The 64669-nt window shown below is 38.1% G+C and overlaps 2 protein-coding genes and 1 non-coding gene across 3 annotated transcripts; 2 read left to right on the top strand and 1 right to left on the bottom strand.

Annotated features, from left to right (window-relative positions):
• Positions 1-4015: 4015 nt before the first annotated feature.
• Positions 4016-4087, bottom strand: trnad-guc (transfer RNA aspartic acid (anticodon GUC)). The gene has a single exon. It is a non-coding gene; the product is annotated as a tRNA-Asp (tRNA).
• A 7340-nt stretch (positions 4088-11427) lies between these two features.
• On the top strand, positions 11428-18010 carry LOC130906903 (cornifelin homolog). The gene is made up of 4 exons (XM_057821598.1): positions 11428-11501; positions 11985-12095; positions 12208-12368; positions 16322-18010. The coding sequence occupies exons 1-4, from the start codon at positions 11441-11443 to the stop codon at positions 16454-16456; spliced, it is 468 nt and encodes a 155-aa protein (XP_057677581.1). The 5' UTR covers positions 11428-11440; the 3' UTR covers positions 16457-18010.
• Positions 18011-25107: 7097 nt separating this feature from the next.
• On the top strand, positions 25108-33536 carry LOC130906904 (cornifelin homolog B-like). Its single transcript, XM_057821600.1, has 4 exons — positions 25108-25178; positions 29379-29492; positions 29689-29849; positions 31763-33536. The coding sequence occupies exons 2-4, from the start codon at positions 29387-29389 to the stop codon at positions 31892-31894; spliced, it is 399 nt and encodes a 132-aa protein (XP_057677583.1). The 5' UTR covers positions 25108-25178; positions 29379-29386; the 3' UTR covers positions 31895-33536.
• Positions 33537-64669: the final 31133 nt, after the last annotated feature.

Here is a 64669-nt window from a genome sequence, read left to right as displayed (position 1 = left end):
CTCCCGTTATTGCATTAGTTCCCTTCTGTCTACTTTAAACATGTGTAAGTTTTAAAATTGTTTCATCATTTAAAGATAATTTAAGTTAAGATTTTGCCGATTTAGGAGCATTTTAGATAAAAAAAAAAATGACTTAGGTTCGCTAGGAAGGATCTCTACATCAGGGCCTTCCTGAGAGGTCTACTGCTTTAAGATGGCGGCTGTTTACAAACGCATGTAGTCCTTAAAACATGTTGGCAATGCAGCAGTGTCTGTCATATGCATCTAGATCTATAATATGATATCTACCGTGTCATGTGGGCGTAGTTTGTCGGCTATGGCTGCAGTCAGGTATTATTGGAGCCATCTAGCATCGCGGTTGCAACGGCGTCTTCCCCACTCCTGCTCTGCTCTCGTCCCCGTGAGTCCGTTTCTCTCAGACTTTTTTTTATTCAACCAACTTAGTAACGCATAGTAACGCACGCCTTTCCCGCCTCAGTAACGGTAACGGCGTTGCCAAGATGAGAAAAGTAATTAATTAGATTACTCATTACTGAAAAAAATAACGCCGTTAGTAACGCCGTTATATTGTAACGCCGTTATTAACAACACTGGTTGGGAATCTCTGGCATGAAGCCGATTCGATTTGTATCTAGATACAGTGGTACCTCTACATACGATCACTTCGACACACGATCTTTTCGACATCCGACGTAAAATTTGAGCCGCCATTTGTTTCTACATCCGACGAGTTGCTCGAAATACGACGACATGACAGCACTGCAAACGAACGCACGGTGGATTTTCTTGTGTGAGAAATCAACACAGTTTTCAAAAAAAGTTGATACAGTTGGAGAAACAAGGGAAAAAGTGATGCTTACCTTTGAAATGAAGATGCAAGTTATAGAAAAATATGAGCTTGGGGTGCGCGTCCCTGAACTGGCTCAACAATACAGCTCCATGGTCCTCTTCCGACCACCGTTCGCCACTATTTATAAGTTAAGGTGACAATTATTATTGTGGTAACATTGCCAAGGAAATCGCCAGCTTCGTCACGTTTTTATCATTTATTTAAGAACTTATCCAACACAAAACGCCCATTGTCTTAAGCAGTTGACCGCTCTCAAGAAAACGAAAGTATTATCTCTACCGCACCGACCTATCTCACTGAGACGTCACCTTCGCGGTGCGTTCAGGGACAGTAAAAAGTGTCCGCCATATTAGAATCCGATTCGTTACATTATTTACAGGAATAATTATTAATTATTCTTATTATTATTATATTATTCTGAATTATTTATTTATAACTTATTTGTTTTTCTATGTTTAATTGCCATTTGTAACAGTGCCAGCAGTATTTATTAAGAATTTAGTGTATGTTTTTAGGCTTTGGAACGAATTAATGGAATTATAATGTATTCCTATGGGAAAATCCTGCTCGACATACGACCATTTCGACTTACAAACAAGGTCCTGGAACGAATTAAATTCGTATGTAGAGGTACCACTGTACACAGGTTACGATTCGATTAAAAAAACGACACATTTTTATGGCCGAGCGATTCGATACAGTTTAAGAACGATTACAGTTTAAGAACGATACGGTTCGATACAGAGTGAAAACGATATGATAGTAAACATTTGTTGTGTGTGTTCGTACAGTATTTTAAACATATAAAAAAGACCACATTTCTAATAGCAAAATTAAACAACAAAACTTCATACCAATGTTATGTTTTATTTTTTTATGAAAAAAAAATTAAGGCTTACTATATGACCGTCATTTTGTTGGATGGGATTGATAATAAAACTCCAGTGACAGACAACAATAAAGTGCAGTAATTCAATTACTGTATTTCCTGGTGTTTTGAACACAAGAGGTAAGTAATTTAAGTGCAAACTTTCAACGTAAACATCTTACAAACAAAAAATATTATTTATATGCAGCAGCTCTAGAAAAAAAAGAATTAAACATGCTAGTGTTATCATAAATAAATAATAAATTATGCTTTACGACTGGTATAATTGGGGGAATAAAAACAAGGCATTTTAGACAGGTCAATAATCATTACTTTAACCTAATACACAGCAAAGTCATTCAATTACCGTAATTTTCGGACTATAAACCGCTACTTTTTTCCTTCATTTTGAATCCTGCGGCTTATAGTCCAGTGCGGCTTATTTGTTGATTTTTTTTGGAGGGGCGGGGTTAAAGGCAACACATGCCTCCTAGCATGCATTGCAGCACTATAGATTTAAATAACAATCAAAATGCATGTTCTGTGCTAATTATTTATTCAGTTACTGTTCCAGTTGTTTCATTAATTGCTTGTTATGGTATTTGGTAACACTTTATTTGAGAGCAGCGTCATAAGACTGTCATAAGACCGTCATAATTTTGACATGACACTATCATGCATTACTGAATGCTCATGACAGATGTCATTAAGTGTCATCTGGCAAATTATGTTACTAACTCCATTTATGTCCAGCTCGGATCTTTTACATCTATTCAAAAGTGAGATAATTTGCCGAATAACACTAAATGACATCTGTTATAAGCATTCATTAATGCCCATGACAGTGTCATGTCATAATGACAGTCTCATGGCGCCACTGTCAAAGTGTTACCAAATAACATAACTAGCAATAATGAAACAACTGGAACAATAACTGAATAAATAATTAGCACAGAACATGAATTTTGATTGTTATTTACATCTGTTGCGCTGCAATGCATGCTAGGAGGCATGTTGGACAACAACAATGTTGACAGCAGGTTGCAGAAGAGATTGACTGTCTCCCCCAAGGGAGCAGTGATGGACAAATGAAGCTTCTAGAAGCAATGAAGCTTAGCAGCCAATTAGTTCAAAGCTTCATGGTGGTTCATTTGGTCTTCTGACCGTCGTATGATGCCACGGTCTAATGAAATGTTACCGGTTAATATCTTATGGTGTAAATATCCCATAATACAGTGAGGACAGCTGCGGCCTATAGTCCTGTGCGGCTTATCTATGAACAAATGGCGTTTTTGTGTCACATTTGGTGGGTTGCGGCTTATAGTCAGGTGCGCCTTATAGTGCGAAAATTACGGTATGCCTGTGCTTCCTCATTTTTTATTCCTCATCACTGTCCATCTTTTTTGAATGGCAGATTTTTCTTGAGGAAGATCAACTAATCCATATGTTCATGTATAAGTAGACTGCGTTTCGTGGAGACAATATGCCACCCTTTCCACCATTGTAGTGGGTTATTTTTCAGGATTAAAAACTCATGATCTCTGTACCGCTCCACACTTCACACAAGCTCTGTCCCATGCGAACATATCTGGCTGCCTTCGTCACTTCAAAGTCCGATTTTCGTTTTCCTGGGTGCGTTGAAAATCAATCGCTGCACGTCGCTGGCGTCGGTGATCACACTGTCCATTGTTTTAGCATGTTGCTTCGTTGCCACTACCAGTTTCGTTTTGGGCTGTGAAGAAAATGCTACGGAGCGTCCGTTACAGTGGTTTCGTTAGCTCTCGCGTTGTTATGACACGCCAGTGACGATCGGGTGATGACGGCGACTAGCAGCGGTTCTGCCGAAATGAATTGGAAGTTGAGGCAACCACGACTGTGAGTAGTGCTTGTCCATATTATATGCGTGCGGTCTCGATCCACGTGCGCTGTGTGGTGAATGACACAGGCGCAGCATGTGAAGTAAAATATTAAGCAATGCATTGAGCTTGGCATTAGAAGCCGATTGTTGTGCTCGCGTTAGCCGAATTCTATTTCTACTATCGGTTCATTGAATATTCAATGGCTAAATACTGTCGAATGGTAACTTTACTATCGATACATCTGTATCTCTTACCTGTAAAACCGGATATCTGGTCGTATCGGTTTTTCGTCCTCATGCTTCATTTCTACATGAACAGAGTTCAAGTAAATAGTATTTTTACATTAACAGAGTTCAACTTCACAGTTAATGAAGGATAATACGTACAATGGGGTAGCTGGCATTTATAAATTGTTAGAGGGAAAACAAAAACATCACACTCCCCGTCGGGGAATCGAACCCCGGTCTTCCGCGTGACAGGCGGAGATACTGTCCACTATACTAACGAGGAAGTTGTAGCATACCGCGGAAGCAAGGGTCTTGTACACATACAACGTCCATGGTTGAGCGCGTGGCAATCGATCTGGGTAAGCCCCGAAACGATGTAGTGAACCTACAACGGCACAACTGTGACATATTGCATGAAGTGAATTTGGGGCAATCCAGTCCACTTCCTGTTGAGGTTGAGTGACTTCCCTGTGATTTTGGACCACCATTAGGTCACTTCCTGTTGGGTTTTGGCCACATACAGATAACTTCCCTTTAATTATGGGCCACTGTTCATGTTGAGAGTCCGGCCACTTGTTGATTTTAACTTATTTGTAAGTAGTTTTTTTAGTGGTAGTTTTCTACCACTTTAAGGTCACTTCCTATGGGTTTTTGGTGATTTTCTATTGATTTTTGGCCTCTTTCAAGTCACTTCTTAGTGGAGTTTTAGCAATTTTGGGGAAATTCTGGGTAAATTGAGTTCAACTCACTTCTTGTTTATTTCTGGGCAATTTGGAGTCATTTCCAGTTGATTTCGGGTAACTTCCTCTTGTTTTTGGTGCAATTACAGGTCACTTCCTATTGATTGTGGATCACTTCCAGTTGACTTAAAGGCAATTCTGGCTTTTGTCATGGACCATTTTCTTCAATGACCACCACAGATTTCAACTGATCTTAACACATTATGGACTCCAACCTTTCAGTCCGCGTTGCTCATATGTTTGCTTTATTGTCAATGTGGGTCATAGAGTTTGTACGCGAGGTGGCTTACGGCCAGTCCGCACCAGACCGCATGGAAGCATATGTAGGTCGAAGGTGACTGGAACTCTTCTGGAGTTTTCCCATCTGAAACACTAGCAAAAATATTACATTTTATGGTGAATTTTCTTTCTGGAAGATGACAGCAAAAAATATGCATTCTGAAGTATTTCATTGGGTCAAAGTGTATTTAGTATGTTAACAAATTGATCATTGGATAGTTTGCAGCAGCATGAGTTTGCATTAATCCCCTTTTAATGACAAATTTCACTTTGCAAAGTGATAGTTTTGTGATGTATCCTGAAAGTTTTCACATTAAAACAAGTTTTAGGTTACGTGGTACGATTTGCATTTTTTTTTTTTTTAGTGTCAAGTTAACTGTCTTGTGCCGGGTTCTGCGGATCGCGAAAATCTGCGATTAATGCCTATCAAATTGCCACAAAATAGTGGAATAGCGCCTTTCTTCTGACTAAACTTCCTTCCCTCACTTCCCCGGCATCAGATGTCAAAAGATACATGAAAGTGCCAAAGCAATATAATTCATAACACATAGTTTTTTGCTAAATGAAAAACAGAAGCACAGTTATAAAACTTCCCTGAAATGCTCTACATCTATGAATGTATGTGTGTGTGTGTGTGTGTGTGTGTGTGTGTGTGTGTGTGTGGGTGTGTGTAAGAGAGAACGAGGGATGGAGGGAGGAGTCAATTGACTAGTGAAATACTAATCATTTCCAACGCAGGAAAAGAGAGGTGCATCTCCTACTGACCTGACGGTATTAAATTATGTTACTATGATATTAGAATTTTCCTGTCTAAACTTTCTACTCTTTGTATGCAGGTGAAGACACACAAAATGGAGGGCAAAGCTGACACAGAAACCATCCGGACCACCACCAGGGCCGGGATCCCCCGCAGACCTCCAGAGGAACAGAGGGGGGAGTCCGACTCTTTCCTCGTGGCGGCCCGACTTCTCCGTGGGACGTACCACGTGGAGCCACAAGCGTGGGAAGGGAAAGTCCACGAAGACAAGCATGTCAGCAGAGGAGCCGGTGTGCTGGTGAGGACGACACGCAGGCACTCCAGAACTGTAAAGACACCCAGATTGGCTCCCATTGCAGAGATGTAACTGCTTCAAAGCAAAGGACAAAATATGACATTTGTGTTTGAATTATGATTATACAGTAGAGCAAGGGTGTCCAAACTACAGCCTGAGGAAAATTATGAAAATATCATTGAATATGCCTGCATAAGAAGCTTGAGTTCAGCCTCCATTCTGTTGCACTTCTCAGCTTCAACACTAGATAGAGCAAGTCACTTAACGGTGCCTTTCTCTCCATTTGCACAGTGGTCAAAAACCGGACAACTTGTTGAAATCAATGGAAATGGTTTAGAATTTCAATATCTTGTTTTACATAATTGAATAAATAAAATAGAATAAATAAACCAATATTTTAAATTCAGCTACTTTAGTTCTGATTTTCTTGACTTTTTTGCTGTCAATGGACATTGTCTTTTTATTTCTGCAATTTGTTTCAGTAGTGTAAATATATGGCGGAAAACACAGACAAGACTGAAAAAGCAGTTTCTGCTCTTGCAAACCTCTATAAAACAAACTGCTGTATTTTAAGCCAAAACAACTGTTGTGTTTGATAGAACAATATGTCTATATGCTGCGATAGCAGATTCATGGCGCACTAAGCCTCCGAACTATTTTTAATTTGTCCGTTTTACCCTGAAAAGCCCCATTTACACACGTCGCGCAACCGCTTGTTTCAACCTAGCCATAAAAAGAAGGTAAGTGCTCATATTTATTATTCAAAATGTCTGCCGTTTTTAGCTTTGAATAATTAATTGATGTCTAATATTTAGTTAAAAAAAAAAAAAAAAAAAAAAAACGACTTTAAAAAATTATTCACTCGCATATTTGAAACTTTTAAACAAATTACGTCATAATGAAAAATTTGGCGTCTGTAAAAAAGTCCCGGGTATTTACCTCATAACTATCGCTTAATTGTATTTTTTTTGTTACTGTCGCATTTTCCCCGATATGCCAGATGATAAATAATCAATCCAAACTAAGAAAAATTGAAAAATAACGTTTAAGAGGGTAAATACATGAAAATCTCAACCACTCCTTGTTGTCTGCGATTTCTGCAGACAACATTCCCTTGTTATATCACCATGTTTCACCCATAAAATCCGGCTGTGGCCATTCACAGCTGTGTCTTGACACTCGGTGATACATGCTGTATGGAGTTTTTGGATCGAAACAAGGTAAGTACGCGATAATATCTCGTTAAAATCGTGACGTCTTGAATTATGCTCTCGCGTGCTCTCGCCTCCAGCTAGGGTTTTGCTGTTTAAAAAAAAGATTTTTTTTTAAATGCCCTCCTGTTTAAAATTTTTCTTCCCCCAGAAAATTGAGATTTTAAGCTTTCCAATGACGTATCACACATGCATATAGGAGAATTTTGAAATTTGTCCAAATTGGGGGTTTCAGAGCGGAACTTCAAGTCACCCTTGTGCAGGGGTGTCCAAACTTTTTGCAAAGTGGGCCAGATTTGGTGTGTAAAAATGGGGGGCCGACCTTGGTTGACGTCCTTTACGTAGAACAATATATTTAAGCAAATTTTAGCAAGCCATTCTGTGTGTCACATTCGCTTTATTATTTTTTAAAATGAATAATATCAACAATCTCGCAACTAGCCTTTGTGGCGTTCTCTTTCGATTCTCGGATTCTTGCGAAATACTGCTGCTGTGAAATTAAACTAGCTTCATGTTGCTTTAATTTCTCACTACGTATCTTCCCTGTAATCTTGTCGTACATGTCAGCGTCTCTTGTTTGGTAATATCGCCTCACATTGAACTCTGTAAAAACAGCGACTGTCTCTTTGCAAATGAGGCAGACGCAGTTGTTGCGTATTTTAGTGAAGAAATAGTCCAATTTCCACCTATCGCGTCGGCCGTCGCAGTCAACTTTCTTTTTTGTGTTGATTGTCACCATTTTAGAAAACTGGGAGTTAAGGGTTACATGGGGTAATGTTGCTTAGAGTGCTGCTGCCTTTTATTGGGTAAATGAGGAGCACCGTTTAGTGTGTAAGTTGATGGTAGCAGTACTGCTGACCAATTTATTAAGTCTGAGTGCGGGCCAGACGTTATTGATTTTATGACAGAGGCTGGGGGCCGGATGAAATTTGACCAGGGGCCGCATTTGGCCCCCGGGCCGGACTTTGGACATGTATGCCCTAGTGTTTTCCGCCGTCATGGTTCGATAAAAAAGTTACAGTGTATAGATGGCACTTTGACCCCTAGATGGCAGTCTAAGTCAACAAATCTTGAACCAGGTAATATTTCTGGCAGTCATTGAAATTCATTTGCTGGCATTGACAGCATTAAGACGTCCTTTTTTTCTTCTTTTTGACCAGCTCAGATGGAATTAAAAAGGATTTATCATCATGGCTGTGATTATGGCTTTTTTATCCATCTAGAAATCTGTCTGGACTAAATTAGTTTTGGGAGACAGAAAAAGCAAACAGAATCTGAACTTATATATGAATGAAACTTTGAGTGTTTGTTCGTTCCCTATGGACTCTGAAACAGCACGACCGATTTTCTTGAAAATTTACACATTTGTACTCTAAGCATCTGTGAGTTGTCTTAGGGTAGGTTTTGTATCGAGGTACCCCCAATAAGTATCGAAAATCGATAATCAAAAAAATCTGGTTGCAGAATAAATGGCACAATTTTAACCAAATTTGACACATTCATCAATAGCATTTCTCAGTTCCAAGGCTGCAAAGCTTTCAATTGCACAGAAAATCGACAAAAACTCCCAAAAACGATATACTGTATCCCGATTGCCATATGTCGGATTTCGTTGTTGGGGTGATTGACAATAATCATAGAAATTTTTATACTGGAGCACCCCAAATAGAGCGACAAATTGACAATCGATAAACTGTTAATAGGGCCTTAGAATTATGTGGTCTTCACTTGGTCCTGCAATCTGACATTGAGACTCATTTTTTAAAACTCCAACCATTTTTCAGGGTTGCAAAATTAAACAACTCTTCGGCCCAAGGTGCAGAGTGTGGAACCACTGAATTGGCGGCCAAATTCTTTGGGAAGTCTTGATTTTATGATTTCTTACGTGTTGATTGAAGAAACCTTGGCCCCAACAACCCAGCATAAGAAGAAGGGGTGTAAAGGTACACAGAAATCTCGGTTCGGTACGTACCTCGGTTTTGAGGTCACGGTTCGGTTCATTTTCGGTACAGTAAGAAAACAAAATGCAAAATATAAATGTGCTAGTTATTTATTACACACTTTTGTGCTTTCAACAATAGGAACATTAGCCTATACAAAGTTAGAATTCTGCTAAAAAAGTAGCGGGTATTTAAAGATAATCCAACAACAATTTGCCTTTCATACCCCGTGTATCGGTCAGCTTTCTTTCTGAAAGAAGGAAGAAGAAGAAGTCCTGTACTAAAGAGAAAAGAAATCCCAATGACAAAGATTTTAACATGTATTTTACAAATGAAATGCCTCAATTAATCATTTTTCCCCCTTATGTACGGTTTTCAAAAGCTTTATTGGTGGATTTTCTCAAGTTAAAGCGCCACACAGAAATTAATACATTTAATTGTGTAAGCAGGATCTGTGTATTATTCTTATTATTTAATTACAGGTGTTTTAGCTCATTTCAGTTTATTTAGGTGGGCTATTATTTATTTTATTATGTGTTTATATTTTACAAATGTGATGTGGTATTCATTCATTTATATTGTATATTTTATGTTGTATAATTTTAGTTCCTATGTGAATATTAGTTCCTACTTGTTTTGTTGTGGTAGGAGGGTTTTTGGCAAGGTACAAAATCAACCATCCAATCAGATTCCTTTATTTGCGTGACGTGTTCTTAACGAGTAACGTCACTCTTGCGCGCCGAAAGTCGTCTCTACAACAACACAGATGGCGAACGGGAGAGCCGAGAATATGTTCCAATCCACGGTAAAACCAGTTTTAAATGACCAAAAACACATCGAAACAAGTCATTGACAACAGTCAACACGGCTCGCGCTAGCCATGTTGAATAAACTTCTCCATTCTCTGCTCACGCTAATTACTAGTCGCTTTAACAACGTCACGTCTGCCCATCGCTGATTGGTCCACTCCGCTGTCTGTTTGCTGTTGCTGGCTCCGCCCTCGGAATTTGATCTGCCGGACGGTTGCCAGACTCAATCGCTGGAACAGCGGTGAGTCTGGTATACCAGGCAACGTTTCACTGTGTTCCCGCGGCGGCCACGTTGTCGCGCCGTTGACGTTTCTGGGTTATATACTGTCCTACCGTGTTGGTCCTCGTTATAGTAGAGAAGACGGAGTAAATATAATCTACACAAAGAAATTGTAACCCGATCGACTCACAGCCTCGAAAAGTAAGGGTTACATTACGTCAGAAACTCGTTCGGTACGCCTCCGTTCCGAACCGAGCACCCCGTACCGAAACGGTTCAATACAAATACATGTACCGTTACACCCTTAATAAGTAGTATGCCCTTCAATACTGATTGTTGATACATAAAACATGATTAAATACACATGCTAACACCTAAGTAGCATTGCAATCATACTTGCCAATCAACCTTCGGGAATAGGACAAAGAGACCAGTCAATCATTTATTGTTAGTCATTTCATTTTTCATCCTATAGTTATGAGTCATATTGTAAGTAGTAGAGATTGTGAAATTCGTTCTCATATAATATGTCATGACTATTGTTATGAATTTATTATAAAAACACTTTAACTACATGCCATGAATCACTGCGACTGCCGTGTATTGCTATCTGTATAACATTATGATATAACACAATGTCTAAAAACAGTGATTAACTGTGATTCTGTGACTAAAATTGACATGCACATACAGTATCTAGTTGTGCACGGTAATTAGAATGATGCCCCAACATTTTGGATTTAAAGGACATTTTAGACCACGTTCACTTTCGGCCAAATTGGGACCTGCAAGAGAATAGCAGATAGCAAATGATATTACTTCTGAATGTTCTGGAATTTCCACTTTTGCTCTTTCAGGCCAACAAGACTCATCAAATACTGTAATTGATGCCGTCTTCATTACACCAAAAGCATCTTTGGCATCTCCTTTCATCATGTAAAAATTCACTTATGCTGCAACAACACCTGAAAAAGTTTGGACGTACAACTTTCTTCCACATGCTGCTTCAATGTCACATTGCAAAACAAAATCCCTAAATTTCTCAACAAAAATGACTTAACAGTTTTAGTATCGTACCACCCAAAAACATGTGCAAAATTTGGAGAAAATTCACCAACAATAATCAATGTTAAAAAACAAAAAAACAGTATATATACAGTTGATATACTTTGGGTACAAAATAGGTCAAGTTCAGTCAAATTTGACTCCAATGTGACAAGCAAGCTTAATAAATACTTGATGAAAGTTAAGATAGTAGGGGTTAAGGCCCCTTTAATGATGACAATAATACCTCTTATTGGTCTGCAACCCTTTCAAAATGAACACGCAATCGTCCGGTATGCAACAGGCTCAGCAGGTCGCTCCAGTCGCACCTATGGGCTTTTATGTTTTTGGGAGCTACTCAGCTCAGATGTGACCAGAACCCTGCAGCTTTCCTTTCTAAAGGTAACACACCTTCACTCTTGCACAACATTGCAACTTACTTGCGTTATTGAAAGCATTTTAAATTAATTCAGGTTACCTTTAAGATTTTATGCCTGTCTGACTACTAGATTTGATAATGTGTTTCATTTGAGGGAGTTACATAACGTGTGTTATATTCATTGTAAAATTAAAACGTTTGTTACTGAAGCATAAATTTAGAACTTTTTTCAATAAAAGTTTATGAAATTTGTGTTGAAAAGATGAGCGCTTTCTGAAAAAATCTAAAAATGAACAGCCAAAAAAATTAAAAATAACATTTGTGTATGTTTTTTTTTCCCTGAGGGGCAAGAAGAATCTGAAATTTTGCAACAGATTTATTTAGTTTTTAACAAAGAATAAAAACCTTTTTTCTCGTGTGACCTTTTTGAAAAATGGGGCAATTTATTTGTTTATTTCAAAATTACCCACCTTGAACTATTTGTGATTGTGATGTTTGATGTGCAGGATTCACGATGACAACGAGAGTGGTGGTTCAGCAGCCCGAGTCCGTCAATGGTCTCGAGTTTAACCAGTGGGGCAGTAAAATCTGTGATTGTTGCGACGACCTCCGCATGTGTAAGACAGCAAGTGTTGGCGTTTTTTGAACTTCCTTTGCAGCATTTAATGCCTTAAAGTTGGATTAGCAATTCTTACATGTGTTTGCGTTGCTGCAAAAAAAAAAAAATAGGCTGCTTCGCATTCTGGTGCCCAATCTGCTTCGAGAGTCTGACGCTTAATAAGCTCGGCGAATCATACCTCCTCTCCCTGGTGGATTACACGCTGAGCCCTTTTGTGCCCGCTATCACCATGGCCGCCAGACAGTCCATGCGCCATCTCTACGGCATAGAGGTAAACTGACAGCTCAAAAAAAAAAAAATGTATACATTTCTGCAGGAGCGCTGGAAGTCACTCACATCAGGGGTGCTGAGGATCTTATTTTGTTTTTTCCCATCCAAAAACAGTCGTTTCAGTCCAAATTTGTCATGCTCGTGCTTTTCCTCCATACAACGCATGCACAATAGCAGTACACACGCATGCTGGATAGTTTACGTACTACTACTACTAGGCTACTACAAAGACAGCCTTGCAGTTCATCTACAGCAGGGGTGTCCAAACTTTTTGCAAAGGAGGCCAGAATTGGTGTGGTAAAAATGTGGGCGGCCGACCTTGGCTGACGTCCTTTACGTAGAGCAATATATTTAAGCAAACTTTAGCAAGCCATTCTGTGTGTCACATTTGCTTTATTATTATTTTTTAAATTAATCATTTCAACAATCTCGCAACTAGCCTTTGTGGCGTTCTCTTTTGACTCTCTGGCTCTTGCCAAATACAGCTGCTGTGAAATTAAACTCAAGTTGCTTCAATTTCTCGCTGCATATCTTCCCTATAATCTTGTCGTACATGTCAGCATGTCTTGTTTAGTATTATCGCCTCACACTGAACTACTGCCTCTTTGCAAATGAGGCAGACCAAGTTGTTGCGTATTTTAGTGAAGAAGTAGTCCAATTTCCACCTATCCTTGAAGCGTCAGCTGTCGCAGTCAACTATCTTTTTTGTTGTTGTTGATTTTCGCCATTTTAGAAAACTGGAAGTAAAGGGTCACACGGGGTAATGTTGCTTAGATAGCTGCTGCCTCTTGGTGGGTAAATGAGGAGCAGCATTTAGTGTGTAAGCTACTTCATATGCTGGTAGCAGCACTGCTGACCCATTTACCGTATTGGCCAGAATATAAGACGGCCCTGATTATAAGACGATCCCCTCTTTTTCAAGACTCAAGTTTGAAAAATACTTTTTGAACACCAAATTAATTTTTATTCAGAAAATAATTATGGTACAACCGAAACAAATGATTATAACACTATACAGTGGGGAGGACAAGTATTTGATACACTGCCAATGGGAAAACCCCAAAAAAAGGCTCCAAAGGCTGCCAAAATTCACAATACTCATTTTACACTGCCTTTTAGCTCTATATACTGTATGGGTAAAACGGCGCCAGTATAGATTGAACGCGACAATGCGTGAGGGGGTCGTGCAGTGCATGCGTTAATTGCATTAAATATTGTGACGTGATAAATGTAAAAAATATTAATTCTCGCCGTGAACGCGATAAATTTGATAACCCTACCTTAAGCTTAAACTAAAGACTCTGGAAGAGTGTAACACATTATGTCTGTAACGTTAAATACAATTAGAAAAGGATTTAATTAAAAAAAATATATATATTAAAAAAAGGCATGTCCGATATTTTTTTGTCGATTCCGATACTTTGAAAATGACATGTTAGACACATCTCTAACTATGACCTATATAACTGAAGTCATTTTATAATGCAAATAAGATTGCTTAAGAGTTGGTGGGGACTATTTGAGCATCCTGAAAAGTTGGTAGTGTTTTGTCCCTACCGTCCCTATGCAAACCTACGCCCTTGTAATGGAGACTCATATACGCCTAAGGGAGATGCCTTTTTTGGTTTTAGGTCGCTAGCAACTTTGGTTTTGAAAATATTTGAATGTTAAGTTTTTGAAAATAGGCCCACTACGGATCGGCCCCAAGCCCTGTGTCCCATCAACTGATATTGAAGTCTATGTATTGGAAATAAAAGCACCGGAGTATTTTAATGCAAATCCCTGCAGATAGACTGCGCAATGACACACAAACAAATTTGAAAACTAAAAGGTTCAATAATCCTCGGTTTATCACCCACTTTTCACAACACTCAAATAAATTGCACACGAATATCCAACAGCACTCTGGACGGTGGAGGCTCAACAGCAACAACAAACTATAATATGCCTACAAAGATAAAAATCAACATATATATTCAATCCCCAAAGTTAAACACGCTAGAGTTTCAATGTTTTATGTATTGATTTTAGGGCTGTCAAACGATTAAAAATTTTAATCGAGTTAATCACAGCTTAAAAATGAATTAATCATAATTAATCGCAATTCAAACCATCTCTAAAATATGCCATATTTTTCTGTAAATTATTGTTGGAATGGAAAGATAAGGCACAAGACAGATATATACATTCAACATACTGTACATAAGAATTGTATTTGTTTATTATAACAATAAATCAACAAGATGGCATTAACATTATTAACATTCAGTTAAAGGGATCCATGGATAGAAAGACTTGTAGTTTTTAAAAGATAAATTATAGAATTTTTATATTAAAACCTCCCTTAATGTTTTCGTTTTAATAAAATATGTAAAATTTTCAATCAAAAAATAAACTAGTAGCTCGCCATTGCTGATGTCGCCGAGCGGTGACGTCACATGGGCTCCCTACCGTTCTTCCACAGTGTCTTTAACTACTTAAGGTAGTGATTGAAATACACCACAAGGTGTCAATGGCGAGTTTTAAATTACTTTAAAATCAAGCCAATGAGTGTGTTTTGTCCCTCGACCAACGCCGTAGTTCCCTGTTTACTGTCCAATTATTGTACATCACGGTCATTTGACTGCTGGCTTCACAACGTACAAGACCTCTGATAGTTTGTATATTGTGACTAAATATTGCCCTCCAGTGTATGTCGAGCTAAGCGACAGCTAAACGAAATGTTTGAATAGTTTGTCCAAAGTCTGAGCCTCATTAATACAGAGAGAAGCGCTTTTCTTTTTGTGAACATTATTTTTTTTGAGAGGTAGGAATATTATTTTTGCTATGTATTCTGCCCTCAATGTGTGTGAGTGCACAAATTGACAGATAGCGAACAACAGAAGCTCCAAAGAAGAATGAGACGTTGAGGCAAAGTTGAATGGGCTTTACTGTAGTCATCAATTCTATTGACAGGAGCACGTTTCTGATTATTGTAAAACTGAAAATAATAAACATTGTGTCAATAACTTGCACAAGTCACAAAATAGCACAAAGTATCCACACACCTGTCCATTTGAGCAGTAGCACTAGCCAGTTAGCCTACAAGCCACAAATAATGTAACTACATTTCACCATACATGTAAACAAAATGAAATGTACATCACCAATATTTACACAATGCTCATGAACATATACAAAGAAAGAATTTAACTCACAAGCGATGCATGTATAAGACACAAACAGTGTGATGAGACTGCGAGAACTGCCATTGAATACTGGATGCACACGTTAGCTGGTCTGTATAGCACTGTCTATTGGTATGCGTTCGCGTTGACATATAATCACGTCAGCAGAGCGTGCTGAAGCCTGAAACCCATAAAATCAGTCGCACCCAAGCGCCAGCAGAGGGCGACAAAACACCAAAAACACATGCAAGTAACAAGTGGACATGATACTGCTGTCATTGTAATCTGTTTGAGCAGGTCATTCCGCAAATGCGTTAAATGCGTCAAATATTTTAACATGATTCATTAAAAAAAAAAATTACCGCCCGTTAACACGATAATTTTGACAGCCCTAATAATTTGATTTATTTTTAACAACAACAACAACAACAAAAAACAGAACACTTTTTTCCTCTCTAACACCAGGGGGTGCTACAGCACCCTCAGCACCCCACTTCCCGCGCCATTGCATTTTTGTTATCACAGCTAGTCCCCGGTTGGGAACGAGTTTCGTTCCTACGCTGGCAGCGTAACCCAAATTCCCGCGTAGATCAGAATTAACCCTTTAGGTACCCCTACATCTTACAATAACGATCCAAGTCCAAATGTATTGTATTTTGTTTAATGAAGGAGGATACACTGCCCTGAACAAATGTGATCTATTCTTCTTCCAATATCTAAACATGATCAAAAACCTTAATTGTAAATGCACTTTCAATATGTGATTTGTGGCTTTTTGTGCATGCAGGGCTCCATGTGCAACGACTGCGTATTATCCACCTTTTGCCGTTGGTGCGTGTGGTGCCAGATGGCTCGTGAGATGAAGAAGCGCTCCAGTCAAATCGTGTTCGTGAACGATCACACAAGGAACAGGGACTTGTAATATGACAACACTAAAAAGATGGACGAGTCTATATACGTATACTATTTGATATTTTAGTCTAACATTCATAGTCTCCTACTGTAAATGAAATACTTGTTTGTTTTATTCCTTTACAACTTTTATAGACAACATTATAGACAACAGCTAGCTCTTTATTTTAAAGAAGAGGTTCGGAATTTGTTTTTACATTAGGCTGAATCTTCAAGTTAACAAGGGTTTAATACGTTGGTGGAGCTGATTTCAACAAATTCCGTGCAGTTTGTCAGTTATTTGTTAGTTTCAGGGCTACAGAGTGGCTGAGGTAGTGTATGTCAATAGTGACTGCTTAGCATGGAAATAAAAAACAATATTAACAGATCTAACAGAGTCAAATAATTTAATAAATGCAGATCATTGTTCGAAATACCCATGCGGTTTAAACAATGTCACACCAAACTGCCGGATTTCATTTCATTCTGCGGGACGATTTTATTATTATTATTTTTTTAGATGCGTCGTGCGACCACAATAGAGAGGAGTGCTTCAGCCACTCGTGCTCAGTCTGCTAGGGAGTCTCTTTCACCCCCCCCAAAAAAAATCAGCAGTGAAAAAACTGATGTGACATCACTCCGCCCTGCTTGCCTAGACAGCCTGTTCCCTGCAGAGCTGCTGGATTACAAATGTTGCTGTTCATACTACTGTTATTGACTTGCATTGGTAAGTTTTAATAACATTATCCTGAAAACATAGCCCACACTATTGATTGCATGCGTCATCGGTAATTTTCATGTGTGCAATTGTTGGTATGCTAAGCAGGCACCATTGACACGTGCTAGCTTAGCCCCTCTGGAGCCCTGAAACTAACAAACTACACGGAAAGTTTTTGAAACCAACTCCACCGACTAATTAAACCCCTGCTAACTTGAAGATTAAGCTTTTGGTCTAAAAAAACTTCCCCTTCTATAGGAACGTCATTTACAGTGATCCCTCGCTACTTCGCGCTTCAAACTTCGCGCCCTTAGTCCATCACGGATTTTTTTGCAATAAAAAAAAAAAAAAAATACTGATGAGCTGTCCAGAGCCGATCACACTGTCTCATGCTCGCTCCCTCCCTCTCACTCCCTGCTCTTTTTCATCAAACAGCGAACTGGAGTTGCTTATTAAAGTAAACGATGACTGACAGATGGTTAAGCTTTGATCTTGCCAGAGACTCAACCTTTAAAGGGCCGCATGTGTCAATCATCGTTTAACTTGTTAAACAGTTGCTGTAGCGACTCAGTGTGTTTAAGTGAGCAGCTGGAGCGGATTTGGGGGGAAATTCAATGAAGCATTCCAAAAAGACAAACATATATATATATATATATATATATATATTAATGGATTGGCGTCTACACTTTTTTCTTGTTTAAAAATAATTCTGTGGGACAGTAACATGTTTAAAACATCATAATTATTACATTTAAAGTGCTTATAAACCATTTGTTAAAATATATACATAGATAAAAGGTTTTTTAAATGATACTTTGGGGGAAAAAGGTAAAACAAACATGTCTTATATGTATCTTTTTCCAATGATAGATCTAAATAAATAAATTGGGGGGGGGGGAGTTGGGGGGGGGTGCAGCTTCCAGTTTTTTTCCTTGTCGCGGCACGCTCTGTCTGGTCCCCATTAACTGCGAAAAATGAGGGATCACTGTACATGCAATGACATTTATCAGCCACCGGGTGGGAGCATTGCCTTCCCGGTCCCCCTCAATCTCCGCCTATGGCAGGGGTCACCAAACTATGGCCCGCGGGCCGGATACGGCATGCCTCCACATTTGGTCCGCCCCCCTGAACAATACCAGAGAGCATTTTGATTGATTTATTTTTTTTTCCCCCAATAGTGTTATTTATTTCCTGGCTTTTTTCTGTGAAGAACCCCGAGAGGGTTATTTGGTTATTATCTATTTAATTAATAGTGTTATTAATTATATTATATTATATTTACTTTTGTTCCGTGAAGAATCCAGAAAGGGTTATTTGATTGTGGCTTTCTGAAAAACAATACATTTTTACATTTAGGCACTCCGGCAATCGTTACACTTTTTCTGTTACCAACCCTCACAGGAAAAAGTTTTTTTTTTTTTTTAACTCAAATGATTTATGTGTTTTTGCAAAATATAAACAATACATAAAAAGCAAGCATGTCCAGATGTACCTTATCAATTTTTACTTTCATTTTTAATATCTTTAAATTTTAAAGATATGAAATTAGCCTATAACTTGCAAGGATTAGCCAGCGATACAAATAAAGTTAAAAGCTAGCCAAGTTTTGGAAGGACACGTTACTTTCCAAACAAGTTTCAATTTGAATTGCTGCACTTGAACCCTAGATGGCAGCCTAAGTCAACAAATCTAGGAGCAGGAAATTTCTCTTTGACAGTAAATTATTTTAATTCATTTGCTGGCATTGACGGCGTAAAAACGTCCTTTCCCCCCTCCTTTTGTCCTGTTCAGATGGAATGAAAAATAAGACAAAGAGGAATGTTTTCCACCATTCATCAATTGATACATAAAACATGATTAAGTACACATGCTACGTAATCTAAGCAGTATTGTGATCATGACTATTCCCCAAGCTGCCTTCAGGAATATATTGGAAAAAGAGACCGGCAACCAGTACCACTGCCAGGTATTTTATTTTTCATCCTATCTTTATCAGGCCTGGTCCTGGGTGACTCGGTGCCCTGGGCGATGTGTAGTTAGGACCAACCCACCCTCCCAAAAATAACAATATTTTATAAAATAATATTGAACTATTTTGTATTTTGCCAAAACACTGTAGAACCTGTTGTTTCTAAATATGAATGAATTGCAAATTATCCTTGTTGAGAGAAATGGTGGAGGAAATGTTTTGTATTCATAAATGTGTCCTCAGTTGATGTTGAAATAATGTTCCTATTGCTTGTTATTATTGACATATTATCTTTTCGCCACAAGATGGCAGGATGGGACTTAAATGTCTAAAGTGCTACATTTATTACTTCTTTGTGTTTACTTTGATGACTTTGATTTGTGGGATTGCCTGTGAAGACAGCAATGAGAGAGGATGTATCCACATGTCGATGGAAATTAAACACGCCAAGTTTTGGCTAAAAGACAACTTATTCTCCGTCAATTCTTCCTACGAATGCAACGTTGAGCTGCAACCACCTCAACAATCCTTATAGCACTTGTTGCAATTTGTTCAAACAGTAACACAAGCACATTTATATCATTTTCTTGAACAAATAGCCATAGAATTCTCAACACCGTTTGCCTCTTGGGTTTCATGACCACTTGATAGCACCATAAAGCACTGGAACCATCATGTAGCTTTGAATCAATTGACTGCAAAGCTTCATTGGTTCAAGAAGCTTCATTTGACACTTAGTGCTCAATGTTTTCTCTCAACTTTAGTATCGTTTTGAAACCATGACCGTGAATTACGTTTAATTTAATCACATGTCATTATTTGTCCTTTTTCATGGAGTGGAACTGCTTACATACAGTAGGTATGGGTTGTTCCTCCAGGCAATTCTTTGTTCTATGTAGCCTATTTAAATTTACTTGATGTGTTAGAAATGTAAGAAAACGTTCTGGAAGCGCAGTGTGAGAAGTTTATTTAGGCCCCCCCCCCCCCATGCAATTTGGCACCCCGCCACTAGATAGCGCACTAGGCAACAGCATATCCGGCCTTGATAGTTATGAGTCATATTGTAAAGATGTTAAGCAGTAGAGCTTGTGAAATTCATTCTCCTATGATATGTCATGTCTATTCCCAGATAGCCAGGGGTGAAAGTGGGCCAGAACGGTGAGGAACGCAGTTCCGGTTTAGGATTCAGGGCCAGAATGCAGTTCTGGTATAAGATTCAGGGCTGGAATGCTGTTCCAGTATAAGATTTAGGGCTGGAATGCTGTTCTGGTACACGGTGCTTTGATTCTGAAGATATGACGGCAACTTTCAAAACGCTATTTAAAAGTAAAAATGCTAAGCTGCCACGCATGCATTTCATCTCCAAGAAGAAAACAATCTACCAACATCAGATTTACATACACAAGTGTTAACAACAACCATAATAAAGTGCTTGTGTAGCGTTTCCACCAATATTTATTGTTTATTTTATTCCACGGACGGCATGGAGGTTTCCCCAGCTGCTGCAGTTATCTGAGTCTGACGATGATGAGTCACGTCGATGTGCGAATGCCTGGACTCATTTATCCGTTCAATTGGCTGCCATACTGACATGTGATCAGCAGAGATAGTTGGCTCTGACTGGTTCAAATGTGCATGTTGTCTGGAACAGGAAAAAAAAAAAAAAAACGTTGAATTGATGCGACAAAAAGGGCAATGCAACATAAAATGGATCAAATCTTTGAGAGCAACGAAACAGTTGAGGAGGCTTATTCATCATATTAATTTTATTTGCTCTGAAGGGGAGGTTCAGAATATCTTAGCTGTCAATGTGCACTTTGGACTTTTGTTCATTTATGTTGGGCTACTTATTCATTTCATTATGATTTAAAAAAGTCAATGTTTGCGCGATCTTCAAAATATGTTCCATTTCACTCTGCATAATATAAGTCATTTGTACTTATTTTTCTGAAGGTATGTTACTTATATCTTTGTTATTAAAAAAAAAAAAGAAAAGTAAATGTTTACAATTTCAAAATACATCATCTGTTCTTAAGTAATTAAAATTGATATTTGGCATTTAGTATGTCAGGAAATGAGGGAAAACAAAAATTAGGAGATGGAGGTTGGGTTATTGCCGTTTTTGTTAACTTTTACTTCGCAAATCATTGAAAAAAATACAGTTTTGAATGGAAATCAATTTTTGTATGAGTTGTAGAAATAACTGTGCTAAAACATGCAGTTTTCTTTCAGTTTCAGTAGTTCAAGAGATTTGACCCCCTCCTCAAAAATGAAAGAAAAAAAATTAATAAATCAATAACATTTCTGGGTCCGTGGTGACCTTCATGTCGGGGAGTTCCGGCAAGAAATCCTACCCACTTTCACCCCTGCAGATAGCAGACCGACATTGAAAAGATGTTGGATCAACATTCCGCTGTCGATCATATATCGTTGAAGCAACATCACTTTTGCACCCTCAATTAATGCTGTTTCAACATGAAAATCCTTACAAAACCTAAACGTCACTCTGATAATTACTAATATTGGATCAATGCTGAATCAGTGTTATGTTTTCGACCAAAACGCCCGCTCATCCATAATTCAATGACTTTTCAATCATATTTCCCGGTCAATCATAAATTAACTATTTGCCAACATTAGTTCATTAACTATAAAAGTAAAAACAATGTTAGCACAACCATCACCTGACATACCATCGAACAACGTTATTTCAATGTCACTTGACGTCGAAAATTTCGATGTCAACCATACTGATGATTTTGATGTAAAATCAATGTTTATTCAATGTCGGTCTGTTATCTGGGTTGTTATCAATTTAATAAAAACACTCCATTTTATAAAAACACTTTAACTATGGCCATGAATCATAGCAACTGCCTATAATGTATATATATAAGGTTTAAGTTAGCGGTCGAATGTGGCGGCAGTCCGCTGTTATTTTGTTTATTGTTTTCTTATTGCTGCTAAAATAAAGTGGAGAAGACCATCAACGACTCCTCTCCTTTCCCCCCCATTCGGGACTTTTACAATACATTAAAAAAAAAAAGTTTTTATAATATTATTATTTTCTATACACGAGAGGTGTCGGATCTGCCCAAATATGTCCCGGAACACAGGGAGGCCAAAATCAAGAGGTGCCGGATCTTGTTCTGGCAGGATCCGGCAAAAATTAACTCCTGACTGTATGTAGAAAAAAAAGTTGCCCTAGTGTTTAAGATGACCCTCGCCAAGCTAAATGCTAATGCTAACGAGAATGCGGATGCTATGCTAACGCCACCTAGCATCGCGTGTGCAATGGCGTCACAACCCCTTTCCCCCCTCCTGCTCTGCTTTCTCCGTGTCTTCCGCGTCATTCACCCAAATTGTAGTAACGCGAGCTTTCAAATCCTTAGTAATGGTAACGGCGTTGCAAAGATGGGAAAAGTAATTATTTAGATTACTCACAACTGACAAAAATAACGCTGTTAGTAACGCCATTGACAGCATTATTCATGAGGATGGAATGTAATGGTGCCAATACCTCGCAAGTAGCGTGAAAAAATGAGCACCACTATAATGACTCAGGGACGATTTGATTTTAAAAAGCATTAAACAGGGTAATTTAAAAAGAACAATCCATTGACTTAAGTAAACAAAAACTAAACAGGGTAATTTAAAAAGAGCACTCCATTGACTTAAGTAAACAAAAACAAAAAAACAAAAAAAACGGGAAAGGGAGTGATTTTGACTGGGACTAGGAGTGATCGAGGGGAATTCCTCGTGATGACGCCCCCTGTCGGCTAACGCCCATATGCAGCGCATTCGCTGCTGAGCGTGTAGTTGCGCCACTGGTTCTGAATATTCTGGAATCTCCACTTCTGCCTTTCCAGGCCAACAAGACTGTCTTCAAACAAATGATGTCATCTGCATCATACCAAAAGCATCTTATGCATCTACTTTCGTCTCATAAGAATTCACTTCCGCTGCAACAACACCTGAAAAAGTTTGGACGAACAACTTCCTTCCACCAGCTGCTTGAATGTCCCATAGCAAAAAAAAAAAAAAAAAAAAAAAAAAAAATCCAACAATTTCTCAACAAAAATGACTTAATTCTAGTAATGTACAAACCAAACAACATCAGTAAAATTTGGAGGAATTTCACCACACAATTTTTGCGCAATATCCTGTAATTTTCTGACAAAATCTAGTGAACAGTGTGTACAGTGGGGCAAAAAGCATTTAGTCAACCACCAATTGTTCAAGTTCTCCCACTTGAAAAGATTAGAGAGGCCTGTAATTCAACATTGGTAAACCTCAACCATGACAGACAAAATGTGTGAAAAAAACAAACAAACAGAAAATCACATTGTTTGATTTAAAAAAAAAAATATTTCCAAATTAGAGTGAAAATAAGTATTTGGTCACCTGCAAACAAGCAAGATTTCTGGCTGTCAAAGAGGTCTAACTTCTTCTAACGAGGTCTAACGAGGCTCCACTCGTTACCTGTATTAATGGCACCTGTTTTAACTCATTGTCGGTATAAAAGACACCTGTCCACAACCTCAGTCTGTCACACTCTAAACTCCACTATGGCCAAGACCAAAAAGCTGTCAAAGGACACCAGAGACAAAATTGTAGACCTGCACGAGGCTGGGAAGACTGAATCTGCAAAAGGTAAAATGCTTGGTGTAAAGAAATCAACTGTGGGAGCAATTATTGTAAAATGGAAGACATACAAGACCACTGATAATCTCCCTCGGTCTGGGGCTCCATGCAAGATCTCACCCCGTGGCGTCAAAATGATAACAAGAACGGTGAGCAAAAATCCCAGAACCACACGGGGGGACCTAGTGAATGACCTACAGAGAGCTGGGACCACATTAACAAAGGCTACTATCAGTAACACAATGCGCCGCCAGGGACTCAAATCCTGCACTGCCAGACGTGTCCCCCTGCTGAAGAAAAGTACACGTCCAGGCCCGTCTGCGGTTCGCTAGAGAGCATTTGGATGATCCAGAAGAGGACTGGGAGAATGTGTTATGGTCAGATGAAACCAAAATAGAACTTTTTGGTAGAAACACAGGTTCTCGTGTTTGGAGGATAAAGAATACTAAATGTCATCCAAAGAACACCATGCCCACTGTGAAGCACGGGCGTGGAAACGTCATGCTTTGGGGCTGTTTTTCTGCACAGGGACCAGGACGACGGATCTGTGTAAAGGAAAGAATGAATGGGGCCATGTATCGAGAGATTTTGAGTGAAAATCTCCTTCCATTGGCAAGGGCATTGAAGATGAGACGTGGCTGGGTCTTTCAACATGACAATGATCTCAAACACACAGCCAGGGTAACAAAGGAGTGGCTTCGTAAGAAGCATTTCAAGATGCTGGAGTGGCCTAGCCAATCTCCAGATCTCCCCATAGAAAATCTGTGGAGGGAGTTGAAAGTCCGTGTTGCCCAATGGCAGCCCCAAAACATCACTGCTCTAGAGGAGATCTGCATGGAGGAATGGGCCAAAACACCAGCAACAGTGTGTCAAGAGCTACAGAAAACGTTTGGCCTCCGTTAATGCCAACAAAGGGTACATAACAAAGTATTGAGATGAACTTTTGATATTGACCAAATACTTATTTTCCACCATAATTTGCAAATAAATTCTTTAAAAATCAAACAATGTGATTTTTTTCCCACATTCTGTCTCTCATGGTTGAGGTTTACCCATGTTGACAATTACAGGCCTCTCTAATATTTTCAAGTGGGAGAACTTGCACAATTAGTGGTTGACTAAATACTTATTTGCCCCACTGTATATATTTTAAATTATAATGGGTACGAAAATGGTCAAGTCAACTCCAACGTGACAAACGACCTTTATAAACAGTTGATGAAAGTCAAGATAGTAGGAGTTAAGCCCCTTAAGATAATGACCGCATCACTTCTTATTGGTCGGCAACCCTGTCAAAATGAACGCACAATCGCCTGGTATGCAACATGCCCAGCAGGTCGGTCCGGCCGCGCCTCTCGGCTTTTATTTTTGGAGCTTCTCAGCTCGGATGCTACCAGAACCCTTCGACTTCACTCTCTAAAGGTAACACACTTTCACTCTTGCACTACATTACGATTTATTTGCATTATTGAAGGAATTTTAAATAATTCAGGTTACCTTTGAGATTTTACGTCTGTCTTGTCTGTCTGACTAGAAAAATGGAAGACTAGATTTGATAATGTTACCTATTTGAGGGAGTTACATATCGTATGTGAACTTTTTTCCTTGTAAAATTAAAATGTTTGCTACTATAGCATAAATTTGGACCTTTTTTTCTAACATGATTATGACAATTGAGTTGGAAAGATGAGAGCTTTCTGGAAAAATCTACAAATGAACAGTGGCGGACTTGGCAATTTTGGGGCCTAAGGCGAACATATCCAGGGGCCCTCTTCATGGGTCAGGAGTTAAAAAGGTGAGAAGGGTGTGGAGGAAATATGTTCCGGTACACTAGGGCTGTCCTAAACGACAAATTTTCTCCTGATTAGTCAGCTGACGATTTTTACGATTAGTCGACTAATCTAATAATTTTCCTTTTTTTATTTTATTTTATTTTTTTTACTAATTTAGCAATGAAATTTTTGTTGACGCTTATTAATTCACAAAACCATTTTGGAACACTTAAATTCTTTATTAAAGTACAAATAATCATGTAAATAATAATCACAAACAAACAATGAGGCTAAATGCTGATAGCATTTACTAGTGCAAAAGAATGGAAAGTAAACAGATTCAGAACTCTGACTTTGCCTTTCCAACATTATTAAAAACATTCTTTAAAAAAAAAATTCTAGCATTATTATTATAGTATACTACTACAGTATATATAATATTAGTATGATAATTATAATAATTATTCATTGCAAATCATATTTGTCATAAAGAATGTCATTTGAAAGCTATTTTAAGTGTAGAATCTGTATTCTGTCATATTTACTCTACATATTATTATATTAATTCTGAAGTATGTGGGATTTAACTCCATAAATTATTTATTATTAGTTATTTATATGACGAACATGACGTGCTTTTATTTTGAAACGTTCACCGTCATTGCTTGTGGTGTCACTAATAGATTTATTTATTTATTTTCGTTAGCAAATGCTGTATCCAGCTGTTGAGTATTATTGTATGCCTGATTGGAACTGAACTGCATTGTTTCGCCACAGGGTGTGCTGTCGTGTATTTTATGTTTGGTGTGAAGAAGAAGAAAGTTAAAAGAGGCATTAGTGGCCTGTTCTCAACGTCTCCCTCACTGCAATTTGGCTCTCATGGAGAGGACGTTCGCTCATATGTTCGATATAAACGATAGCCGACGTGCAAAGTAGCAAGTGAGCTGTTAAAATAGCTAACTTAGTCGCGTGAAAAACGCGGGAGTGCTAAGTAAAGCTAACGAACAGCTAAGCGGAGCTAAGCGATGCTAAATGAAGCTAAGCGACTGATACTCAGTCTGTCGTGGTGGAACAGTCCATCGTAGTGCGTGTGTGTGGAGGAGAGATAATATAAATGCAGCATTCAAATGGCTTTCTTTTTGTTTTTTTTTATGTGTTTGTTTGGTATGCTGACATAATTATACATGACGAATAGCTGGGGGTGCTGCTGGCTCCGGTGCCCCAAGCCTTGCTCGTTGGGGCAAGGGCAACTGGTTTGGGGCCCCCATTGGTTGGGGGCCTAAGGCGATCACCTACTTCACCTGAATAGTAGATCCGCCTATGCAAATGAACCACCCATGCATGTAAAAAATTTTTTTTCAAAAATTGACGATTTAAAGGATTTAAAAAAAAAAATAAAATAAAAAAAAAAAAAAAATATATATATATATATATATATATATATAGAAAAAGACTCCAAAATTTCCAACATATCCCAACTTTTCTTTTAACAAAAAAACTCCACTTTTTCTCATGTTACTTTTTTTAAAAATGAGGCATTTTTTTGTAGTGTAAATTTTCAAATTATTTAATTTGAGATGGACAGTTAAATTTAACAGACGGTAATGTGATATGACACAATATAAACAAACAATTTCCATCTATTGTCCCATGTAGGCTACAATACAATAAAACTGAGAGTGCTATGCCTGCCTGATTAGCAACAAAACAATATAACTAAACATTCTGTGCCTGCCCCCTCCACATCCCTGGGGTTATGAAGCCCTCAAAGAATGATACGCCTAGATTTTTGACAGCAAAGTCATTCATAACATTTATAACACAGTAAACCCAAGATAAATCCAGCTGCCGGTCCCGAGTCTGTTCAGCCTCATGCACCTGCTCCCCACAGACTAACATATATCCCTGATCTCCCATCACCTTTTCTCTCCTTGGCTCAACTCGAGCAGCATGTCTTGTCATACCGCAGCTCAATAGGCTACAAGCGTCCGGTGACAGACTCCAATCGGGCTTTGGTCACAGTGATCACGAATGTAAACGTTCAGTGTTAGCGGCTGTTGTTCACTTACCGACATCACCGGCCACGGACAACTCTAGCACTAATTCTCTGGCTTCTTGTCCCCCTTTTAAAAACTTCATTTATTGTCGTTCACCTCTATGATCTTCATCTCTTTTTCTTTTTTCTTTTCTTTTCTGCGCACCTGATTTATTACGACTCACCATGTTTAGAGTTTATAACAATGACAGATTTTAATTTCAGGGCACATATGTAGGGTAGCCTTGAGTGCGCCAGAGAGGGGTCAAACCATTCTCTGCTAAGAGAGGGGGTTGGGGAGGGTCGTGTTGTCCAAAAAAAAAGGAAAAAATATATATGTTTGAAATTATTACCGTATTGGCCCAAATATAAGATGGTGTTTTTTGCATTGAAATGAGACTAAAAAAGTGGGAGTCGTATTATATTCGGGGTCTAGACATTATACCCATTCAGGACGCTAGATGGCGCCAGATATCATTGAAGCGAATGCTGAACTTAAGGACTAATGTTCTATCATGACAGATCTCAGCTACTCTCAAGTTTAACCAGTTTGCATTATTTTATTGCAAAGTTTTTCCTCATTCAGATTTGTTTCAAGACTACAGTTATAGTTAGACCCCACTTTGATGGTTAATGCAGTTATTGCAATTTTGTTGTTTTATCACAATAGATTGGTGTATTTTCATTTAAAAAACCAGAAGCCATTCATTTACGAATGTGATTGCACTTTAGTTTACAGCACATATTTAAATGTTCAGATATTAAGATTTGAATGAGGCAAAATAACATGCTTTTTCTCTCAAATATAGTAATATAATCATTTGTTTCAGATGTACTGTGATTATTTTTTGTATAAAAATTAATTTGGTGCTCAAAAAGTCTTTTTTCAAACTTGAAAAAGAGGGTGTCATCTTATAATCAGGGCCGTCTTATATTCGGGCCAATGTTTTTAAGTATATATCAAGTAGAACATAATATTTAATCAGATAATGATTTAAATAAAAAAGAAATATGTGAATGTGAAGTAAAATAAATTATGGTAATTCAGGGGCCCTATGGTCCTGAGACCCGGGACAACATACCCGGTTGCCCCCCCTGTCGACGGGCTTGTGTATATGGTACAGCTTTCGTACTTTTTCGACCTAAATCAGGCATTGAATCGCTGCATGTGTTTGAGAATAACTGCGACCGACTTCAACCGACTGAAGCGGAGTGTGGGACGGCCCCCTACTTGAAGGTGGGACGCAATGTCTGGGGAACGTGTCCCATCAATATCATCAATATCATTATAAAGTCTATGGATGACTTTATATGGCCTTTGTGAAAATTAAAGTTTACACCAAAATTATTCCAAATTATGTTCTGAAAGATGTAACAGTCCAATGCTATTGTTTTACAGGATATCGCTTCATAAGATTTAAAAAAAAAAAAAAAAAAATCTGCTTTAAGACTCATACTTAAAGTTCACCGCCCTTCACAATGACAAATTTGATTGTCAACTATAGATTTCCACCCAAAGTTTTGACTCCTTTTTGAAAATATGACCTTAAAAAAACAAAAAACATAATTCTAATGACTATACCACTACATTTAGTGGGCAGGCTGTTTCTTTCTCCTAGGCAAAATCTGTTGCCAAAAAAGTGCCTTTGTACTGGTATTATTAGTCCAGGTGATTAGTTCTACAAAAAAAAAAAAAAAAAAAGCAGCACACGCCTTGTTGAATCAGCAAAGTGGCTACAGATAGTACTGTATGTCTAATGATAGGTTACGTGAACAGACCTTGAACTATTTGTAATTGTGATGTTTGACGTGCAGGAGTCAAGATGACGTCCAAACTGGTGGTTAAGCAGCCCGCGCCCGTCATGGTTCACCAAGAGTCAAACCAGTGGGGCAGCAGAATCTGTGATTGTTGCGATGACCTCCCCATGTGTAAGACAGTCAAGTGTTAGCATTTTTTTGAGGGGGGGATAAATATGGGATTTAATATCTTCAGAAAACTCCAAATCTTGAAACTTCCTTTGCAACATTTAATGCTAAAGAAATTTTGACATTCAAAGTTGGATTTGCAATTCTTATCCGTTTTTGTGTTGCTGTAAAAAAAACAAACAAAAAAAAAAACAAATAGGCTGCTTCGCATTCTGGTGCCTACCTTGCTTCGAGTGTGTGACAGTGAAAAAGTACGGCGAGTGCTTATGCCTCCCCCTGGTGGATTACCTGCTCAGTCCCTGTGTGCCCCCTGTCACCATGACCACCAGACAGTCCATGCGCCAGCTCTACGGGATACAGGTAAACTGACGGCTCAAAAATCAACAAATCAATATTTTTTTAAATGTTTGTTTTATTTATTTTCTTTTGCTGTAAATGGCAGAAAATGAGTTAAAGAGGCACTTGATTTTCATTGATTTTTACATTATTTTTCATACCATTGGATGACATTTTACCACTTTTGCATGACAATTTGTGTTGACAGTCCCCAGAATGTCCTTTTCTGAGCCATTTTCGGCTACGTTCTACACTATACGGCATGCCAGTTACACTAATGTACCTCATGTCTGGAGATTTTTTAAGACGGTGTAGGTGGCCATGCATTTCATAAACTTCGGACCTGCCACCTGGTATAGCAGAGGCATTCCTCTAATAATCGGATACAAAGGAAGTGACATCACGGAACGCGCCATCACCATTTTTTGTATGCCATTATGGTATTATAAACAATGGAGGCGAATGGTACAGATTTGACTTTCCTGCTCCTCTTTTTAAAACTGAGAATGCCTTTAAATCTTACGCTTGAATATGTCTGGAAAACACATCGAACAACGCTGAAAAATGATAAGGTTCCGGTTCAGACAATAATGTCACACAGGGGCATAGGTTTGGTCTCAACATTGGTAGGGACGATACAACAGCATAACCTGCATGTACACTTTTTGCTGGGGACGGGACACACTAGAACTACCAAGAGTGGATCAGTTTATACAAATCCCTTATGTATCCAGAGAAGGGTCATCTGACCCTAATAAGCATATATTTTGGGCGCAATGAGGTCCTCATTAGTCATTCCCATTCACACTCGCAAAACCACAGGGTTGAATTGCTCCAATTAGCATCTTGGGTGTTTACAGGGCAGGGCTGCCTTGGCTTTGTTGGACAGTGGACCGCTCAGGCAGGCAATCGGGCGGACAACCATTTTACATATTCCAAAAGCTGCAGTTTGCCTACATACAAGGGACAGTGTGATATAAAACAAAACATTTTTTATGTGGTGACATATGACACGTCACCCTTTTCCCGGGGTTAGGTGTTGGAGGTTGTTGCCGAAGCAATTTTTCCTTCTGCGCCTTCTTTGCACACACATGAGAGTGAGCCAATTCCTTTGCAAGACCCACTAAGAAGTCCACCCGTCTGTCTTGCCTTCCGGTGCATGCCTGATACAACACATATGCATTCAGTGCTGCCATGTCAATCATATTGTAGAACACGGCAACTGGCCATCTCCGTGTTTCTCAGTGTTTGACAAAGCCAAGGGACCCCTGGATTTGCAAATATTCAAGATGCTAATTGCAGCTATCCAAAGTGAAACCCTTCCTTCTCACCTAGGCAGCGACACCACTGAAGTGTGTAGGGGGGTTGCTGGATCTGCTGAATTGCTTGTTTAAGTGGTCTATTGTTTGACAAAGCCAAGTAGTCAGTTTGGTATCAGGTTTATTTGACGCCTTTCTGGTCTTTCTTTATCGCCAAAAAAATCCCGGGACTTCCAATGTAAAACCAAACAGATTGGGTGAACGGGGGTCAGGGCTACATTGCTCACGAATATGAACCTAATAAATTGATAGATGGAGGTCAAGTCATCAGCCAATCAAACGTGCGTTTGAGGGAGAAAAAATGAACCGGCACATTCGGCAAGTGAAAAGGGGTAAATGTAAGCCTGAACATAATGAAAATAATTCACTTAATAACGGTAGGGTCAGTTCTATTGTTACAACATATGGGAAGGCAATCTAAATTACACACTACCATTTCGACCCATTGTATGCATGACACAGTTCAAAACAATAGGAACTGAGTTAAGTGCCTCTTTAAAAAAACAAGCATTTTCTTGAAAAATGTAACCTATTCTTCTTCCAATATCTAAACATGATCGAAGACTTTCATTGTAAATGTGCTTTCAATTTTTGATTTGTGACTTTTTGTGCACGCAGGGCTCCATGTGCAACGACTGCGTGTGTGCCACCTTTTGCCGTTCCTGCGTGTGGTGCCAGATGGCGCGTGAGATGAAGGAGCGCTCTATCCAAATCGTGCTTGTTAACAAACACACAAAGAACTTAGCCTGATGACAGCGCCACCTTCCTTTTTCTTTTCAGGGACTCATAATCGAACAACTATATATACTGTATACTGTAATACATTTAACATTTTAGTTTAACATTCATCCAGCCTCCTACTGTAAATAGAACCTATTGCATTCATTGGTTGATGTCTTCCACCAACGTCAGCAATCTTTTAACAATGTCAGTCACTATCGCTCCTTGGAGGACCTTCAAGGTACTTCAGGACAAAATGCACTAACCTTAGTTCATAAAATTGTTACCTTATGCGGGGAATGCAACGCAAAATGTCCGAGGATCTGTTGTCGCCAAAAAACGACATCACGATAATGGAATAACAAATACAGGTAGTCCCCGGGTTACGATGCACCCGACTTACGTGATTTCGACTTTACGACCCTGGAGACTCGTCAGCCATTTTATCTCCAGTTGTTTTAATTTTTAAAACATTTTTTAGTTGCACGTTTTTTTTAGTCACTTCACAGTGTCTTATTTTTTACTTTATTTTATTAATATGGCTGTTCTGTCTTATGGCGAAATGCGTACATGATTATGAGGTTGACTTTTGTTTTGTGATGCATGATTTTATTTTGGCGCAGGAAGCGTAGACAAGGTCGTACTTCCGCATGCGAGTAAGAGCGCATGTAAACACGAGGAAGAACGTATTTGCGCACACGAAAAAGAGTGCACGCACACACTTATGGAAGAGCGCGTTTGCTCCCACGAAGAAGTTGTGCAGCCGAGTTAGAGAGAGAAGGGAAAGATTACAGTTTAGCTCAGTCTCGCCATAAGCGGAGTTTAAGGGTGTGCCATGCCCCCCTGGTGGCCAAAAAGTGTCAGTGCATGTAATTGACTTTCCTCTATATATAAAAGTTGTAAAGCAAGAAAACAACAAAAATGAATGAAATGAACAAAAAAAGACATTTTTATAAATGGGTCTAAATTATTTTTCTAACATATCACGTGACTAGCACCTTAGAAGGTCATTTGGTTTGCATATCATTTTCAAAAAAAATTTTAAAAAAATAAAAATAAAAAAATAAATAAAAATGGGGAGGGCAATTTTATTTTTTATAAAAGATTTTTTTCTTTGATTGAAAATATATATTTTTTTTATGATTGAAGCAACTTTTTGGGGATTGAATGATTTAGACACAAATGCCCTACCCATAATATGGCTCAAACACAAAAAGGATTGCTAAAATCAAACAAAACATTTTTTAAATGAAAAATTAAGTGTTCAAATGCTAATTTTTGAGTCTGAAATATTTTTTCACATTTAAAAACTTTTTTTCTACGATCAAAATTTTTCTTTTTTTGATTGAAGTGATGTTTCTTTTTTGTATGAAGCAACTTATTTTTTGATTGATTATTAAAGACACAAATGTCCTAGCCAAAATGTGGCTCAAACACAAAACAACATCAATCAAAAAAGTTGCTTCAATCAAAAAAATTGACTTCAATCCAAAAAAAAAAAAAATCAAATCAAAATAGCTTTCCTATGGATTTTTTTGAATTTCAAATTTATTTTTGCATTTCAAACACATTTCTTTTTATTGAAGTGACTTTTTTTAAAATTGAAAATATATATTTTGATTGAAGCAACTTTTTTTTTTTTTGATTGAAGCAACTTTTTTTTTTTTTTTTTGGATCAAATAATAAACACACAAATCTACCTCCATTTGCCCCCGCCCAGGGGATACCATTTTTGACTGAGGTAACTACATTGGCACGACACCGGCGGGAGTACCATATTCAATTGATGATGCTTTTGGTGAAAAGTAGAGCTGTCCTGCTAGCAGCCTGATTTAGAATTCCCCTCAAGAATGATGGGAAACAAAAAAACGCGAATTTCCAACTTATTATGATAAATATTCTTGTAAGTTAACTTTATTGCTGACACTGTGTTTCGGTTTCATCAACATGTTGTGCCCCCCTGCCCCAAAAGTCAAACTCCGCCTATGCGTCTCACTAAGATTTAGCTCTAACGTCTTGGCTAGGACAATACATTGACATATAAAAAGTGTTAATATCGGCATTACTAACGGCGTTATTTTTGTCAGTAGTGAGTAATCTAATTAATTGCTTTGCAACGCCGGTACCGAGGATGTGAATGCGTGCGCTACTACAATTTGGTTGAATGACACGGGAGACACGGAGAGAGCAGAGCGGGAGGAGGAAAAGGGGTTTTAATGCCATTGCAGATGCGATGCTTGGTGGCTCGGCGCGTTAGCATAGCATTCGAGTTCTCGCTGGCATTTGCATTTAGCGTGGCGAGAGTCATCTTAAACTCTCTGGCAACTTTTTTTTTTTTTAACATACAGTTTGTGATGTCCGGGTGGGTACAATTGATTGAAAATAATGGACTGTTTTCCAGTTGATTATGCATTATCATCACCAACTGGGCACTGTCCTTGTAGATGGTACAATATAATAACTTGTTTTTGTTTTTTATGACCAAAAATAGTTGCTTACCCTAAACTTTTCTTGAATGACGTATCCATAAACCTTGTGTGGTTAAAAAAAAAAAAAAAAAAAATCTAAACAAGGAGAGCAAAGATAGGAGAGGGAAGAGATTCAGAGTCTCACCTGCATATTGAAAAATATATCTAGGGCGGAAAAACACCCGGGGGGGGGGGGGGGGTGGTTCATTAAAAAAAAAAAAAAAAAACTTAAACCGCAAAACCCTATCTAGAGGTGAGAGCACGGGAGAGCAGAATTCAGAATTACAGATGCCATGACTTTAACAAGATATTACCGCGTACTTACCTTGTTTTGATCCAAAAACTCGTTGTAGCATGTATCACCGAGTGTCAAGACACAGCTGTGAATGGCCACAGCTGGATTTTTGGGGGATTTTATGGGTGAAACATGGCAATATAACAAGGGCCGCGATGCAGAAATCGCAGACATCAAGGAGTGGTCGAAATTTTCTTTTTCATATACAGGTATTTACCCTTTTACACGTTTTTTCTATTTTTCTCTGTTTGGATCGATTATATCGGAGAAAATGCGACAGTATAAAAAAAAAAAAAAAATACAATTAAGAGATAGTTATGAGGTAGATATCCGTGACTTTTTAACAGACGCCATTTTTTTCATTGTGACATAATTTGTTTAAAAGTTTAAAACAGGGGTGCTCAAGTCCGGTCCTCGACAGCCCCTATCCAGCTTGTTTTCCATTTCTCCCTCCTCCAACAAACCTGAATCAAATAATCAGGATCGTTATCAGTCTCTTGCAGAGCTTGCTGATGAGCTGATCATTTGATTCAGGTGTGTTAACCCTTAAATACCTGCAACATGAAGCAATTATCGGAGAATCAAAAAATTTGAAAAATAAGGTCCTAATGAAACTTTTTTTCAAATTGTAAAAAGTCAAAACGAATAATTGTAATAAGGGCTCTAATATCTATAAACCTTACTAAATCCCGTTTTTTTTTTTTCTCATGGAACTTGCAGATGCATGTGTTGACTTGCATCCATGATTTTTTTTTCAAAAATAATGTCAAAATTCTGAATTGGTCTCAAAATCATGACATTTTAGGTGTATCAAATGTGATACATTTGGCAATAAAGGGTTAATGGAGGGAGACATGGAAAAAAAGCTGGATAGGGGCTCTCGAGAACCAACCTTGGGCACCCCTGGTGTAAAATATGCGAGTGAATTTTTTTTTTTTTTTTAAACGAAATATAAGACGTCAATTAATGATTCTAAGCTATAAATGACAGACATTTTGAATAATAAATATAATCAATTACCTTGGTTTTATGGCTGGGTTGAAACAAAAGCGGTTGTGCGACATCTGTAAACGGGGGTTTTCAGGGTAAAATGGACAAATTAAAAATAGTTTGAGGGCTTAATGCGCCATGAATCTGCTATTGCAGCATATAGACATATTGTACTATCAAACGCAACAGTTGTTTTGGTTTAAAATACAGCAGTTTCATTTACAGAGGGGTGCAAGAGCAGAAACTGCTTTTTCAGTCTTGTCTGTGTTTTCCGCCCTATATATATTAGAGGTGTGACGGTCGACACAAGTCACGGTTCAGTACACACTTCAGTATGGGGGTCATGGTTCGGTGCGGGTTCAGTACAACAAGAAAAACAAAAAGGCTTTTTTTTCCTCACAGCATTTGAATGTTAAAGTTTGCATACCATTACGCTCCTATATAGGTGAAATTTTAAAAAATTTAAAAAGTGTGACCTGTGTTTTTTTTTTGTTTTTGAAAAAGGAATGAAAAAGACAGTTCAATTAAATCAGTTAATATAAACATATTTGATGTGAAAGACGTTATAGCAGGGGTCGGGAACCTTTTTGGCCGAGAGAGCCATGAACACCACATATTTTTAAAAGTAATTCTGTGAGAGCCATACAATATATTTAAAACTTAAAATACAAGTAATATTAGTAATTAATAATAATATTAGTAATATTGAAATTTTATGTAATTTCAACACTTGAAAGTACAATAAGTCTCAATTCTTTTTAAATAATAATGAGATAATATTACAGTAGTTATTTTAATATTTTGTTGTGTCCACAGAAAGATTCAACCTATGTTTAAAATGTTTAATCTTATTTCGCTGTGTTTGTGCAAAATACACAAGTTTCAGTCTAAAAAGACTGTTGTACTTACGGTTTTAAACCAGTAGGGGGCAGTGTTGGCTTCTTGGCGTGCATGGACAATAACTGTCCGCATTTGAGAGCGAATAAGAAAAGAGCCGTCTGTGCAGCAATGCGAGATGGACGTTGTTAAAAGTATTTTTTTTTTCCTTGTTTCAGGTGAGAAAAAGAGTATAATTTGACTGTGTATATTAGCGGATTGCTTTATTTTAGGATGGTTGTGATATGTATTGTGTGTTAATATAGTTCAGAAATATGTTAATCTTTAAGTATGTTTATGTATGACTGCAGATGTGTTCGTAATATCGCGTGGACGATGAGTGAATCCTCGTAGTGTCTAAAATGCAGAAGTTAAATGACACAAAAAAATGTGTTTATTCATATAATTATATTCGAATTAGCATTTTAGAGCGAATAAGAAAAGAGCCGTCTGTGCAGCAATGCGAGATGGACGTTGTTAAAAGTATTTTTTTTTTCCTTGTTTCAGGTGAGAAAAAGAGTATAATTTGACTGTGTATATTAGCGGATTGCTTTATTTTAGGATGGTTGTGATATGTATTGTGTGTTAATATAGTTCAGAAATATGTTAATCTTTAAGTATGTTTATGTATGACTGCAGATGTGTTCGTAATATCGCGTGGACGATGAGTGAATCCTCGTAGTGTCTAAAATGCAGAAGTTAAATGACACAAAAAAATGTGTTTATTCATATAATTATATTCGAATTAGCATTTTAGAGCGAATAAGAAATGAGCCGTCTGTGTGCAGCAATGCGAGACGGATGTTGTTGTTTTTATCTTGTTTCAGCAGTACAAGAAAAATGGAAATAAAACTAAATTAAATGTGTAGCAACAGACTGAAGCATTTCATCTCTGTCTGCACCACGCTACGGATGCATAGCTATTATTTAAACCAACTGCCAGACGCATCATCAGACTTTTGCGTTCTCCACTGCCACACCAGCCCCGAATGTCTCCTGATCACTAGCTTGCCAAAGGAAAAAATGTGAGCGCCCCTTACTGGTTTCTAATTTTAACGCTTCCCCTGTGGCCCTTACGCCCGCCCGTTTTCCCCGAGGTTCTAGCGCCCTCTCATTACATAACGAAACTTTTTTTTTTTAAATTTGAAGATTTGTCTGCGAGCCAGATACAGCCGTCAAAAGAGCCATATCTGGCTCGCGAGCCACAGGTTCCTGACCCCTGCGTTATAGAATGGATCATGTAGTAACGTGTAGAACATGAAAAGTAATGTCATTTACTTTGCCGAGTAACTAATTACTCTTACATTGAAGGAACTGAGTTACAAACTTAATTATTTTTTGTGAGAAGTAATTTATAACTCTGACTAATTACTTAAGATTAACAACACTGCATATGGTACATGTTTTTTTGGTTGGTTATTTTGAGATGTAGGGGGTATTTAGCAGTGTTTAAATGGTTGATTCCAAATTACGCGGAAGTTTTCGTTACGTTGCATATGTTGGAACGGAACTGGATCGTAACGTGGGGACTACCTGTAATGAGTGCCTTTTTCTGCAATAGTGTCCTCTGTTGGCCGGCAAAATGAATGTCCCTCGTGCCCATTTGAACGTCACATTGTCAAACTCCAAAAATTAATTTTTTGTGCATCCAAAGTTGTCGATGACATCAAAGTTCGAACATGCTAAATTGGTGTTTTGAGTTTGATCACAAATTAATTTGTTATGAACAATTACAATATCAACCAGAAGGCCATGTTTTGACGAACAGATTCTTGGAAAAACAAATATTTTGGGCTGCATTCTCCTTGAACGAATAATGGAATCGTTACACCATTACTCGAGTTGCACAACTGATTTAAAAAAAAAATTAAATCAACTAATCACTGTTTTATTGTCATTTTTTGTTACTTAAATGATGTACATGTCTTTGGAAAATATAAACAATACATAAAAAGCATATCCAGGTGTTCCTTTTATTTTTGCACTTTTAATAGCATACTTAATTTTAAACATGAAATTAGCCTCAAACTCACAAGGATTAGCCAGCAATGCAAATAAAGTTGAAAGATGAGATGTTTTTGAAGGACGAGCTCTGATTTCCCATAAGCTTTAATTTGAATTGCTGTAATGAATAACTGATATTTGGTTGCCAAACATGAACAAGATCCAACCACTTTGAAGACACATAGAATTCATCAAAACACTCCACATTTACTTCCTCAACCCCACCCAGTCTCAGTGGCCCGCCTGCCAGTTTGTTGTTTTAATGGGATTACAATGACAGTTATGGTTTGCCGGGACGAATGCGGGTCTCTTTAATGGGGTGTGAGTGAAGGGGCGTGTCCGGGCGAGCTCGTAAAGGCGGCAGGAATGTTCATTGCTGGCTACCCCCTTTGTTGTACAGGTGGGAGCACAGAGCTTCTGTTGTGCCCCCTTAAAAGGCTCACAACAACTGATTTAAAATCTGTGATTTCGGCACACACACATAACATACACAACGTCTCGCACCTAAAGCACCTACTTCATCTACTACCATTATTGGAGAAAATAAACCCCTTGGTTGTCTCATTTCCTCCATGTTGCTTAATGGAGTGGTTGGTGCCCACTCCTCCAATTCCCACCCTGTGACTGATCTCGTATTAAATGAAACTAAACCACCTGTTTAATTACTTACGGTACAAGTTGACTGAAAATGTATAATGTCTTAATAAGATTTAAATCTTGTCAAATAATTCTCTCCATCTTGTTTTGAGTGTTAAAGAGTAGTTAACAGATTCATGTGTGAAAGATTATTCCACTTACTTCAAGTAAATAATACTATTTGTTCTTATTTAGCCCATACATCTAAAAGTGGGCATTTTTCAACTAAATCAAGAAAAATCTGCTCTCAAATAATGTTTTGAACATTATCTATTGAATTAAGAACATTTCTAACATTTCAAAACTTTTTTTTAAGATTAAATATACTAATTTATTGCTTAAAACAAGTTTTTTCTTATTTCAAAAAAATCTGAGTAAAATTTACTTGAAGTACTGTCACATTATTTCATTTATTTCTCGTAGATTTACACTGAAAAAAAGCACATTTAACTAGTTTTATGGAGGTGTGTTTTTTCAAGTCGTAGAACAATGTTTAAAAGAAATTTCCACACTGCAACAATACACCTCCTTAAAACTAGTTAAATTCCTTTCTTTTCAGTGTAAATTTACTGGAAATAAGTGAAATGATCTTCCAGTGCTTCAAGTGAATTTTTACTCACTTATATTTCTTGAAATAGGAAAAATAACTAGCTCAAAATAAGCTTTACAGACTTCTTTGAAGCAATAAACAGGGGTGAAAGTGGATAGAATTTCTTGCCGGAACTCCCCGACGTGAAGGTCGTCACGGAGCCAGGAATTTATTTATTTATTTATTTTATTCAAAACTGTATTTTTTCAATTACTCGCAAAATAAAAGTTAACAAAAACAGCAATAAGCCCAACCTCCATCTCCTAAATTTTATTTACCCCCATTTTCTCACATACTAAATGCCAAATCTTAATTTTAACTATTTAAGAACATAGAATACAGTGGGGCAAATAAGTAGTTAGTCAACCACTAATTGTGCAAGTTCTCCCACTTGAAAATATTAGCGAGGCCTGTAATTGTCAACTTGGGTAAACCTCAACCATGAGAGACAGGATGTGGGAAAAAAAAAACAGAAAAACACATTGTTTGATTTTTAAAGAATTTATTTGCAAATCATGGTGGAAAATAAGTATTTGGTCAATACCAAAAGTTCATCTTAATACTTTGTTATGTACCCTTTGTTGGCAATAACGGAGGTCAAACGTTTTCTGTAACTCTTCACAAGCTTTTCACACACTGTTGCTGGTATTTTGGCCCATTCCTCCATGCAGATCTCCTTTAGAGCAGTGATGTTTTGGGGCTGTCATTGGGCAACACGGACTTTCAACTCCCTTCACAGATTTTCTGTGGGGTTGAGATCTGGAGACTGACTATGCCACTCCAGGACCTTGAAATGCTTCTTGCGAAGCCACTCCTTTGTTGCCCTGGCTGTGTGTTTGGGATCATTGTCATGCTGAAAGACCCAGTCACGTCTCATCTTCAATGCCCTTGGTGATGGAAGGAGATTTTCACTCAAAATCAAAGCAGGTCTACAATTTTGTCTCTGGTGTCCTTCAACAGCTCTTTGGTCTTGGCCATAGTGGAGTTTGGAGTGTGACTGACTGAGATTGTGGACAGGTGTCTTTTATGCCGATAATGTGTTAAAACAGGTGCCATTAATACAGGTAACGAGTGGAGCCTCGTTAGACCTCGTTAGACCTCATTAGAAGAAGTTAGACCTCTTTGACAGCCAGAAATCTTGCTAGTTTGTAGTTGACCAAATACTTATTTTCCACTCTAATTTGGAAATAAATTCTTTAAAAATCAAACAAATGTGATTTTCTGTTTTTTTTCCACATTCTGTCTCTCATGGATGAGGTTTACCCATGATGACAATTACAGGCCTCTCTAATCTTTTCAAGTAGGAGAACTTGCACAATTCGTGGTTGACTAAATACTTATTTGCCCCACTCTATATATTAAAATTGAAGTTAATGTAAACATTTACTTTTTTAAAAAAATATATAATAAAGACATAAGTAACATACATTCAGAAAAATAAGTACAAATGACTTATATTATGCAGAGTGAAATGGAATATATTTTGAAGATCGCGCAAACATTGACTTTTTTAAATCATACGGAAATGGATAACTGGCCTAACATAAATGAACAAATATAAGTCCAAAGTTCACATTGACAGCTAAGATGTTTTGAACCTCCCCATCAGAGCAAATAAAAGTAAATATGATAAATAAGCCTCCTCATCTCTTTCATTGCTCTTAAAGATTTGATCCATTTTATGTTGCATTGCCCTTTTTTTGTCACATCAATTCAACAAGCTTTTTTTTTTTTTTTTTTTTTTTTTTTTTGCTGTTCCAGAAAACATTTGACAAACATTTGAACCAATCAGAGTTAACCATCTCTGCTGATTGCATGTCAGTATGTCAGCCAGTTGAACGGATAAATAAGTCCAGGCGTTTTGCTTTGCTGCGTGCATTCCCACATTGACGTGACTCATCATCGTCAGACTCAGAAACCTCCGTGTCGTCCGTAGAATAATATCAATGATAAATATTGGTGGAAATGGATTACGCTACACAAGCACTTTATTATGCTTGTTGTTAACACTTGTGTATGTAAATCTGATGGTGGTAGATTGTTTTCTTCTTGGAGCTTAAATACATGTGTGGCAAGTTAGCATTTTTTTTTTTTTTTTACTTAGCGTTTTGACAGTTGCTGTCATATTTTCGGAATCAAAGCACCGTGTACCGGAACAGCATTCCGGCCCTGAATCTTATACCGGAACAGCATTCTGGCCCTGAATCTTATAACAGGACTGCGTTCTGGCCCTGAATCTTATACCGGAACTGCATTCCTGACCGTTCTAGCCCACTTTCACCCCTGGCAGTAAATTAGTAAATTTAATATTGTTCATTAATTCAAGAATAGGTATTGTTTAAATCATTACCTGAAAGCATATTTTCGTTGATTTCGGTGATAAATTACCAACTTTCAGATGTATGGTCTTATTAAGAACAAATAGTTGTATTTATTTAAAGAAACACTTGATACCGTTTCAGTTTTGGTCGATTTTAGCGACGCCGGTGGACAAAAGCGGTAGTGTTTTGCTTTAAGGAAGACTGCGTTTCCCATGAGGACCTCCGCACAACCGCATAGTGTAGTAAAATTATGATGGTCGCCTGCAAATGGATTAAACAATATTTCTGTTTCCAGCGGCTGTGCGAAGGATGAAAAGTAATAAGGTAAGCGCTTACGAGTTCAGTTGTTAGGGTTTGTCACGCCAGCCAGTGAAAGCCAGGCCAATGTTTATTCTGTATATCCTGACAGACTCCCTTTCTTTTCCCTCCTCAGAAATTTATCTGTTTGTCAGAAATTTGTCAGAATAATCTGACACATTAATCTGTTAACTAGTCTTTAACACTCAAAACAAGATGGAGAACATTATTTGACTAGATTTAAGAAAAATAATCTGATCAAGACGTTATGAATTTGGAGTGTAGCCATGGTCTTTGTTTTACACCAGGAAAGTGACTTTCCCCCACTTTGAGAATAACTAGTATCCTATACTTACCAAAAAATAATATTTTACGGACTGATGAAGTATCTCGTTTTAGCTGGCGTTATTTAAAACAGTATTTCCAAAAAAGAAGCTGATAGCAAGTTAAACCTGGTGGTGGAAGTGTAGTGATATGGGGCTTTGCTACTTCAAGACCTGGACCACTTGCTGTGATTGAAATTGCAGCTCAACAGTCACTTACCTGTAGTTGGTCACTTGTTGCTATGCAGAATTAGAATTGATCTCAAACCCCCTTGAATGGTACAGAAAACACCTTTTCACTGTGAATCATAGGGGAGAGAAACTTGTTTGATGGACTGAAAAACAAATTCCATTTCTCTGATGTGGAAGACTGAAAACACAAATAAATATAAACCAGTATTTCCAGAAACTGGGGCGCCCTTGGTGTGGGCAGATATTTGATCAATTCCGGTACTATTTTAACTTTCGTCTTTCCCCGTAACGTCAGTAATACCCAATGTTGTATGCACCTGTGTTTGACTTTGTCACTGGTTATGTGCGTGGGTACAACTGACATCACAAAATGTCAGCTCATATTGAGTGTTAAAACATTTTTTTTCCCATTATCAACAGTCTTAGAAATTTGCGATTAGCATTCTTAAATACTTTGAGCGATCATCTTTCACATGTATACCAGGTGTTGGCTGTCACTTTAAAGAAACACTTGGTCATTTTTCAGTTTTGGTCCATTTTAGCGACGCCGGTGGACAAAAGCGGTAGTGTTTTGCCTTAGGGAAGTTTCCCATGAGGACCGGTGTAGGCGCACTATCTTAGTCCCCTCACTATTCACTCGCGGGGGCCCGCGCTTGTCAGTGACGTTCCTTATTCTCGCTATATGAATATACAACTTTAGCATTTGTTAATAATACGCTCTGTGTGTAGTATCATCCATCGATTTTCCTTTTTAAATGAGCACTTTTAAGCGAACGCAAGAAGTAACAACGGGAACATTTTTAAACAGGCATTTCACGGAAGAGCATTTCGACTCTCGGCCAATCACGGGAGAGCATTTCGACTCTTCGGCCAATCATATAGCGAGAGCGAGTGGATAGTGAGGGGAAGAGGATAGTGAACCTACACCGGCTCTGCGTTTCCCACGAAGTCCAGCGCACATCCGCAAAGTATCGTAAAATAATCAATCAATCAATCAATCAATCAATCAATCAATCAATCAATCAATCAATCAATCAATCAATCAATCAATCAATCAATCAATCAATCAATCAATCAATCAATCAATCAATCAATCAATCAATCAATCAGAATCTCCCTATTGCCTGCAGATTGATTAAACAACATTTCTGTTTCCAGCGGCTGTGTGAAGGATGAATAGGAAGTAATAAAGTAATGAATCCAGTTGTGGCTCAATAATATCATATGACGGTTAGTGGGGGGTGAGTGATCTTTTCTTATCTTTGGCTTTTTTTCCCTCCTCAGACAAAACTTCTTGTCTCTTTTGTTGCTCTGCCATCTATGCAGAATTTTCACAAAAGCATTACCATCGACTTCAGTCTTTACAATGAAAGGGGGCAGTGACGTATGCCGTAAAGCAGTCAGCACATTTGTACTTTTTTTGTGTGTGGCAGGGTTCCTGCCACCCTCGTCAAAGTTCATTAGTGCCGGTGAAAGCGATACAGACGCCCTCAAGATATGAAAGAGGTGTCATTCAACTAGTTCTCAGTTGACATATTAACACAAATGTTATGAAAATATTTTAGAAAGGTTGAAAAGCTACTTGGTGTTGCCTTAAATCAGTACATCAGCTGGATTCGTCTAACTTAAACGCGAAATATAACAGAAGTGTTCCACTGATTCTTTGATATAGCACTAGAGGGAGCCGATGTAGCACTAATGGTTTAGGGCTGTAGGGCGAGTGGATGGATTTGAACCTGAGGCCCGTGAAGCCCACCTGAGTGATGCGCCTTCGTGTTCCCCCTCCCCCAATCCTCCTGATAGGGTGACCCCAATCTTCCACCATGACAGATAGAGACGCTCGGAGTCTCTGTCATTTCCTGGGGGAAGTGTTCCTTTTTCAAAAGACAAGCTCCCAGTTTGTGGGGAGTGGGGTGCTGATAACGTGCAGATTAAAATGAGCTAGAAAGGTGAAGGGGGGTATGGTATATGCTTGGGGCACTCAAGCGTAGTCCGACTATCACACCGCGGGCAAAACAAACAACGGCATTGGGACAGGCTGATAGCGGCGCTCATGTGTGGGGGAGTGTAAGAGTGGAGGGCAAAGGGGCACGAATGATTGGCCCCCCGTTGATATGGCCATTTAGTTCAATCAGAACAAACATTCAAGCCTAATTGTACGAAAATATGCAAGGGTAGCTTTTAATTAAGTCCAAGATGAAAAAACGATATGAAAAAACGTCAGAATGCTGTTTAAATTTGGAGGATTTGAATGAAATTTTACAAAAACAAATAATATTATATGATCGAGACATGTGCAGATTACCAGTTTCAAGATACACTGTGGTATGAAAACGTGTGTGTGTGTGTGTGTGTGTGGGGGGGGGGGGGTAAAAAATTGTGCATCTGCTGCAAATAAATTATGTAGAAAATTCATACATTTTAATTAGGGAATAAATGCACAAAATGCACAGGTGAATTAACGTTAACAATAGAAAAAGTACAGAAAGACATGTCTCTAAGCAGCTTTCTACTCGAGTTTTACAGGTTAGACAGTACACAGTTTAGTGTTATGCTAACTCTGATGCAGGTCGGACTTTCAGATGCAAAATATGTGGTGTGTTCCTCACCTTCACAAACTTTGACGTCTTTTTACATTACTTAAAGTGGCTGCTGCTGGCCGAAAAAAACCTTCCAATATCCCTCCTCTTCAAAGGGGGCAGAGGAGGCGGCACGTGGACATGTATTTCTGTCGGGATTGTGTGATTGTGGGGGTTCTAGTCATCAGGCAATCAAATGTGCGTTTGAAGAGGAAAAAAATGGACCACAACATTCAGCAAGTGAAAAGGGGTAAATGTGCCACGTTTGTGTGCCTTCTCAGTTATTTTCCTTTCATTCCAGCACATGAATCAACTAGATGGGCGGGGCTGCACAACACACCTGCGACGCATCAGGAGCACTTATTATTTAAGGAGTCCTGTCACCATACACAAGTGTCGGACTATTGCATATGCTTGTTACCTGCCTTGCTTACCGCTGTGTGCTTGTCATCCTCGGTGCTTCCCGACATTCTTCGGTCGTGTTCTGGTTTGATCTTATTTTCTTTTGTGCTCTTTTGGATTTTGTAGTTAGAATTTTGTACTGTTATATTCACGCCATCTTGGGTGCTCTCTCAGTTGTACTTTGTTATACTCGCGTTTCCTAGCGTGCTCCCTTTGTTGTACTCATTAAAATACAAACATTCGCTCCACTGATCTCCTGGTTTGTGTTTTGAATCCACATTAACGGCTTGCCGCCATAACAGAATGTAAGTCGGAACATAATGTAGGGTCAGTTCTATCCTTAGAACTTATGGGAAGACAATCTAAATTACTTATACAACTGAATTCATTATATAATGCAAATAAGGTTGCTTAAAAGTTGGTGGGGACAATTTGAGCATCCCTAAAAGTTGGTGTTATGTCCCTACCGTCCCTATGCAAACCTACACCCTTGTTTCTAACATTAGAACACAATTTGGAATTTTGATTGTACTTTGCCCCCAACCCCCCCGAAAACCCTCCAATATGATTTATGGAAACTATTTATTCAATGGAGAAACGTGACTTTTGGCTTAGAATATATTGTTGCTTCGGATGAAGATCGTATATCAAAGAGTTTAATCTGGTATTTTTCTACATTTCAAATCCTATATAAATATTTCATTGAAGTCTTTTGACAGGCTCATCAAGCAAGTGATGGTACAGGCAGGGACTTGGGTCTGTGGTCGTTAGCATTGTGATATATGGCCGCCCCAAACAAACTCGAAGTGCATCTCGAGGTTCATTGAAAGGGTGAACGACATCTATAACTCTATAACTGTTAGCGTGCGCGCGTGTGTGTGTGTGCGTGCGTGTGTGTTGGACTGGTTCAGCCAGCAAGCTGTGGGTTTCGAACAAACATTTTTTTGATGGGGAAAAATACCAATCAAAAATACCAAAGTACATAAATACTGCCAAGGTTACTCTTTTCATGTTAATTTGGATCACTTCACCCGACCCTTGACCTTTCATAGAAAGTAACAAAATGATTGCAAGGCATGTTTATTCATTGTAATGATGCGAAAGGGAATAACATTAATTAAGAATGAAGAAATGAATGCCTTTCCGAATGCTGATAATGTTCATGTAGCGCTGTTTTGATAAACAGTATTCACTTCCTTGACATTTGTTTTCTGTGACAGTATTGTCATCTCACTTCACTTAGCAAAATTGATTAAAATGCCTTTTTTTTCTTTATTCTGGTCTTGTAACAATGTATAAAAATCCCCAAATTTTCTCTTCTTTCTCATCCTTATTACCTCTTTCTCATAAGCGGATTTTAAAGGGGGGCAAGGGGGGCCAGGCACCCCCTGGTGGCTGAAAAGTGTCATTGAATGAAATTGACTTTCCTATATGGCGGAAAACACAGACAAGACTGAAAAATCAGTTTCTGCTCTTGCACTCCTCTTTAAAAGAAACTGCTGTATTTTAGGCCAAAACAACTGCTGTGTTTGATAGAACAATATGTCTATATGCTGCCATATTCATTCATATTCAGATTCATGGCGCATGAAGCCCCCGAACTATTTTTAATTGTCCGTTTACTAGTGTTGCGCCGATACCATTTTTTGGCCCCAATACCGATACCATACCGATACCACCCCGATTATATATATATATATTTTTTTTTTTTCCCCAAAGAGCTACATAATTGGATGTGAAATCATGGCTATCAAGGCTTTGTCAGGCTGTTGCTTACCTTTGCAAAATAGGAAAAAGTACAAACTACTACTAAACCCTAGTAGACAATAGTTGAATAAACCTTCCGCTCTCAAAGGCCAAAATAGTGCTAAATTTGTGAAATTAATAAAACATATATAATACTAGCCCAACAGTAAGAAAGTAAAAATAAATTCATAATAATAAACTCTGAATGAACTGAATAAACTTTTTTAAACCTCTCAAAGTCCAAACAGTGCAACTTTCACGAAATTATTGTCACATTCTGCTGCTGGTTAGATTGTGTTTTGTTGCTGGGCGTGGGGGCGTGGCACTTGAATCCAATGCAGGCTCGTCAACGCAGCATTCAAGCACGGGTGATCTCAGAGAAGGCTGCCGAGATATTTGCCTTGCTGATCGCTATTTGACATCTGGCACAATAATCTCGCTACATTTGCTTGTTATGCCCCTGCATTGGGTTTTTCTGTTAGTGTGCTGCTCTCGTTTGTAACCGCTGCCTATCGTCTTAGTTTGTCCGTCGACCTGCTGTCACGGACTCCTTCGTTATTTCTACTGTCCCGCGATCGCGTGTTATTTTTTGTTTGCAATCATTAAACCCTTTTATGTATCCCCCGCTTGTTGTCTGCTTCGAGGTTCAACCTTTGCGGACGCTAACAATTATAAGTAATAATAATTGACCACAGCATCCCGTCTCTCCTTTTTTTCAGGAGGTGGGAGTCCCTTATTTCTATTTCTGAAAGGTGGCAACAATACTTTGGAAACACTTCCCAAATTACTGCGGCATTTATTTCAGTAAAAGACAATAAAAGTAAAGTAGACGAAGTGAACTGACCAGATATTGTTGCTCCGGTCCAGCGGCCTTCTTCCTCTGGATAGCAGTCCTGCTCTTGCAGGCTCAAACTCGTTGTGTTCGTTCACGTTTCGTCTTCAAATGTTTTATCAAGTTCGAGGTATTGAAACTGGCCGATTTAACTCCACATCTCCAAACTTTCAGGCCGCAAATCTTGCATGCAGCCATTGATTTTAATCGACGGGATTTCTATTTGGAAATATTTCCCGACCGCCGCGGCGCTGCCATATTTCCTGATTTGTTTTTCGTTCATATGAAAAAGCCCCCTTTTGATTGGTCAGGAGTGGCTATTGGCCCGCTCTCATTGGTCTGGAGCAGGCCAATAGCGATAGCTGCCTGGTGTTCACGTGTCATCACACAACATAGAGACAGAGTGTAGTGAGCGCCAGGAGGAGAAAAAGGCTGTGGTCAAATGTTATAATAATGGACCGGTAAATGGTATCAGCGCCGTCTTTGTTGGTACTCGCCGATACCAATACCACCATTACGATACTAGTATCGGTATCGGTGCATCTTTACCATTTACCCTAGAAACCCCTGTTTACAGATGTCGCACAACCGCTTTTATTTCAACCCAGCCATAAAACGAAGGTAATTATATTTATTATGTCTGTCATTTTTAGCTTAGAATCATTAATTGATGTCTACTATTTCTTTTGAAAAAAAAAAAAAAAAAAAAGACTTTAAAAATTATTCACTCGCATATTTGAAACTTTTAAACAAATGACGTCACAATAAAAAAAATGTTGTCTTTAAAAAAGTCACGAATATCTACCGCATAACTATCGCTTAGTTGTATTTTTTTGTTACTGTCGCATTTTCTCTGATATGTTAGATGATGAATCATCGATCCAAACAGAAAAATTGCAAAAAAAAAAAAAAAAAAAAAAAAAACATTTAAAAGGGGAAATATATGAAAAAGAAAATCTCGACCACTCCTCGATGTTTTCGATTTCTGCATCGCAACCCTTGTTATATTACCATGTTTCACCCATAAAATAAAAAATGAAAAATCCAGCAGTGACCATTCACAGCTGTGTCTTGACACTCAGTGATACATGCTAAATGGAGTTTTTGGATCGAAACAAGGTAAGTACGTGATAATATCGCGTTAAAGTCATGGCGTCTGTAATACTGCTCTTGCGTGCTCTCACCTCCAGATAGGGTTTTGCTGCTGTTTATTTATTTATTTTTTTTAAATGCCCTCCTGTTAAAAAATTTTCTTCCCCCGGAAAATTGAGATTTTAAGCTTTCCAATGATGTATTACACATGCATGTCGGACAATGTTGAAATTTGGCCAAATTGGGGGTCTCAGAGTGGAACTTCAAGTCACCTGAGTGTTTTCCGCCATATAAATATGTATATGTTTATATATTTATATATAAAGTTGTAAAGCAATAAAACTGAAATTTGAAACAAAAATGAATGAAATGAACAAAAAAATATATATTTATAATGAGTCAAAATTATTTTTAGAACAGATTATGTGACTAGCACCTTAGACGGTCATTTGCTTTCCATATAATTTTCAAAAAAAAAAAAAAAAAAAAAAACAGTTTTATTTTTCAAATGATTTTTTTCTTTGATTGAAAATATTTTTTTTTGATTGAAGCAACTTTTTTGGGGATTGAATGATTTAGACACAAATGTCCCACCCCTAATATGGCCCAAACAGAAAAAGGATTGCTTCAATCAAAGACATTTTTTTCAATGAAAAATTAAGTGTTCAAATGCAAATTTTTCAGTCTCAAATATTTTTTCACCTTCAAAAACTTTTATTATGATTGAAATTTTTAATTTTTTGATTGCACTGATTTTTCTTTTTGAAAAAATATATTTTTTGAAACAACTGAATTTTTGATTAAATAATAAAGACAAAAATGTCCTAGCCAAAATTTAGCCCAAACACATATCATTATTACTTCAATCAAAAAAGTTGCTTCAATCAAAAAAACATTTGACTCCAATTAAAAAAAAAAAAAAATCAAAGAAAAATAGCTTTCACATACATTTTTTTAGTTTCAAATTTATTTTTGAATTCAAACACATTTTTTTTTTTTTTGATTGAAGCAACTTTTTTTAATTGAATATATATATTTTGATTGAAGCAACTTTTTTTTTTTTGATTGAAGCAACTTTTTTCCCCCTTTTTTTTTTGATTATATAATCAAGACACAAATGTACCCCCATATGGCTCCGACCAGGAGATACAATTTTTGACTGGTTTAACTACATTGGCACGACACCGGCGGCCGTACAATATTCAATGTATGATGATCTTGGTGAAAAGTATTGCCTAAGCAGCCTGATTTAGAATTCCCCTGAAGAATGATGGGGAACAAAAAACTCATTTTCAATTTATTATTATAAATATTCTTGTAAGTTATTTTTGTTGCTGACACTGCGTTTCGGGGTCATCAACATGTTGTGCCACCCCCTGCCCCAAAAGTCAAACTCCGTGTATGCTTTTTCTTTCTGTAAAAAATACAGACATTGGATGTCAGTTACCTTTTTTTGTTTTGTTTTTACGCATCCTACTTATTCTCATGGAATATTCAATTTTCAAATGATAAAAATACACTTTTTACTTATTGAAAAGTGGGATTATCATCTATTCTATCTATTGCAGGAGTCACCCCCCCCCCCCCCAAAAAACAACACAAAGATTTCTATTTAACAGCATTTTTGTGAAAATATTGTTTTTTTTCCTGTGTTTATTAATGTAAAAATTATTATTATTTTTTTTCAAACGATTTTTCTCCGAGTCAGAGTGTGTTCGCTTAATGGCTGGCATTTAATCCCAGTTGACCTGGAGCACCTCTAACTACCCTGACCCACTACCCTACAACACGCCTCCTCCCAAAAAAAACCCCTTAAAGCTAGACTCCTTGTCACCATGGTGATTGGTAGACTAAACAGCCAGCAAAATTCACCAGATCCACTGGTGCACTGGGAAGCTCCCCCCCCCCCCTCCACCCCTTAAGCGAGCCACTTTTGGGGAGCACACTGCACCCGTGAAGTGAAGGTTAGCGTGTATTCTTAACATTCTTGGGGTGTAAACAAAAGCGAATCCGACAGATGCATCACCGGGAAGGCCGGGAATGTTTACGCCGCCCTTTTGCCCCCCCGCCGGCCTCGCCCCGGCCCAGCAGACAAAACGACCGTGTCAACCTCATCCTTTTAATGTCCACATGACAATTTCCACACAAAATGTTTCTGTTTGTCCCGGTCGTTCTGCTAGGTCGTCAAGTGCCTGGCATCCCGGGCATCCTCCCGGTTGTTCTGCTCGGTCTTCCGCCCGCCGCCTGGCATCCTGGACGTCCATTCGGTCATCTCCCGCCGGCGCCCAGGCCGTGCGGCCGTTCGTTCGTTTCGTTGAATTGGGCTGTGGGGGGGGTCTTACCAGATGCGCTACTGCCCTCCAGTGGCCAGTTTTATTGTTTTAAAATGGATTTTCAGCTTTGTGCTTTGGAGCTAAGTTGAATCAGAACCTAGATATGTCTCTTGTTAAAAAAAAAAACGTAAAAGACGTATAAATATGTCTTTGGGACACTGAAACAATTAAAAATACAACTTATTTATATGTTTTTGGGAGCAAATGAGGTAAAAAGTGATGTGACACTACAATGAAGACAATTTAGGTTTTCAAATTCATACAATTCTGCTTATTTTAATACTGATATTGCAAAACACCACCCTCTGGTGGCTGGATTATATAACAAATGACAACCAACCCGTGTGACAACCACTCCCTTTCTCTCCTACTATGAATTTATTAATACTCAACAATTGCTGTCGGAATGAGCCGACGCCATGAAGTTTCATGCTTTTGACATGAGAGAATCCGTTCGTAATGAGATTGGCCATCACGCTGCCGGCAGACAGTATTGGAGTCCTTCAGGTCCGCCGACGCAACCGATCGCTTGACCGCATTCTGACATCATCACTCCACATCAGTCAAGGACACGCACACGCAGAAAGAGCGAGCCAGTGTTGCTCATCAGTCAGAAGAAGTCGCCTGGCCTGGCGCTTGATAACGAGCCTCTTAAACTCGCAAGCTAATCAAGCTCAAAGAGACGAAAAAAGAAAGGAAAGATAGCAGAGAAGGAGAGGTCTGCCTCTCTCTTCTTTCCTCCACTTTTTCAATTCCCTCCTTATCTCCTTTGCTCGGCGGGGGGACCCTAATGGCCATTAAAGGGGCCGAGGGCGTGCATACCAGCAGTGAAGTTCAAAATGGACACAAATGAAGTTACAAAAAGTCAAAAGTGAGAAAATAGTTGGATTTGTTTAGTTTTGCATTGGATTTAAAAAAAATAAAAAGTCAAGTATTGGGATTGAATGAATTTTTCTCTACTTTTTTCTTGGAAGTTATTTCCGTTTTCAATAAAAGTATGACTTTTATTATGAGATTCCAGATTCGAGACTTTTTTTTTTTTAATTTGAAAGATTTCTTATTTATCCCTTGAAAGTTATTTTTTTTCACTTGAAATCCAGGATTTGCTCCCATTTGATTATAAATTCTAGCAAAATTTTGTTTTTCCAGAAAGGTAATTTATTTTCTGTCAAAACTCTTTTTTTCTTTCTTTCTTTTAACTATTTTACTGTGTGTTCGTGTTATTAATATTGGATGTAAAGCACTCTGAATCATCCTCTTGTTGAATTTTTTTTTTCCCAAATGAACTTGCCTTGCCTTACTGACAACCTTTTGCTTGCAATTGATCTATTTTGTCTTTTTAAAACCTGGACTTTGTCCCTTCGAAATTGGATTTTACCACTTTTTGATACAAATATGTTTACACTTTCTGGCCAAAAACATGACCTTTTTTGGGACAAATTTGTTTGTTGTTCTTTTAAATGATATATAAAAAAAAATTCCATATGGGTTTCTAATTTTGTTCTTTTATTCGACAAAAGGAGATTTTTCAATCACAATGTTACGATGAGGAATTATCCATCTGTTTCTGATAGCCTGAAGCAAGGGGGGAAAAAAGGAAAAAGAAAAGGAGAGAAAATCATTTTTATCCGACAGGAAGAGAAAATGAAATAAACAGCAACAAGTGGCTCGCCCTCCCTCACTTACCCTTCATCATCATCTTGTTTTGGTCTACTTGCTTGTTTAAACAGTTGCTTTGTTTTCTCATTCGTCTCCAAACATTTCCATGACATATTTCCCTTTTATACACAATCACCTTTTATACACAATCATTTACCCCTTTCAAACAGTTACCTCCAAGATATGAACTTTTATTCTAGAAATAATGATTTAAAAAGTCAATTTTCCCAACCAGAAAGTGTCTGTTGTTGCTTTTGGTTGAAATAAATAAATAAAAAGAAAATCTTATTAAATTACCACCTTCTGTAAGAAGAAAATACTTTATTAACATTAAAAAATTGACTTTTCCAAGTACTTGATTGTATAAAAATATGACTTTTTTCCCCCTCGCCAGACTCAACTTGTTACTTAAAAATGTTTTTTTTCTCAATGAATTTTATTGTCCAACCATCATTTACAGCAGAGGTGCCCATTACGTCGATTGTGGTCGACCAGTCAGTCGCAACTCTAGTGTGGGTAGCTTGCGGCATATTAAATATATACTGTATATATACATACATATATATGTATACACTGTATATACACTGCAGATTTGTCGGCTGCACATCCATGATGCGAATCTCCCGTTCCACCACATCCCAAAGATACTCTATTGGATTGAGATCTGGTGACTGTGGAGGCCATTTGAGTACAGTGAACTCATTGTCATGTTCAAGAAACCAGTCAGAGATGATTCCAGCTTTATGACATGGCGCATTATCCTGCTGAAAGTAGCCATCAGAAGTTGGGTACATTGTGGTCATAAAGGGATGGACATGGTCAGCAACAATACTCAGGTAGGCTGTGGCGTTCCAACGATGCTCAATTGGTACCAAGGGGCCCAAAGAGTGCCAAGAAAATATTCCCCACACCTACACCACCACCACCAGCCTGAACCGCTGATACAAGGCAGGATGGATCCATGCTTTCATGTTGTTGACGCCAAATTCTGACCCTACCATCCGAATGTCGCAGCAGAAATCGAGACTCATCAGACCAAGCAACGTTTTTCCAATCTTCTATTGTCCAATTTCGATGAGCTTGTGCAAATTGTAGCCTCAGTTTCCTGTTCTTAGTTGAAAGGAGTGGCACCCGGCGTGGTCTTCTGCTGCTGTAGCCCATCTGCCTCAAAGTTTGACGTACTGTGCGTTCAGAGATGCTCTTCTGCCTACCTTGGTTGTAACGGGTGGTTATTTAAGTCACTGTTGCCTTTCTATCAGCTCGAACCAGTCTGGCCATTCTCCTCTGACCTCTGGCATCAACAAGGCATTTCCGCCCACAGAACTGCCGTTCACTGGATATTTTTTCTTTTTCGGACCATTCTCTGTAAACCCTAAAGATGGTTGTGCGTGAAAATCCCAGTAGATCAGCAGTTTCTGAAATACTCAGACCAGCCCTTCTGGCACCAACAACCATGCCACGTTCAAAGTCACTCAAATCACCTTTCTTCCCATACTGATGCTCGGTTTGAACTGCAGGAGACTGTCTTAAACCATGTCTACATACCTAAATGCACTGAGTTGCCGCCATGTGATTGGCTGATTAGAAATTAAGTGTTAACGAGCAGTTGGACAGGTGTACCTAATAAAATGGCCGGTGAGCGTATTATATATATATATATATACACACACACACACACACACACACACACACACACACACACACGCACACACACACACACACACACACACACGCACACACACACACACACACACACGCACACACACGCACACACACACACACACACACACACACACACACACACTGTGAGGAGCAGAAGTATTTGCACCCCTTGTGATTTTGCAAGTTCACCACTTAGAAAATAGGTAGCGGTCTGAAATTTCAGTCATAGATGCATTTCCACACATAGAGACATAATCTAAAAAAATCCAGAAATAACATTGTATGAGTTTTTAAAAACATTTTATTTGTAATCTACTGGGGTTCATAAATATTTGTACCCCTGAGAATCAGCAATAATCATGACAAACAGTTGCCAGTCTACCTTAAAAAAGTCCACCTTTACCCCACGAGTAAACACCCACCCACCACCTGTTTGAGCTCAATATTGTCATCTGTGCACCCCACAGTCAGTCATAATCCAACTGCTACCACGGCCAAGACCAGAGAGCTTTCGAAAGACACCAGAGGAAAAAAAAACAACAAAGCTGGTAAAGGCTATGGTACAATTGGAAAGCAGCTTGGTGAGAATAAATCAACAGTTGCAGCAACTGTTAGAAAAAGGAAAACGCTAAACATGACTGATAATCTACCTCCGACTGAGTCTCCATGTAAAATCTCTCTTTATGGGGCATCACTTATGATGAGAAAAATGAGGGCTCAGCCTAGAATTACAAGGCAGAAGCTGGTCAATGACCCGAAGACAGCTGGATGCACAGTCTCAAAGGCTATTGTCAGTAGAAAACGACGGTCCAACGGTTTAAAATCATGCATTGCTCTGAAGGTTCCCCTGTTGAAGCCAGTACATGTGAAGGCCCGTCTGAAGTTTGCCAGAGACCATCTGAATGACGCAGAGGGGTCATGGGAGAAAGTTATGAGACCAAGGAAGAATGTTTTGGTGCAAATTTTACTTGTCATGTGTGGAGGAAAAAGAAAGATGAGTACAATCCCAAGAACACCATCCCCACTGTGAAGTATGAGGGTGGAAACCTCATGCTTTGGGGCTCCTTTTGGCAAAGGGGAGAGGATGACTGTACTCTATAAAGCAGAGGATGAATGGTGAAATGTATCGTCAGATTTTGAGACACAACTTCCTTCCCTCAGTCAGACAATGACCAACATGACAATGATCCAAAGTACACAGCCAAGTTGACCGAGGAGTTGCTGCGTAAAAAAGCATATCAAAGTTCTGGAGTGGCATAGCCAGTCTCCAGAACTCAATCCAACAGAAAATCTTTGGATGGAGCTGAAACTTCGTGTTTCTCAACGACAGCCCAGAAACCTGACAGATCTAGAGAAGATTGCTGTGTTTTTGTTGATGAATTTTGTTGTGCATGCTACAATGACAATAAAAACCAGGGCTTCCAATCCGGTCTACAGGGTTGTTCTTCCAGACAGGCATTCATACTGTACATACAAAATCACATGCTTTTATTTTGACATTGGCATCATAAAACCGTAGACTTAATATTTGTGTGATTGAGTGCATGTACTACTGCACCTGGCCCACTTTCGTGCCCGCAGTTACATTCGTTCATTCGCCCCCTCCTGGTGAAAATGTATTGTATGTCTAACACTGTGACTGGCAGCCAATGAGTTAACAAGAAAGTGACCCAAAAATGCACAAAAACTAACAGGAGGTGACACCAAGTTAACAGGAAGTAACCCAAAAATGCCCGAAAAATTACCAGGAAATGCAAATGCACAGATCCAAATGCAAAATGAACTGAAAGTGACTCGTAACCTGTAAGTATCTTAAAGTGACGCAAAATGAACTCATTGCCTGCAATTGACAAAGATAGACGTCCAATTCACTTATACTGGAAGGACTGGCTGTGAATGCTCATCTTTCAGGGCCACTTACGGCGCGTGACTTCCATTCTATTTTGACTGAGAGTTGGGAATGAACAAACGTTCATGTTCAGATTGGACGTCGAGCGCCATCAATGACGGCCAGCGAGTTAACTTGTTTGGGCAAAAATAAACTAGTTTGCGAAACAATATGACTTCGACGCCTGTATTCTATTCTATTCTATTCTATTCTATTTTGAAAAGGGCTATATAAATAAATGTAATTGTTTGATTGATTATCTATTCTATTCTATTCTATTCTATTCTATTCTATTCTATTCTATTCTATTCTATTCTATTCTATTCTGTAAAGGGCTATAGAAATAAATTTAATTGATTGATTATTTTCTATTCTATTCTATTCTGTAAATAAATTTAGTTGATTAATTTTCTATTCTATTCTATTCTATTCTATTCTATTCTGTAAAGGGCTATATAAATAAATTTAATTGATTGATTGATTTTCTATTCTACTCTAGTCTACTCTATTCTATTTTGTAAAGGGCTATATAAATAAATTTAGTTGATAGAATAGAAAATCAATTCTATTCTATTCTGTAAAGGGCTATATAAATAAATTTAATTGATTGATTGATTTTCTTTTCTATTCTATTCTATTTTGTAAAGGGCTATATAAATAAATTTAGTTGATAGAATAGAAAATCTATTCTATTCTATTCTATTCTATTCTATTCTATTCTATTCTATTCTATTCTGAGACGTTTAGGGACCAAGTCGGGCAGCTCATTGATATTGAAAAGTGAAAGATATGAAATGCTGTACTAAATATAAAATGTTGTTTCTTCTGTTTTGGGGAAAATTTGAGGTTGATATGAAACATTAAATAGAACTTTTGTCTCTGTTTTTGTGAAAAATTGAGATTATTTCGACAAGAATCACCTACGAGTGGAAAATATCAAAGAAGCTACTAAAATAACAAATGAAGTTAAAAAGCAAAGGCCTCCATTTATTTGCTGGCTTTGACCGTTCCAGAGTCAGTCTGCGGCCATTTTGCTTTGGGGCGTGGGTCCCTTCTCACTCTGCCAAGTTCTCCAGAGTTTGACACCTTTTTCACCTTCGGTGCGCAAAAGTAAATGTTTAAGCCGCCGCTATAAACACACCTCAATCATCATGCTGACGCGCACGCACCTCTCCAGGGGCGGGGAGCGCTGAGGTCGGGGAGGGCGCCGGATTCGGGGAAATTAAAGTTCATAACACATCTCCCTTTTGGCCATTTTATTAGGCACACTTACACCACTGAGGCACATGAAGTCGAGAGAGCCTGAGAAGAAATAGTCTATATACCCCTGTTCAAATACTTGTTCTTTGTCATAAATGGGTTCCAAACTGTTTATGCAGGTAAATATAGGTGTAAAATGTGTATGTAATGAAGGAACAGGCATTCCTTCATAATAAGTCTTTCGTAGGGGAAAAAAAGCCACATTTTGCGGAAAAAAATGGTTGGGCAATGCTCATTAGTCGCTTCACCATCTTGAAATTCGTGGGAATTGCTATCTTCTCTCTTGCATAATCAAAACAAAATGTCCAAACTTGCCAAAATGCTCCACTCATCTTGTCGGAGCGCAAACAAATCATTAACAGGGTGGCGGGACCACGAGGTTCCACGTCTTGCTAAAAGTTTGACACAAAGCAGCGACATGATGAGACGAAATAAAAATCAAGACAGGATGTCCGTAGATAACGGAATCCTAATGAGGTAGATTGACTGAGTGTTTGTCAAAGTACAGTCTGTCGATTCCCTTTAGTGGAATGCCAATGAATCACTCAATTGGGAATGTTGCAGTAGCAGAAACTTTTGAACAGAGGTGGGTAGAGTAGCCAAAAACTTTTCTCAAGTAAGAGTAGTGTTACTTCAAAATAATATTGCTCATGTAAAAGTAGTCATCCAAAAAATGTATTCAAGTAAAAAAAAAAGTATTTGGTGAAAAGAATACTCAAGTAATTTATACCATTGTGAGTAACTGCGTATGATGTTTGATTTTATTTTTTAAACAATGTTTTTTTTTTTTTTTTTTAATCTATATGAACTGTTTTAATTATACTTTGAAGACACATTAGGCCAGTGAAATACAAAAAACCCCAACAAGTTTGAATTCCGCCGAGAGAAAAAAAAAATACAGAAGTGATGAATTATTCGTCCAAAGACCATGAGTGCCCTCTAGTGGAGAAAACATATTTCCTATTGTGAAACTTAAAGTGTGTACGACAGGAGAAAAAAAAAAGTCTTAAATAGCATTATTATGTGAATTACAATCCTATTTTGAGACGATTCGACTATATACAACAATTTAGCAAAGCGCAGATGACAAGAAATTAGTCTTTTAATCTGCCGGTTAGCCACGCCTACCATTATAGGGCTCTAGCGTCCCCAACAGGTGGATGACGTCAGCAGGAGAATGGGCTCATCGGTTTTACTATTCAACCCATTGAGGGGGAATTATTCATAACAAGGAAGAAAGCCGCAAAATGTCATTGTTTCAGTCTCTGTACTTCAATATTTTTACAGGATATTCTTTTAATACAAGTATTTTTCCCCAATAGCTAAATAAATGGCATCGTCATGACAAATAACAGTCTTGTGCTAAATGGAATATGACATAATAAAAATCCATTTATTCAGGACATGGCAAAATTACTCCATAATGGTCAAAACTGTCGACTTCACCTTTAATGTCACACCTCCCGAACGATATTTTATGCCTCCTAAGTCGGGCTTATGTCATTTCCCTTCCCCGGCTTCGGAGAAAGTAAACAAACCAAGAGGTGTGACAGCTAGCCGACATGCTAACCTGAACTGAGTGATGTTTCAAAGTCTTCGAAGCGGAAAATCACACATAGCTAGCCTGGATTATTTCACATGACGACTGGGTTGTCGATTGTCCTCGACGATCGGCAACCCGCCCGGCGGCGAACAAGTTAGAGCTCGTCGTTCCCCTGCTGAGGGCAGAGGGCTCGTTTGCGGGGAAGCAGCTGGACAATGACCGCCGGACAAACCGGCTGATGTCGGAGGAGCTTGTAGCTGTCAAATGGTCAACAAGAATATGGCAAATATGGCAAATAATGCTTTACTACACGCCGAAGTCGTAAACAGCGAGAGACTCATAGGAGGGCGGCTGCAGTTGTTATGTAGCTAACATGACAATATGTGTATGAGGAGAGCTTTTTAAATTCCCATCCATGATCAAACGTAAGGAGTCCTTTACTTAAAGAAAGTTTGTAGTGTTTACTTTGTAATCGCTGTATTCGCGGCTATTTTCAACACAAAGTTGCAATTTCTGACCGGTTAGAAAATTTGACAGAACAACGGGCACATGAAGAGGGCAATAAGCCGAGTATAGTGCTCTCCCGGCGGGGGGATGTGCGACAAGCCGCCAGTCGTCGGCCGAGGGGACAAGGAGCATGTCAGCCACAAAATGCAAGCCACCTACATATTAAAATGATCCCAGTATTTGACATAATACAAAACACGATGTTTACTCACTTCCTCGTAAGTCCCACGGTCCCACAGTAGTAGGGCTTGTTTTGGCCAATACCCACCGGTGAATGGGAACCTTTTGAACCCCAAAAAGGCTCAAACGCCTCTCCCTCGTATAGCAAGATTTTTCTGCAGCCGTTTGGCTGGCGTGATGCGAAAAATAGACGAATTAATCCGCAAAATCAGCTGAATCCTTAGTCCTTCTCATACAACAGTAAGGCTGTATAGTGAAGAGGACTCCTTCTCCCATACACGTCACAGCGCCCTCTTCCTCAATGCAAGACCGAAGCCGGAAGTCTGTCATTTTCGTAGCGCAGGAAAAAATTGAATAAATATATAGATCGCTTCTTCACACATCCAAGTGGTCCATTTCATTCAGGAGCATAAAATACCGCGTGTATTATGAAATAAACAATCTTTTTCGTGTCACAGGCACTTTAAAAGGATCATATCGCCAGTTTTCCGTGGTCTATCGATGAAAAAAAAAAAACTGGGAGAGAGGTTAAAATCTGCGCTTTCGAGTCAATTTGATGGCAGCGCTCTATGTCAAATACTTAATTTTTTACAGTGCTTTAAAAACACCACATGCTTGAACAGGCCGGCATGATCATAGAACGGCAAGCTAAGTCTAATTGGTATAATGAGATTATTGTTGCGACATCTCATTCGTGAAACTGATCGCGCCACAGTTGGTGTCTCTGGCAAAAAAAAAAAAAAAAAGTAAAATCTAATTTGTAGATTAAAGAGGAAAGAAATTAAAGACTAGTGTAGCCCAAAGTAGCGGAGTAAGAGTAGCGTTTCTTCTTCAGAAATCTACTCAAGTAAGAGTAAAATGCATGCCTTAGAAAAATACTCTTAGAAGTACATTTTTCCCAAAAAGTTACTCAAGCAAATATAACGGAGTAAATGTACCGCGTTACTACCCACCTCTGCTTTTGATCATTACATTATTTTATTTCACTTCAGTTGGATTCTTTGAAATTGTAAATATGAAATACTTTTATCTGATTTCTTAGAATAAGGAACTAAGAAAAAGGTGGGCGCTGATGACGTAGAAGTTTTTAGGAAAATTTACTATATATTTTGTTTGATTTTGGGATGAAAACACATGGATCATTACTAGAAAAATTGCAAATTGACTAATAATTCTTAAAAAAAACAAGGTGATAAAGAAATTTTTCTAAATTTGATTTTATTTTGGAAATATTTTATCTTGGAAAAAAATGGCAGAAATATCTTTTCAATCTAACTGCCAGATTTACAAAATTGCATGTGTTTTTCAAAAAAATGTTACAATATTTTGTATAGAAAACAAAAGTTTTTTTCTTGTTTTTTTTTAAACTACACTGCAAAAACACACTTCTTTAATAGTAGTTAAATTCCCTTGTTTTCAGTGTAAATCTACTAGGAATACGTGAAATTCTCAGCCACAGTCAGTGCTTCAAGTAAATTTTAGTCACTAAGATTTCTTGAAATAAGAAAAATAGCTGCTTGAAAATTAACAGACTTATTTTAAGCAAAAGTATATTTAATCTTAAAAAGAAGCTTTCTTGTCAGGAGTATTGTTCAAAAAAATATTTAAAAGCAAATTTTCCTCAAAAAAAAAAGACCAACTTTTCGATGTATGGTCTTGAGAACAAATAATAATATTTACTTAAAGTAAGTGGAATAATCTGTCAAATTATTCTGTTAACTCATCTTTAACACTCAAAATAAGATGGAGGAAATTATTTGACTAGATTTAAGAAAAATTATCTGATTAAGGCACCATATAGTTGCAGTGTAGAAATCTTGTCAAATATTATGTTGTTTTTCTTTTTGGCGGGGGAGGGGTTATTTTTAATTTCATATTCTTTTTTACTGTATAAAGTTTAGAGCATAATTTTTATGGAAGAAAATATGGAAGCTTACACGAGCGCAAAACAAATATACATATTTACACATATATGTGTACATATACATATATGTACAGCGGTTGTACAAAATAATGGAAACACCATTAAAAAAAATCAACAAAAACTAATTTGATATGGTGTAGGTCCGCCTTTTGCGGCACTTATAGCCTCAATTCTCCAAGGTATTGATTCTTACAGCTTGTAAATTGTTTCCAAATTAAATTTGAAGCCCTTCTTCAGTTAGAATACCCTCTAACTCTTTTAGAGACGAGAAACTGACGTCTTAGTTCAATCTCTAAAACTGATGATAAATACTCAGTAATGTTGAGGTCTGGGGATTGTGTCGGCCATACGAGATGCTCAACGTCATGAGAATGTTCTTCATGCCATTCTTTAACAAATATGTTCTATGATTATGATGCCAAAATGTTAGGTGTTTCCATTATTGTGTCCAACCCCTGTATAGGTGAGTTTTTTTTTTTTATGTATTTATTTATTTTAACGTTTATTGAGGTATTAAATTTGAAAAACATCTAAAATTTGAAAAGAAAAATTCTAAACAGTCACTTGGTTAAAAATAAAAAAAAGTAACATTGTTTTTCAGAATAGTTCATTCTAGTCAGAATAATTACAAATTCATGACAATTTTTCTTTCAGTGTGAAGAGTAATATACAGTATTTAATAATAAAAAATTCTTACTTTGTTGTAGTGCTGCAACAATTAATCGATTAACTCGAGTATTAAAAAAAAATATTCGAATTAAATTTTGTTGCTTCGAGTATTCGTTTAATTAAAGCAGCGTTTTAATGGTTTATTGTGAAAGTGTTTGCAATTAGTTTTATTGATGAGGGTGGATACACTGCCCTCTGGTCTGCCTCTTTTCACATGGCTGAATCCAAATGCTCCCTGTTATGACCAACATAAGCTAAGTTTTTGTTTGAGCTAATGTTTTTTAATGCATTCGATTTCGTTTATAGGTATATTTAGCAGTTTTTTGTGGGAATATGTGTCTGAAATATTTGTTTAAAGTATTGTAAAAAAAAAAAAAAAAAATGTAGTATTTTATAGCATTTAAGCTAGCAGACTTTTTCTATGTAAGTTAGCCAGTTGTTCTTTTGTTGTACATAGATTCTCATTAAAAAAAAAAAAAAAGTTATACCATTTGAGGCTCAGCTCAGGTATTTCAATTTTTCGTGTTCCTTATCCAATTATTCAATTATTCGAACTAAGTAGTCCATCGATTAATCGTCTACTAAAATATTTGATAGCTGCAGCCCTACCTTGTTGTATTCTTTGTTGACAAAAATTTGTATCCCACATACTTCTTCTATTTGGCAGCGCAGCATGAACCCCCCAAATAAATGGCTGAACCCCCCCGCCCCACCACCATCACTCTGAGTATCTCTCAGCTGCAAGGAAGCTGCCGGGCTTCTTGGCTGGAGCCACAGTTCTGCCCATCCATCATCCTTATCATGAGGGGGACACGGGGAGGGATGGCGGGCGGGAGGGGGCATTCTGGATGGATGGATAGACGGACAGACGGATGGAGGAGAGGATGCGAGGGAAAGTTGGGGAAAAATTACCACATGATGGGCGGCCAAATTTAGCAGTGATGCAGGAAAGAGATTGAGGTGACTTTAAGGGAGGGGTTCTGGGTCGGAGCGGGGGTGTGAGTGATAAGCACTGATACAAACAATAACAACAGACACATCAAAGCCCCCCATTTAGATTTGGGGTCTTACAGGGTTTGACTTGCAAGAGGTTAGGAGTCCAGACCAGGTTGCAACTTTTTCTTTTACAACACTTTCAAGTAAACAAGACAGAGAGAGAAAGAGCGAAAGGAGGAATGTAGGAGATAAAATGATAAAGAAGAAAGCATTTTTGGCGCAAGTTCGGCAGGCGGCTCACATGCTCCAGTGAACGAAGACGCCATACGCTCACGCCTCAACTCTTAATTTGGAAGCCGTTAAATGCACACTTCTAATTGTTATCATACAGTAGAAAGGAGCTTGATGACATTAACACACACAACATAAATTGCCATTTAAAGAAAAATCTGTTAATTTAAGGTCATTAAAAATTATACAACTGATAAATAATTCTACATTTGAGAGTAAAGATTAAATCTTAAAAAAAAAGAATCATGCACATTTCGCTGCTAATAATAAATAAATAACAATATATATTTTTTTATAATTACCGTAATTTT

Source organism: Corythoichthys intestinalis, chromosome 18 (assembly GCF_030265065.1).
Source record: "Corythoichthys intestinalis isolate RoL2023-P3 chromosome 18, ASM3026506v1, whole genome shotgun sequence".
Classification (NCBI taxonomy): Eukaryota; Metazoa; Chordata; class Actinopteri; order Syngnathiformes; family Syngnathidae; genus Corythoichthys; species Corythoichthys intestinalis.
Note: the sequence above shows the minus strand (reverse complement) of the source record. Positions and strands in the feature narration are given on the sequence as shown.

Coding starts and splice junctions, on each gene's coding strand:
- LOC130906903 (XM_057821598.1), top strand. CDS start 11,441: ATGTTTTTGGGAGCTACTCAGCTCAGATGTGACCAGAACCCTGCAGCT. Junction 11,502..11,984: donor TGCAGCTTTCCTTTCTAAAG/GTAACACACCTT, acceptor TTTGATGTGCAG/GATTCACGATGACAACGAGA. Junction 12,096..12,207: donor TTGCGACGACCTCCGCATGT/GTAAGACAGCAA, acceptor AAAAAAAAATAG/GCTGCTTCGCATTCTGGTGC.
- LOC130906904 (XM_057821600.1), top strand. CDS start 29,387: ATGACGTCCAAACTGGTGGTTAAGCAGCCCGCGCCCGTCATGGTTCAC. Junction 29,493..29,688: donor TTGCGATGACCTCCCCATGT/GTAAGACAGTCA, acceptor AAAAACAAATAG/GCTGCTTCGCATTCTGGTGC. Junction 29,850..31,762: donor GCCAGCTCTACGGGATACAG/GTAAACTGACGG, acceptor TTGTGCACGCAG/GGCTCCATGTGCAACGACTG.